This window comes from Synchiropus splendidus, chromosome 1 (genome assembly GCF_027744825.2).
Source record: "Synchiropus splendidus isolate RoL2022-P1 chromosome 1, RoL_Sspl_1.0, whole genome shotgun sequence".
Lineage (NCBI taxonomy): Eukaryota > Metazoa > Chordata > Actinopteri > Syngnathiformes > Callionymidae > Synchiropus > Synchiropus splendidus.
The window spans coordinates 46750457-46822545 of record NC_071334.1 but is presented as its reverse complement, the minus strand read 5'-3'; the positions used below and the strand labels follow the sequence as shown (position 1 = coordinate 46822545).

General features: G+C 41.1%; 3 protein-coding genes across 4 annotated transcripts in view; all 3 read right to left on the bottom strand.

The window, feature by feature from the left end:
• Nucleotides 1–25831: 25831 nt before the first annotated feature.
• On the bottom strand, nt 25832–43985 carry tbx5a (T-box transcription factor 5a). Its single transcript, XM_053884346.1, has 9 exons — nt 43707–43985; nt 43311–43479; nt 42774–42868; nt 42094–42213; nt 41511–41658; nt 33714–33866; nt 30158–30249; nt 27249–27481; nt 25832–26812 (listed from the first exon to the last, which is right to left on the bottom strand). Exons 2-9 carry the CDS (start codon nt 43452–43454, stop codon nt 26217–26219), a joined length of 1581 nt encoding a protein of 526 aa, XP_053740321.1. The 5' UTR covers nt 43455–43479; nt 43707–43985; the 3' UTR covers nt 25832–26216.
• An 8982-nt stretch (nt 43986–52967) lies between these two features.
• LOC128752435 (involucrin-like) lies at nt 52968–54042 on the bottom strand. Its single transcript, XM_053853637.1, has one exon. It carries the CDS (start codon nt 54006–54008, stop codon nt 53409–53411), a length of 600 nt encoding a protein of 199 aa, XP_053709612.1. The 5' UTR covers nt 54009–54042; the 3' UTR covers nt 52968–53408.
• Nucleotides 54043–64165: 10123 nt separating this feature from the next.
• The window catches only part of tbx3a (T-box transcription factor 3a), a 10959-nt gene continuing 3035 nt past the window's right edge, over nt 64166–72089 (bottom strand). For both annotated transcript variants that reach the window (XM_053849681.1, XM_053849689.1), the window contains exons 4-7: nt 70894–70970; nt 70470–70627; nt 68753–69384; nt 64166–66349 (exon numbers count right to left, since the gene is read on the bottom strand). In XM_053849681.1, the coding sequence (XP_053705656.1) occupies nt 65888–66349; nt 68753–69384; nt 70470–70627; nt 70894–70970 (1329 nt within the window). In that variant the 3' untranslated portion in view covers nt 64166–65887. The remainder of the gene's footprint in view (nt 66350–68752; nt 69385–70469; nt 70628–70893; nt 70971–72089) is intronic.

Sequence of the window (72089 nt, the reverse complement as noted above, 5' to 3'; positions counted from 1 at the left end):
CTCTCTTTGCTACTGCAGACACTCTGGTTTTCTCCTGTAGTCCAAAAGCGTACAGTGGTTGATTGAGAACCTTAGGTGTGAGTGTGCCTCTCTGTGTGCCCTACCTTGCTCAAAGTAGCTGGTACAGGCTCTGGGCTAGCTTAAAGCCTGTACTCAAATGATTATATACTGTAACATGGCAGATGTTCATGTTCATTGGAGAACTATTCGACCAAGCTTGTCCACCATTGTATTTGACTCTGGCGGTATCAAGGCCTCCAAAACATCACCGTCAAAAGCTGTCCTCAAGTTGGTCGGAAATCCCTAAAACAATAAATTCAATAATAATTCACAGCCGTGATGATAGTTGAAGTTACTTTTTAAGCACAATCAAGACAAAAGTCCCACAAGCACAACGCTTCCTCTTGTGGGCAAAAAAAGACACCATGATGTTGTTTTTTTTCTGTGTAGCTTTAATCTTTCTTTTGAATTCTCCTGTGTGATGACAGACTGAAATCCATGGCTGTCAAACTGTGGCGACGATCCTGCCTCAGATGCACAGATCCACTCGACTCTCCTCACAGTTGCAAAATGATACAAACCAAGAATTTCATTAAATAGCGGTCGGACAAACCGCTCGCGTGTGGCATGTCACCTCCTACCACATGAGTTTGAGTGCACCCCTAATGGTTGGCAGGAAAGGAGATGTTCAATTAAAGAGGCGGCCCACCACAGAAAAAAGTAACACCACAGAAACCAATCTGTCTGGCAACAAGCACTTTTTAAAGAGCAGGCGGAAAGCAATGAGGTGTATTGTTCGACTAATGTGGTGGTCAGCAGATATGGACTATACACTTATGGAAATATATTACAAATTGAATTTAAAAAGTCAGAGCATTTGGGTTCCATGTTTAAATGGCAATACATTACTTTTAAAGGTAAAATGGTTTTAAAAAGTCTCACTAGTGAAATGTCCTGCTCTACAATAAGAAAATTTTTTTTTTTTAAATGTGCAATATATTTAGGAAGTTGTCTGAACCACAGTCTGGCCGTAGGTCACTACAATATTAAATCAAAGACCATGGTCTCTGATTCTTCTTCACCTTCATCACGTGTCCAACATTGAAGAAAAAAAAAACTTTGGGTTTTGTAATCGATCTGCAGTACTGGTGACTTGTGTGAGACAAAGCAAATGTTGTGAGTGAACATTAGGCTCATTGTTTAGTGTCATGGAGCTACAATAACAAACTACAGAATTGAATGAGGCAGAGATGGGATGGACTTGGCAGGCAAAGTAGAGGACTGAATGTTGCTGCACAAGATATTCACCTAGACGGTGGTGGGAAAACCGCTGGCAGTAGATAACACCTATTTAAAGCAGATAACACCTATGTTGCTTTATTTATCTGAATATTTCATCAGATGGTATATGAGCACTTTCTGATGAACTAGTGCTAACTATATAATTGTTTTGTTTTTTTGGATGACAGTAATGTATCAATCACATTGTATTGTTGAGTTGTCGTTTTCTTGAGAGATTTTGCACTGGCAACTTATTTGTTCCTGTACTTTTGTATTATATTTAGTTGCTTATTTTTGAACTTGGTAGAAGAAAAGACATTCTTGAAAGCTCTCTCTGCAACAGTTGCGTAATGAGGCTCGCTGGTGAAGAAGAGAGGCCTCTGTGTGCATGTGAACGTGCAATCCTGGCGGGAAGTCACATGGCGACAGCACATGCATGTTCACAGTGCGGCAACATTGTGCGGCAGTAATTGATAATAAACAGGTCTCATAGCCAGCATTTTTTATGGTTTTTCCAGTCTTGTTAATTAAAAAAAAAAAGCATAGGGTCTTTCCTCTGGGGTTTTCGACGGCGTGTTCTATGAACATAGCTTTGTTAACGGCCACTGCCTTCGACTGCTGTGTCAATACCAGAGACGGAAATCCGACAGCTGCTATGTGAAGTGGAACACAGGACAGAGTGTTTGATAGGAGTTGACGGGCTGCTTGAGGTTCAGTGGTTGTTTCCTTCTCCGTGGGCAGTTGCTTTTAGAATTGATAAGATACTGTATGAAGAATATGTTCGAAGATGTTAACTGAATTATTGTATTCCAGGCAAAATACATCCTGTAATTTATATATATGTATGTACATATATATATATATATACACACACAGAGGTTAGTCTGACAACACATCTCTACAAACCGTACTGTTTTCTTCAACCAGCAGGGGGCGTTTGTTTTTGCAGGAACAGCCTCTTTTTTTTTCCTGAGGAATCATCCATCCAGATTACTCCCCTTTTGTGTCGGGATGGAGGTGAGTGGGGTGGCGAGCGGAGGGAGGGCTGGGAGCGAATTCTTGTCCAAACATTCTGCACGCGGATTTGTATTCATTGCACCCCTGCTGCTATTGATATCATTACGCGGGGTGCACATGCTGCGCGGAGGGGGCTGGGACTGGCAACCAGGAGGTCATGGAGCTTCAGGTCCTAACGAGAAGTGACACTGGCTCCAGGTCGGCCAAGCATCCACCGGATTTCAATGGAAGCCGCACTTTCCCAGTCAGCGCATTAGATCAAAGATCATTACCTGCTAATCAAAACACATGAACATTAGAGGCTTCCCTTCTCTGCGCAGGGAGACGAAGAGCAGTCTCTTGCAGCCGCATTTTGATAATCTTCTTCTTCTCAACTATTGACATGTTTATGAGCTACAGCCGTATGATTTCACAACAATTATTTTCATGAAAGTGACCAAGATATCATTCAGGCATGTGCACCTCGGATGATCCTCTTCTATCTTTTCCCACGGCCTGTTGTCTGATGTCTCTTGTGCGCCACCATTATGAGGTCACCACCCCAGTGGGGTCCAGACTGGGCCGACCTAAGTACATGATAATAGGATAGGACTGTAATCTAGATAGCACGTTGAGCTGCTCCCTGTCAGGAAAGCATGCAACGACAATGTTTCAGTGCATCCTCATTATCAAGCCCATATTGAGAGTCGGACAGTTTCACAGGCTTCTGCTACTTTAGCCGCCTTGCTCTCCTGTAAGAACAGCCCACTTTCCAACTGACAGTTTGGATGTAGCGCTATGCTCCTTGATGCCTTCTAACTCAAGGGTACAGTTTTTGGTCATTGAAGAACATGTGATACAATTAAACAAAGACAAATCTTTCCCCTTTTGTGTATTAAAAATGGTGACATCCTTCCTGACAACCGTATTATTATTTGACTACTCATTTGACTTTCTGACTCCTTTCTCCTAATATTTGTCTTTTGATTAACAAGATTTTCTTTACCTCACTATAAATACTTCCATTAATGCACAATATATTGCTGCGGTGCTTTCTTCTTGACTTTTCCTGTGTTGTGCAAGCAAGCTCCTGGATGCTCCTGCTGTTCCGTTGAGCTCATTTCTCAATGATATGGGAAATGGTATGGAATTATGAAGTTGAAATACATGTTTACAAAAGATTAGTGACCATACCAACCACCCCCCTCTCGTTTTTCACATCACTCTCTGAACAGAAGGTACTTTAAGTACTGTTTTTCTTCGCACACACAAACAGCACCTTGGTAATAGCACATCCACATCACAGCCAATGTTGCTGCCTGCTGTTCCATTGAGCTTATTTATCAATGGTGTAGGAAATGGTTTGGGATTATGTAGTTGAAATACATGTTTGGCTCTAATAGCAGGTGAAAATACACAATATGAGTGGAAATTAACTGCTTGGTGGAGATCTGCACTCTGAGTAATTTTCTCAATTGTCACTTGTTAAATAGTTATACTCTGTCACCTGACTTATATGTGATGTTTTAAATGATCTGTTTCTCCTATCACTCTGTAAATATTTTATACTACAAAGTCAAACACTATTTGATTTTTTTAAAGCCATTTTAACTAGGTTTTATTTGTTTTTTTTCTTGACCACCAGCTATCACAGACTGACTCAGTTAAATAAATTCCATTCACTGTTGTTCTGCCATGATGATAACTTTGGAAATAATATGAAGCGTTGTTTGCTCTTTTACTTTGTTTGCTATGGTGATTCCTTTCTGAGCTGCTGAAAGTGCAAAGAAGATGTGTTACTGGTCATTAAGCTCTGTAGAATCAGACCAAAAGGGTGGCAGTAATGCGGCGTATCCACCTCGAGCCTGGTGTCTTGAAATGTTGAAGCCCCTCTGCCAACATGAGACACGATGAGAGTGAGGCAGTACAAAAAGGGGGGAGTGTCAGGGGGTATTTTTGCTGCTGTACTCAAGTCTCCATGGCCCATTAATCGTTTGTTTGAGTTTCCGCCCTGGCGAGCATGTCATGTCTCCATTAGAGAGGGTTTGTTTCTTCTTCCTGTCCGCCTCTTGGCAGCAGGGGGCTCTCACACATCTCATTTGGCAGAGCTCTGCTGTCTGGTGCCAGGCAGACTGTCCTGTGTGTGTAACAATATGCATGTGAATTACATATTTCGAGGCAACTCATCCTTTCTAGGTGAATGAGTTATGAGGATGCTGATTCCACCGTGGTTTCTGGAACAAACCAAATCCACCCAACAGACCGCTGTCAGTTTCTTAAGCCCCCACCCAAACTTCCAGCAATTCATGGATTACTTATAATTGGATTACTTTAGTTATTTTTGTCTTACTCTGCTCCATTGATGTAGAATAAAAGGCCTTGTTACTGCACTGTTTTAAAATGTCTTCACACTGAAAGCCTCGACACTGTCCGTGGACTCCTTAGACGATTGGACTTTTTAATCTTCTTGCACTCTTTGATTTGACTATATTAATGACTGAAGGCAACGGCTAACATTCCTCCCTCCGGTGTAGCTGCCGACCCTCTCTGCAACGGCCTATCTTGATGTTAGTTTGACCTTTGCTCCAAGACTACGCTGTAGACATCAGCCTGCTGACCTGTCAAATGGGCCCCTTTATTCTCGTGACCCAAGGAACCCTCACCTTTAAACTGAAATATGGTTGCCAAGCCAGACAGAAGCCAGCCAATTAGGAAGTAAATAGAAATCAGAGTGGCACAATGAGCCGAGACTAATAGAGTCCTCTTTATCTGCCGCCCGCCCGTCTGACTGCCGGCCTGCTGCCTTCATGTCCGAGCTGCCGCTGTGGTTTGGCTGAAGGAATCTGCTGATCTCTTTAGGAACTTTGTTTGACAGCCATGAAACAGGGTTTGTCAAAACGCTGATAATCAGCAACATCAACAGAGTAAGCATCTCAACAACATTCAACTGGTTCAAGCTAGACAAATTAAGAACTGTGTAAATGACTAGTAGTTTTACCCAGGCGAACAGATTTGTTTTAAGTCCACTTGCTTCTGTTGTAGAAAACAGGAGCTCAGTCAGTGACTCGGTTTAGAACATGTCCTCCCAAGGTCACACTTAGATGTTGGTTATCAAATGTGACTTGGCAGAAGGCTAGTCTAGAACTTTGTGAAGATGGGTGAAGATGGGTGAAGATAAGATAATAAATAATACAGCAAAACATCAAAGTAGCAATTTCTTACCAAGGTGATCCTGAAAGAATGCGTCGAATTTGGCCAGAAAACTAGTTTTCACATAAATTGTAACATTACGGACATCTAGTCGGACCAACTATTTTGTTCTTATTTGCACTTTTTGTTCTTGGTTTTCACACCAGGCTGAATTGCACTTCCTGTTTGTCACTTTGGATACGTGCATGAATGATGTCAAAACGAACATTTAAAACATTCATCAAATTAAAGGAGAAAATTCAGTTCAGTCAAAGTCATCATACATAAAATATATTAGTAATATTATACTTAAAATATAATACTTTGAGGAGCATTGGGAAAATGAATGGATAAATGGAAACTTTTGAATTTGAACTTTGACATTCATGTACCGTCTTTATCTGAAGTCATTCTGTTTGTTTTTGGAAGTTGAAAATCCTTTCTTAAAATTTGCCTCCCATTCCGCCCAGCCAGCACTCTTTTCAGCACCTCTTTTCTCTGCTCGTGTAGTTGAACTGCTTTCTCCAGACCCCCTCTCATTCATACACTGGTCTTCTGTCTTCTACTTGCTTTCAGTCACTTCACTTGCTCCTCCTTACGTTCACTGCATATTGCTATATCGTCAGCAAACATCATTGTCCATAGAAACTCCCTCTTAGCCTGGTTGTCTATGTCCATAGCCAACAATTGGAGCAGATCGGTGGATCCTACTCTCACTGTGAATCCTCACAAAACTCTGTATACATCTGCTTTACAGGCCAAAGAAAGAAATGTGGAACGTGTGGCACAGCTCAGCAATAATTTTAGTGACCCACAATGGAGAATGTGATGTAAATACATTTTCTTAGAACAAATAAAATGTCACTTTGCAACGGGACAGTTGAATTTTTAGTGAAGCTGAAATAGTTTTAATTCAGCTGCAACTGAAGAGCTATGGCTGAACACAGACAAAGATTTTGCACCTAGTGTTACATGATAACTTTCATGATAACTTTCATTCCCATATGAATTGAATGTTAGCTATATTTACACTCATGCGAGATTAAAATGTGGATTGTGTTGCTGTCCCTTCACTGAATTTTTTTTTACTTCGCCTTGATGTCTGTTTTCTGAGACTCTGTTTTTGGCTTTGCACTTGGCCACGTTCCCTGAGTGGCGCAAGGATGTAGAGACTGACAAGCTATTGTCTCAGTTTAAAAACAAGGACAGCCACTTGTGAAGGTGTGTCCCTGAACGATTGGCCACATATTTCAGTTACATTTTCAGTGACGGCATCCTGCATCCCAGAGGAGAAGGAAAGAGCATCACCAGGCAGCACATTGTCCAAAGCTTTATAGAAACTGGAATCAATAGCTCACCAGAGTGGAACTAGTGTGGACTCGGGCGTCAATTTGTCACCTTGTCATTCTGAAACTCAGCTAACATTTTCCCCTGTTGCTTCCTGCTCTGAATGGATATCTGTTGCGTTTTAAAGAAACAAATGCATGTTGCTTTTAACCTTTTCACTTTGGCTGTTAGAAAAACAAACCCTGACCCCATTTGTTTTTGTCATAGTTGGAATGCTCTTTACAAAGATGAATATATATATATATATATATATATATATATATATATATATATATATATATATATATATATATATATATATATATATATATATATATATGAGGTGTCGTGAAGTTGAAAAAATAAAAATGTAATTCAAATGTTCTGACTTCACATTAAAAAACAATTCTCTGTTGTAGTTCTTTACATTACACACGTCTTGGTTGTATTTCCAAAGCCAGATAAGACCACTGGAGTGATGAGAAGCAGGCTCGGGTATTTTTACCTCAGGATCCACTTCAGTCCGCTGACCAAGATAGTAGAGATGGACTCGGCCACAGATTAGTGACCATCCCAGCCGCCCCTTCTCATTTTTCACATCACTCTCTCCGAGCAGAAGGTACTTTGTTAAGTACTTGTTAAGTGTGTTTTTCTTCACACACAGAGACATCACCTTGGTAATAGCACATCCACATAACAGCAAATGTTTTCCCTGAATTGTACGATTATTTCATGGTGCTGCTATTTTATCAAGAACCTACAACACAGAATCCTTTTCACGAGTAGATGTGTCACTCAAAACAAAGCCATTCAGAACACTATGCTGTCAACCACTTTACATCAAGAAGGATACATTTTGTATTATTAGTAGTACATCACTGAGAATGTAATTCATGTACACTTTTCCGCTTCAGCCCGCAGTGTCCTTTAACAAAATAAATCGTCAGGTTCCTCATGGCTGTACCATTGTTTGTTCAGTTCTTAGACATTGAAAACTTCTTCACTTGAGGAAGAGGCTTGTTTCACTCTTAATTCATTTCTATATGTGCCTTGCAACTGTCTTATATCTCTCCTCCCATATGCCTAGGACGGGTCCCTCTTGTCCACTGTGTCCCTGTGAAGCTTGTGTCAAGCTGAAAGCCCAGACCTTCACATGTAATTTGTAGCTAACTCAAATTATACTTGATTATCTGCAAAAATCATGACCCACTAAGACTGTAGTCTTCAAAGTGTTCATGATATGGGTAGTATTTAAAAGCATTCCTGAATAAGAAAATAAGAAATTTGACTGTACTGGGTGATGGCCACTGACTGGGGCAGGAATGATGGCGAAAGAACCCTGACAGGTTTTGCAGCAGCTTTGCAGCAAAGGAAGTTTTTCTTTTTTTGGAGACAGCAGTCAAGTATCTGACTGACTTTTTTTTTTGCTTAACTTTCATCACCCAAACCACCGAACATGTCCAAGAGCACGGTGGAGGGTCAAGAGGGAAAGTCTTGAAAAAGTGTACCGCTTGACCTTGACCCCCGGTTTGCATTTCTCCAAATGAGTGTATGTGCAACCACAGCTGCCCAGCTCACCACTTCAGAGACTGTTTACATTTCTGGAGAGGTCTTTATCGCTCAGAGGCCTGCGCTCCCTCCGGCTGGGTTTATAAAGACACTGCGCTCATGCACAGGAGTGTGCACGCTGAGACAGTGAAGGGAGAGCGCTGTCGCACAGCCATCCGTCTCAGCTGTACTCTGGAACAAAGCCAGTTGTTGAAGTTCTTTTGCTTGGATCCCGAACAGTGCAGAAGAATGTTACCTCCAGTCTTGATCAAGCAAGAGAAGAATGTATAAACTACATTAACAAATGTACACAGAGACTTGTGAAATATTTTGGGAAATTTCTAATCCTTTTAAGTCGTGACGCAGTGTGGGAAACCCTGAGAAAGTGATGCTGCGACTGGAACCCACTCTCTCTGCACGTGATACGGCGTGTACCATTTTCTACTTCTACTTCACTGTGGACAGTTATAGTTCCAGCACATGCACTGATCATCATTGATGGCATACTTGTAATTTTGAAATCCTTATACAAATCATACTGTTGATTTATCACATGTGATATGAATCATTTTCAGCTAGCACCAAACTGTACATCACATATTTAACTTATCTGCCATTTTCAGAATACCAATGGATTCCCCAGTTTTGGTGTAGGAACTCACATTATTAGGAGCTCACAAAGTCTTACTTGAGTACAGGCTTCACTGTATTATATGGTGGTTGTTCTGGATGTTACATTCATGCAGTAATACAGTGCATGAATAGAAATAGCTCAAGAATGACACAAAACCTCTAACTGTCATCATTGCGTTCTATGACAACTAGTAAGTATGGACTTACATGGTGAAACAGACGTCTACATTCTGAACCCCACAGATACTCACCTTTTTTTGTCTGTGGTGATTGGTGAACTCCACTTGGAGACACAATTGTTCTGCTGTGTTCCACTAAATTGTTACTGCTCAGGTGTCAATTAAAGACAAACATGAACCATGAATTGGCGGGAGAGCTTTATATACATATATTGCTTGAATGATGAAAATGAGTAGAACGGTATTTGTGGACTATTACAGAGCGGTATCAACGGGCCTGTTGCCAGTCAAACGGATAAAACCGAACTGACTCCACATGGACAACCGGCTCTCACTTTATCTCCAAGGCAGACAGGGTTCTAAACCAACAAATATAGCCTCTTTGTGATGCAACATGCAATGTCTTCTGTCAGCTTTCGACTGGATTGTCATTCAGGAGCTGCGGTGTTTGAGACCCAACTGTTTCCATTGCAAATTTCTCATTACATCTGGTGTAGTGTCCAGATTTCTAGATCTCTAGATTTGTAGGCTGATAAACCAGACCAGATTGCATTGTCTGGCATGCACTATGTCCGCCAATCATGGCAGTTCTCTGTTAGCTGTCTTATCAGCCAGTTTACCATTCGGTGTTCTTTCAGTCTCATTCGTCTAGATAGGGACCTCTGTTGAGATATAGAACCGCAGGGTGTCTTCCACTTTAGGTTGTCTGTCAACTTTTTACTTAATGTCTCTGGACGTTAATCAACAGGTACACAATTGGGAAAAATGCTCAAAGAGTGATTTGGCGTTGTCTGATTCCTTTGTTCATTACACGGATAAAAGCAGGATGATGTCAAACTGTAAGCGGTTCATTTCCCCCTTGCTTGATGTCATGTTGAATTTACAGTCAAAAAAGCATAGATTGTGGCTATGAAGTTATCCAACATTGTCTGAGTCAGACTGACATCAAACTACTGAATGCAGTGATGAATGTAGTATTCTCTGTCAATCTTCACCATATTTTCTCACGTAGAAGTGAATTTATCCAGATAAGTAAAGGACTCTTATCCTGCCTAATTTCTGACTTTTATTTATTTTTATTTTTTTAAATTGAAATACTTAATAAATGAATATGTTGTCTTCTGTTCAAATTTGCCGTCTTCTCTCATGAATGAGAACGGAACAGTGTGGAATGCTGAAGTGTAAGGCAGTTCACTGATGCTACTTTGTTGAGCCAACCAACGCCCAGGATCTTGAACAGCTTGCTCTAATGCTGCGCCATTTATTGAGTCCCTGGAAAAGGAACAGTGTTGTGGCAATGGATGACTGAACTTGGAAAAACAGAAGTGGAAAAATAACAAGAAGCATTCTCTCTCTGTCTACCACACCCTCTATCTAGACGTCAGTCAAAGAGTGATCTTTTTTTTTTCGCTTGTGTAGATAAAAAGCTGTTACAAAAACCAAACAACCTGTCAGCGGTAAGATAAAAGCAGAACAGCTGATGCACACAAACCAAAACCTCTTGAGTTGTCCCACTAGCACGTCGCCATATATTACTTTTCAGTGTTCAAAGATGGTACAGTGAAGGTGATGCTACTGTAGTCGGTCAAATAGAGCAGACTGTTTCTCTCTTCACTTCATTTTGACTTTAATTCCATGAGTACAGGTCGACCGCCAGCACTTTGAAAGCACCACAGTGCGTCAAATAGCAGAAAAAGGAATAATTATTAAGTTAAGTATGGATTTCACCAAACCTACTGGTGGGGTATTGAGCGGTCATCTCCTTGAGGGTCTGCTTCCATCAAGGTGATTCATCGCACTGGGCCTCACTGACTATGTGGGGCGTGATGGAAGTCCATTGCAGACGATGGTTTTATTGATGGCATCAAGTCACACATCGGCCTCTGTGGAGGTGCAACCATGACCAGCTCAGCCTGGGTGGTGAGAAAGTGAGGCAGGGACTGAAAGCAGAGGGCAAAAGGAGGTGGTGGTAGGGGCTTTGGGGGCTAAACTGGCACGCAGACAAGCCACAGAGTCTCTCTGACAACAGCATGCAGACACCTGCATTTGGAAAGATCGATGCCTCGCCACAAACAGAGAATTCCCCAGGAGGAAAGCTGCTATTGATTTGCAGCTGGTGGTAATAAAAGAAGCATCTTGCATTGCTCGTTTTGATTATCGCTTAGATGTTGTGAGTGGCACTGACAATGAAATGATGCTCTTCAATATATGCACAAACTAATGCCCCATTCCAGTTATTAATATTTGTTCGATGCTAGCTTTCGTTTTTGTCATGGCAGCCTGTTTTGCTGGATGACTCTGAAATGAATGAATAAACACACCGCAGTTTGTTCCATGCCACTATTAGATATATATATATATATAGATTTATATAGATTTAAAATGAGAGATTATCATGACCCACAACAATGGACTCCTTTGGTGACCGAAATGCTTCATGTGTTCTCGTAACATTCAATCTTTTCTTCCATCGTTTTTACAGACTTAGACTACCAGTCAAAGACTCGGACACACCTCGTATTGAGTAGTTCTCTGCGATCATAATTTCATGACTATTTACATTGTAGATTCTCAATAAGGGCATCAAAGCTATGAATGAACCCAAATGCAATTGTGTATTAAACGCAGTGTGTGAAATTGCTCATGTTTTATATGATAGATTCTTCAAAACCGTCACCCTTTGTTTAGATGACTGCTTTCCACACTCCACACATTCTTGCAATGAGGTTCATGAGGTCGTCCCCTGAAATGGTTGGCAGTATCATGAAGCCCATTAGGAAGGCCAAAGGTTTGCAGCGCTCTCAACAAAGCAAAGGTGGCTACTTTGAGTCATCTGAAATATATTATTTATTTGGAGTTTTTTTTTTCTTTGCGACATATATTCAGTGTGGATCTACGATGCAGAAAGTAGTTAAAATAAAGGGGAAAAACCAGAATGTGAAGGTGTGTCCAGACTTTTGACTGGTGGTGTATCCTTATCCCGTGTGAAATTGATAATATCTGGTGCGATCGCGCGGCAATCCCGGGTGTTTAGGGAGATTGGGAGGAGGATACACACCACTTCTGTTGTGCAGAGACACCTGATGATGCGTAGCTTTCCCAAGCACCTCCTGACATGTCTGAAAGCCAAGAAACAGGTGGTCTAAGAATTGTGAACCTTTGTTAACCTGGGGTGGAAGGTCTCTAGAAACATGGCGGAATGCTGAACTGATGAAAGTGAGAAAAGACATCAACATTTAGTCAACTAAAGGGAATTCAGAGCCATTAATGATTCAACATTTTTTAATGACTGTTTAATTTGTGGAAGATTTGGATTTTAACATCTGTTTCTATGCTTTATAAATGTTGTGCTGCTGTCAGCGTCACGCTTGATGAATCAACTTACATTTCCAAAATGTGATGGCCCCATACTGATGCCTCTAGACGTATTGACCTGCTGAGTTGACACGTTGTGTCTGAAGGCACTGGTGGGTTGGGCATGCTTGTTGTTGCGCTTCTCTTGGGTTCAGTTACTCTGTAGGCAAGTTATTGATCCGCCAACAGCTCCAGAGCTCCCCATTGAGTTTTTCAGATGAAGTCCCAGCTAAGCACGGTTAAGGTTTCCTATAGTTTGCATCGGGATGTGGTACTATCTTGCTCCGCTTAGGTGACACTTAAAAAATTTGTTTTTTTGTGCGGTCTTCGCCATCACCAATTCTTTTGGAGGATTTCCTTCAGTTGTTATTGTCATTTTTGACAAATTTGTAAATTTAATATTCAGCAATCCCTCATCATCTCGTGGCTAACTTGTTGCTGACTTGTACAGATTTCTCTCGCCCTGCATGCTGAACCTACCGTTTCTCAAATTTGAAGTGTTATCTATTCATAAAAATGTAAAACGAACATAAAAGCCTCTGTGACACTGTCATACCTGACTCTCAACCATCAAAATCACAGTCAGGTTCATGCTTTTTAAACTTAGGTGTCGATAATTGTGTACTATTACAGAGAACTTTAAGCCAGCTCATAGTCATGGGGGTTGAAAATGTGGTGTTGTACATTTTGTCTGAGAAGAGTAAAGATGGAGGGATGATTTGCCTTTGCTTGTTAGGATCATCTGTAGTCTGGTTTGTGTACTTTGTGATGCAGCCGTCACACTCATCACCTTCAGTTACATATGTTAAACATTTATTTGTGAGGTTGCTAGTTCAATCGCTTTGGGGCACCAGATTCTAGTCCATTAATTCTTTTTTTTTTAGATCAAATCAGTGCATTTTCGTTGTTAAAATGCATTCACGCGGCACATTTTCCAGGACAAAACAGAGATGTTTGGACTGAAACAAACCAGCATCCTTTAGATGTCAGAGGACGGACACAGATTCTAATCTCTTCCACATGGAGTTGCCACAAACCAGGCGTGGTTGTTGTCCTCAGATCGGTACCTTCAGACTGTACCTGTGTTTCCCACAGACAAGAGCGTGTGGTGGAGGGAGGCTGTCTATTGTGCCTTATCTGCCCCAAAGATGAAACAGCTGGAGCCCATATTGCAGCTGGGTCCAACTTTGACGTTGAAATTCTTCTAGTCTCCGCTGCCTGAGCCGCGCATGACATGGATTGATGAGACCTCAGCTGCAGTGTTAGCCATTCAGTCATATCTGAGCTGATGACTCTGCTGAGCCATGACTTCCTTTTGTTAGAGTAGCAAAATTCCTGACTGTTTTCGGATGGAAAAAGTATATATTTAGATTTAGATATATATATAGATATATCTATATCTATATCTATCTCTCTCTCTCTCTCTCTCTCTCTCTCTCTCTCTCTCTATATATATATATATATATATATATATATATATATATATATATATATATATATATATATACTGTTCATGGATGCCTAATCCCTGCTCTCTCTCTCTCTCTCTCTCTCTCTCTCTCTCTCTATATATATATATATATATATATATATATATATATATATATATATATATATATATATATATATATACTGTTCATGGATGCCTAATCCCTGCTCTCTCTCTCTCTCTCTCTCTCTCTCTCTCTATATATATATATATATATATATATATATATATATATATATATATATATATATATATATATATATATATATATATATATATATATATATATATATATATACTGTTCATGGACGCCTAATCCCTGCTGTGCGACATGTACTACATGTACTACACAATTATTGGCCATGTCAGGTGATTGATGTCCATAGGGAGAGAAATATGGCAACCTGTGGTATCATGACCTAAGTATCGCATTATGTTCGGGTGAAAGATAACTGTTGACTGGAGGAGCTAAGGAAACCCTGGTCTCACAATCTAAATGCTGAATTATGAGATCCATGTAAAGCAGTTCATAAAGTGAGCAAGTCTTTATTAAAGAGATGGAACTTGCATGACAAATGATTCTGTGGTATTGTGTAACCCCTTACTCCTCACTAATCTATAAGAAAATACAGGGTAAGATAAAGTGTCCGACCCCATGTCAGGGAGGATAAAAAGGACATTCGACTTCATTATGCAATGTCAAGTTTATTAATTTGATCTTCAGTCGGGAGCAAAAGATATTTCAGCTATGTCTCTCCTTGTAACGGCAGTCGTGACCATTCAACCTTTGCGTGTCACTCACAGGCGCGTTATCTTAAGAAATGAATGGAAAGACAGAATGATTGATGGGTTGAAGTCGCGAGAGGGAACAGGATATCTGTATAATTCCAAGTAGATAGTCCTGAATCATATTTCTACATACAGAAAGTCTTTCACAGAAGCTTGCCGAATTGAAGTTTGGGACATTGAAGGAATTATTTTGATGTTGAATTCCATTGTCTGGTTTTGCGTAATCAAGATGGAGACCAACATGTTTCCGCAACGAATATTTTTGTCTAGTTTTCATAGCATTAGTAGAAAAAGTTTGTGTCTTTTTACTTTTAATCCCAAAGATGTCTGCAAAGAAATAGGGAAAAGCTTTTTCAGATGAAAGCAAGGGCACAAAACATATTGATGCAAGGGGCCAAAATGTATTTTTTAACTAGAGAGAAGAGTTTAAACAAAGTGTCATGATCGTCAATCCATCTTTGAGTTATTGAAGGCGAACTCTATCGTAGAGCATCTCTTTGCTTACTGAGAAAAGCTTATGTCCTCATTGGTCAACTCTGCCTCATAACACCAGAGACACTGTGGTTTGCATTTGAAGTACATTATGATTTTTGGTAAGATTCCAGATGAATTATTGTCATTGATAATCTCTTGCTGTAAGTCTGTCAACTGACAAATCTTGTATTCTCAGTCATTGTATCGATGCGCATTGGAAGTAATCTGGTTTTTGGTGTACGTCTTTGTCTTGAATAAATTTTTAGCCAACCTTATGCATATCCTACTCTTTGGCGTGAAACAAAAATCCCTGGAACACCGTACATTTTTAATCCATTGAAACGCCTGTGCGTATGCATCCATTGTTGATGGATGAGAATTACATATCCTTTAATGATCATAAGAAAATGAGTTAAGCATCAAGGTGAAATTCCGTTGGGGTTACCAATCCCCTGATTTGTCACCCCTCTAGTTGTTTCATATTAGGGCGCTGATCGGAAAAGATCTGAGCATTCATCTGTTTGTGCAAATGGAGTCAGTGACATCTGTGAAGTGGACTTGCATACCATAGTTTTGCTGTCATGTTGCTTTGTGTGCTTTGAGACAAAAGGTTTGCGGTGCTTAAAACATTTTCTTTACATCAATCCTCTTGTGCCTGCCAAAAGAGATATTCTGTTGTTCCTGCCCTGTCAGCAGTACACCATCCCTGTCTTTCAGAGGACGACCAGATCCCTTCTTTCTCTTGTGCTCTGGCCAGAAGTGGTGCTGAAAGGCTAAATTGGGGGGAGTTGCAATCGTCCTCACTCCCATTTCAGCACTCCAGTCCCAGAGTTTGTGTAAACCAGCTGTGGAGGCAAAAACATATTGCCTCGTACAGCAGGAGATTTTTATGTCACTGATACATGTCTCTGTTGGTGTGCTGAATGTCTTTACATGAACCAGGAATTGTATTATCCGATAGAGGGTTAATGTCTGGTGACACTCCTCTGCCATCCGATCACAATGTGTGCCTGGAAACAAGCCAAAAAACTTTATTGTATGACCCAACTGGGACAATATGATAATTCACCTCCTTGTTTATCACTCTGTTGATGGAAACCTAATGAATAAATGAACCACAATTACATTTTTGCAAGGAATCCTGTCGTTGATTTTTGTCCAACTGTTATGGCAGGGACTCTCCTTTTGTAATAAAAGATTCAGAGTTGTGACAGTCCAATTATTCAGGCAGATGTGTGTGACTCCTGCACGAGATTGATTTGCTTCTTTGAAATTTTTCTTTGTGTGAGACCCTCATCCATCTGTGGTGATCTGTTTTTCGGTACATCTTAATAAAGTAATCCCCTCCCTCTTTTTTTTCCTTCCTCTGCCTGAGGAATGCTCTTGTTCTTGCGCTCTTCTCCTTTGTCATGCCTGGCACTCGGGCTGTGATTTGTTTGGGTTTGAAATTTAAGGTTGACTGAGGCCATGACTCAACCATTACTCTCCAGTGTTGTAATTTTCATTCTGCTAAAGTAACAAAAGCATCTAAAGATATGGAAGGCTGGATGACCATAAAGGCATGGTATCATCTTGTTTAAGCAGAATTCAGTTTTGATCGATTTTTTAGCCAAAAATTAGATGACGATATCACGACCTGAGAAGACTACAATGTTTCTTTGCCCTTTGACAGGCAGCAACTAATTCCAAAAAATCCTAAATATGGATGCATTTTTCAAATAAATAGAAATTTTGAAGAATATGTTTTTGTCTATAGTGTCTCTTACAGTATGTACAGTATGTTATTTTGTCAGTGTCAGTGGTTATGGAGATGTGACAGATGTGTTACGCTATTAGCTTGCGTTCTTTCTCGGAGGTGTGATAAATTCTTCAATAATAATTTCATATATCCTTGGATTATGTTTAGCATTTTAGCATTTGAATTATGGTTGACTTCATGGTCAAATGTTTGGGAAGGACTTAAATTGTTGGAAATATCAAGAGGTTCTTTCTCATAAGTACAAGTTCACTCAGCCTTCCTTAGATCAATCTCACATTCCTTTGTCTCATTGCTACTAAGCAAGAGCTGCAGAAAATGTATGCTTGGTTGAATTTCATCGGTTTGCTGGAATCTTTCTTGTCATGTCTGCAAGCGTAAACAAGTCAGTGACTACACTGTAACTGTGAGCCACAACATGCAATGGATAATAACACTACCAATATAAGGAAATGTTGTGGATTGGATGACAGCATTACCTAAATTATTATTATGTTAGTAAACAATTGGGGACACAAGAGTGTTACACCACTAGTACGACCAGGTAAGCTAGTAATGCTGACGAAAAGCCATCATCAAGGGATTGACTTCTTCATTCTAACTCTTCATTTCTTCATAAAAGTTGGCATCTTGGAGTGAATACTAAATTAGAGAACTATTGACTGTCATGGCAGAGGTTGAATATACAGTATTTGCCATTTAGTTATTAAGATGCTGTTGAGAATCAGACGACATATGGGGTGATTGTTTTTTGTTGTGGAGATGCTGCTCTTCAGTGCTGCAGATGCATTGACGCCAAAGGTCGCCAAGCAGTGAATATTAGTCACTGTTGTTGTCAAATGACAAACTTACTGACACAGAATAAGCCCAATTAAATTGCCTACCGCTGCATCTTTAGCAATGAAGAATTGTTTCTAATCTTCATTAGTCAGTCGATAACAAAGTTTTCTCGCCCTCATGCTATCTCTTCAAGTTTTCCAAAGATATACACTCATAATCCAAATAAACCACCGCTGCTCCACTGCAAAGTTTCATCCATCATCCAGGCTTTCTATTCGTTATACAGTCATTTGTTTTCCTTTTGACATATCGCCAGACTTTCAACCACTGACCATGATAACTGAAGCCCTGGCCAAAGGTTCCAGTCCCTCCCTTTGAAAAGCTGACCTGTTCTTTAAATGTTTAAAGAGTGTATTGCATCATCGGCGCTCACCCACGCAAGCATGTTTGGGTGAATCCGAGGGGGTGGGAGTTGCAATACATCATGTGTTTAAGCAGTGGAGGGGAGGCCGAGGTTGTGTGGGGTTAATGACCAGCCCTTGCTGTGGGCTGCGCCGGCTCTCGGAGGGGATAATGCTGGCGGTGTTGGGCATCTGGTACAAAGGGGTCACATCGCTCACATCAAAGGGAGACCGGAGTCTAGGTCAGATTGTTCGGCCGTGCCGCGGTGGAGAGAGTGAAGAGATTCTTAGAGGGGTTGGGAGTGGGATCACAGGGAGAAAAGCAGATGAAGCAGGAGGACAACGGCTGAAGACAAATAGAGGAGGGTGATGGGGGGAGGGGAGTTAAGAGCATAGACTTCATCGATGTAGAGTTGTGTGCAAGCTCTGATGAGATTTCATCTGTGCTATGTTCTTGACATTAGGGTTGTGCTCTTGGTCGTTCCAAAAGAGAGGAAATCTGAGAATTTGGACTTTTGGTTCGTCCCAAAGTCTTCTGAAAACCTGTAGCAGAAATGCCCTCACTGCGTTCTTTCTCCTCCATACGAGCAGCATGAGCAACCATGGTTAAAATGCTACGAAGCTTTTGTCTGTGGAGGACCAGAGGAATGGAACATTTCACTCCAGGTCCTTGAGAAGACATTCTGAGTAAAGAGATGACCGCAAATTATTGGTTAAGGTGAAATTGCTAGGTCTTGGGTCACTAGGTCATTCAGGAATCTAGGAAGGATTCCACTGGTCTCCTTCCTTCTAACGTTCAGCTGGCAGAAGACTGAGGAGCAGAATCAAGGCAGACATGGATTGGATTCTTCCAAAAAGGTTGACTGAAGTGGCAAAGAACTCACTTGGTCAGATTGTAGCAGAGACATATTCAAGGTTTGCTCTGGCAAGATTTGAATGGGGGCATTTTGTTGTTCTCTTCAGGGATTCTGGTAGACACATGTCTAGATTCATCTTGAAAAGATTATTTAAGAGTTGCATTCAGATTCATCCCAGTGAATGCCACAACTATTCCATCTAACAAAAGTTTTGGGTTAGATAATAAAAAGAAGAAATAAGAAGTACAATGTTTTTCATTTTTTTCAACTTGAGTTTTATTGAGTTTGAATGCTTTGTGTGAGTATAGTAAGTAGAGTTGTGTGTTTGCCTGCGTTTGTATGTAAATAAGAATCGGAAAGTGGGCAAGCAGAAAAGCACAGATGGCCGTGACGGCATTAGAAACTACAATACAAGATCTCCTTTGATAAAGGAATAAAAGCTCCCTATCCGGAGTGACAAACCGCTGCGGCTTCACAGAGCGGTGACCAATTTCAGGTTGCAGTTAAGTTCTGCATTATCAAGACAAGAATACATTTATTGCTTTAGTGTGTTAAATGTCTTCTAAACGTTGTTGCCAAGCATTTAATTTGATAGTTTTTTGTCAAAGGTTTACATTACAACCTCTTTAGTCATTACTCCACCTCAACCTCAACTCATTCCACCTCGTCTCACCTAACCTCTTCATGTGGTCCAGTACAGGATTCTCTTTTTTCCCTAGTGTCTCCAACATTTCTCCTTCCTGTCCACCTGTCCAAACCATCTCACCCACCCTAATGTTATCTAAAAACATGTCCTCATCCCTCTGATCCAGCCGTTTATGACTTACAAATTATATTGCGTTATAACACAGTGACATTAAAACCTCTTCATCAGATGCTCTTTGTGTCCTTCAGTTGGGTCCGTAATCCTTCTTTGTCTTTCATTAAAATGACCAACATGTCATGTAAAAGTGTAAATGCGACCTCCAATGTTTTACACTACGAACATGTGTATCAAAAGGGGGCGAACTCCTCCTCTCACTCAATATCGGATGTTGTTGGCTTTAGCCCCCGTGGGGCCGTCTGAACGATGAGCAGTGAAGGATGAAATGAAATGTGATTAAATGTCAAAGTTACACTTGACCAGGGTTAAATGCAGATATCTGAAACGCAGGATGATAGATGTTCAATTTCCTCTGAAGTGAAAACATGGCAGTACCAGAGGTTATTAAAATAAAATCAAATAAAATAAACAACAAGATTTCAGTAAGTAATCCAAACAGGAATCCCTCAACTGCCGAATGAGAAGGGATCAAGCAGTCCAAATGCAAGGGGAGCTGAGAGCGATTCTGAAAAGCAAAGGAACATCAATACTATATGTTGGGAAAACCAAGTATGAAAAAAAGCGTCGCAGTCCAAGATGGAGCTGTTATATGGGCGATAAAGTCAGAGAGAACACATCAATAACAAGGCAACGCAACAAGGACACCAGCATCCCCAACACTATGCAGAGGTCAGTTACACAGACCTATTGATAATGCATAGATTTGCCATAACAGTGTTGGTAAGTCGAAACCGCGTCTTGGACTGACAGTGATATTCTACTTTTTTTAGCTGTTGTTGGTCCCCCTTTGATGAAGGGAGGGCGTGACTTTCTGGGGCTTGCCTGGAGTTCCACATCCATGGACGGGAAGATAGGAATGCTAGCTGTAAGAAGCAGACAACCAGCTATTTCTCATTTGAGCGATTTCATTTCCAGTGAACTGTAGAAAACTATTTGTTTCCTAGCTAAGCCAGCTATAAATGAAAAGTGATTATTTTTCCATTTTATGGAAATCTCTAGATGTGCAGATTGTAATAGTTTGGTCTCAAAATAAAGGTTGGATTGTGTGTTTTTTGACTGTTTTTGTTCTATTACCGCCTTCATTCTCATCATTCATTCATTTAAAATCTCCAAACATCTCAAATGTGACATCTCAACTTCAAACGTGGACAAGAATTCTTGGTCCAGGCGTTTATTTCTTTTTCTGTGAATTGGACCATGTGGGATTGAAGTGAACTTCAAATAAATATGTTCTGCTGCTCGAAAATTGCACTTCATTGTTTTCCACACATGCTAAACCATAATCCGCTGGATTAAATGTCTGCTGTCTGGACAACATGTCTGCCCCAAACTCCTCGACAGCCATAACCTTCGAATGAATGAAGAGATTACGTTTGAGAGAAAAAGGAGACAATTTACATTTGCTATTCATCTTTGGCTTTATCCTGTTTGTCACTCCACCGAAAAGAGATGCATTGACTGGGGAGTGACTGGGATTTATCTGCCGTCTTTCCTCTGTGAAATGCTTTTAGGTTTGATGATTCACCCTGCATGCTCTAAGTAAATGAAAGTACACTTCTACACTTCTTCTTCCTAGAATGCATAAAATCATTAATGCACATTATTTTTAAAGGTGTAACCCCTGGTGAGCTCTCCTGATGATTGTGTTCTCCTGGTTTACATGCAGTGCAGAGACAATTGAGCTATGAGTAGTTCACATCCGTGACAAAAGGCGCCGCCGTGAGCTCTTCTTGACAGATTAAGTCGTTTAAAGGGGATGTATCCGCACTATCTGACATTGGAGGTCCAGAATCAGCATGTCAGAGAGATGGCTCAGCTCCGACACCGTCATGGAGCTGTCAACAGCTGTCATCAACATGCTCCCTTTAGCAGGTTTTTCAACGAAAACTCACAAGTTTTGAAATAAAATTAAATATTCAGGAGACTCTATAGTCTTAGTATCACAAGGATGAGAGATGTGGACTAGCTCACGGTTTTGATCAGCATGCTAACAGTTGCTAACGTGGAGGTAAAGTTGTCCTCTTAAACCAGTCTTCTTATAAAAGTCAATCTTATAATCTTCTTGTGAGAACTAATGATGTAAATGACCTGAGTCAAGTTGAAGGCAGATCAGTGGCGTCGAGACTGACAACACAGCTGATACCAGGTTTGTTTTATATTTACCGCAGTTACATGTTACACACATAGTTACACCTCTCCGTCTTCACATCTGAGAAGAAGCTGAAGCTCACGCAGCCGCACATCACCCAGTCCGATCATAGTCAAGCTACTCGGCTACATGCAGGTTTAGTGGCGCTATCAACCGCATTATCCAGGACGTGTAGTCTGACTAAGAGAAATTCGACAGTAATTCTGTTTTTGAGCGGTCATGTAGGTGCAGTCACTAAATCTCATATGTGACTAGTGTTATATTGTCAAATTAAATGAACAAAAATGTGGAGTTTGTTGTGATCTCTTGTGGTGTTTTCGAGAGGCTTTGATAATTTGACAGCTTGTTGTGATGTAGGGAAGAGGAAAAGGCACAAGCAAGCACATACATGTTAAAGCTCATCAGGTCTAAGGTAAAAAAAAAAAAGACATCGTCCTACCAGCACAAAAACGATTCCAAAAATTCAGAAATAGTCAGAAACCTGGAGTGGCTGGTTGTTTCAATTACTCACACTAGCTGCTCTGAAAAAAAGATGGTGGCCAACATGATCAGGCCAACTACAAGTGCTGGCCATCCAGGGGTTAAAAAACATGTAACAAAGTAACAAAGCCAGCACGATGGGCCAAGGAAGACTAGGCGGGCAAATTTTCCAGACTTCAACGAAAGTAGGTCATTACTTCAGCTGGTAGGTAAATGGCGGTGTTGAAGACGTTTTGTAAAACCCAACGGAGGCGAAGTGGATACAAAATAAAACAGAATGGAAGCATGACGTTATATACAGATATACAATGCAACACCACAGTGGGTTTTGTTTTGTTTGAAAACAGATGTTTCCGGAGCCTTGTGTTGTAATGTGTTTCATCATGAAATCAGATTATTATTTCGTTCAATCCGGTAGATTTATTTCTGGTGGTCGCATGGAATGATGATAGTAAAACATACGATCTCAATGCATCGTTAGATTTGGCTTTGGATGTGGTCACAGCTGTTTGGATCTTTTTGATAGTGGTCCAATCATCATGCAACGTATCTACCAATTTATTTTCACTTACTTTTGTGGAGTGATTCATCAATGACATCTCTTGCGGTTCTCTTTAAGCTTTCAACTTCTTTGTAGACAGACAACTTTAAAATGAAAGTCCTTTAGGCCTCTCATGGAAAACCTCCACCAGCCTCATCACTGCCTTTGTAGAGTATTTGTGTCTCAGTTTGTTGGATGTCAGGGGAACGGTGACAAGTTCTACCATATGATTACTATTCTGGTGGGTTTCACCCCAGAGTCAGGGTGAGAATCATCCTCTCTGCTTCTAGAAAGCAGCTGTGATAGAAAGGAGAGGTTTAAGACATTAATGTTAATACTGTATGAAGAGTGCAAAGACAAAAAGCTGCTATTTTTAGTTCTTATTCGGCCATTTGGCATGATGGGTCACCGTAGCGGTTGCCACAGATAGTCCTACACGTTAACCCTCTGGATCATCGTTCCTAGTCATATCTGTCTAAGGTCGGGCTGGATATCAATAAAAAACTTGCCAGTACCAAATACCAGTCCGATAATATGAAACTAGCTATATGTCCATGATAAGCCTGTTCTTCTGAGTGGTGATCGATATCTGCATTTTCGTCCTCGCCTTCTGTTATATGTCGCTCCAGATCTGTAAAGTACTAAAGTTGTAACTGCAAGCAGCTGTTCAGCCATTGTTGAATAGACCAAAGTAACAATTTCCCTTTGTCAACAATATTTACAATCATTTTTTTTTCCTATTTCAGTGTGATTAAACTCAACAACATATTCCGTCTGGCATCTCAACATCAGATTTGAGCAGTTGCGCCATGTTGGATAAAGTGTGTTGTTTATCAGCAGTGTCAAGATGTAAGCATTCAAAATGTTGTTTTGTAGCCACTTCTGACACTGGTAATGATAACCATGAGCTCATATACAATGTGTTATCTGTTTTTTTCCTTAAAAAAGGGTGCACTGACAATTATCAAGCAATTAATCCGATTTGTTTTTTTCAATGCACCGACATGTTCGATATGTTTTAGTAAGTCAAGAACCAAATTTTGAGAGGTCCCTGGACAGGTCGCCACTCCAAGTCAAGGCACTCTCTCACACACACGCACTCTTACATAATATTTGAAGTCATCAATTGACCTCTGAATGTTTTGGAAGTGTTGGAGTAAACTAGAGCACCTGGAGGAAACTTGGGACAGAGGCGTTTTGCAAAGCTGCTTTCATTCCTGCAACGTTTTTGCTGTGAGCCTGCAGCACTGACCACGACTTCACCCTGCTGTCTTTGCATAAGTTTAATACCGAGTAACTTCATCATCCAGTCGAGCTGGATGATTATGGCAAAAATGATGATCGAGATTATTTTGATTCATATTGTAATCTCAATTATTCTATGATTCTATGTTTTGCTGTCATTGAACTTCCAAACTTAATTGAACAATGATCTACAATAAAACAATCTGTAAAATACAAACAATAATTTAAGAGTTATATTTAACATTCATCATGTAGGTTAAATGTTACTCACTCGAAACAGCAGAGACGAGAAAATATTTCGAATTGAGCTGGTACTTGAGTGGGATGCATAGATTTTTCAGTGGTTCTGATGTTGTAAAAAGAGATTTCACATTCCAATGGGGTTTTTTTGTCATTTTTCATGAGATCATGAGAGAAGTCACTCGTTAAATCATAAAACTTCCACATTTGAGCGCTCTTCCTGCGTCTCTGCATTGTCATGAATGACAAGGAGCGCTTGTTTTCATCACCCCTGTCCCAGGTTGAGCGCGAGCGATTGTTCTTATGCATTTATCCACTTCCAAATAATCATTGGTTTTTGAAACATCTTCAACAAGCAGTTATCACTGCTGTTGTGACTCGCTGGATGAGCGTCTGCTCCTCAGAGGTTTGGACGCTGAATACCATGCCGCCGTTGTACACGACCGAGTCGGGAGCTAACAGTGGATAATATTAGCGTCCAGCACGCCGTGTAAATAGAGGCCCGAGCTCTCTCACTGACAGGCAGAGCCTCGCGCTACTCTGTGTAGTGGGCTCACTATGTCTTCCGCATGAGGCGTGGTGCAGCGTTCGGGTGCATCGTGACAGAACGAGAGAAGTTGGGGAGACGGGTGTCCGGCTAAATAATCGTTTCATGAAGATTATCACGTTTTCATAATCGGAGGACGACATAATCGCAATCCCGATAAAAAACGATTAACTGACCTGCCCTATCATCCAGTTTCCATTTAGACGACTGACATTGTTTCTTTTCTGCATTCAAGTTGTAAAACCAGCATTAACGTGTAAATCTTCATGAAATGTCTAGATGGGTAACGTCCGACTGTCTGGTTCTAAAGTGCAGCAGTAATAATGACAGTCAAGCTGAAGACTAAACTGAAATCTCTTTGGTCTTCTATCGACTCGCCTTTGTAGTAGGTGATTGTTGATGGTTAACATCATCTTCGTTGGCCTCTGCTTGTGATGTGATGTGTGAAGCTCATTCATCCGTAGTGAGACAGTTCAGAGAACTCTTACCATGCCTCCAATGTGCAAATGAAATGGAATGCAGCACCACATTTGTTTTTCTTGTAATGTAATTTCGTCACATGTCTCATAATGGCAACGATATGGAATTGTTGTCATGCAGAGTAGATGCACCCGGGAGCAGGAAAAACTCCTGCTCTGTTCAAATGCAAGGACATTTACAAACCAACCACAACAAGAGCTCCTCATTTTAACTTCCAGTACAAAGAAAGTTGGTAACTACAGAAAAATAACATTGAGAACTATTGTGGCGGAAACATAGCTTTCTTTTTTACAAAACAACAGAACGTTTTTACTTAAAAAAAAGAAGGAAGCAAGTCCATTTATCACCGAAACTGCAAACATCAATGAAAAGGAACAATCAATTCCATTTCTTTTTTTTGTTCGTTTTTTGTTATGTTTTTTTTTACACAGCTGGACTTTCTGCTTGTCTCTGGGAAGTCTTTGTTCAGATCCAGCTTCTTATAAGTGCAGACGACGTGGCAACAAGTGATATGAAGCTTCAGTACCTACTCAACATCTTCCTAGAATGATAAAAAGCATTACATCCTATAAAAATATAAATATAAATGCATCTAAAACCTTGCTGGTTTGACCTTTCTCTTTAATTTCTCATTATTTTTATTTCCCCAAAAGCTTCTTTTAACTGTTCTCATTCCACTCTGGCATGGTACTGACGCTGTGGACTGCGTGGTACTGGTGTGGAGATAGTGTGCGTTGTATGCCGTGCGAATAGAGGTACTCGTTTCCTTGCAGTCCTGCCGTCGGGGACTGAATCCCGGCCCCAAGACTGCACTGGCGGCCCAGAGTCTGGTGGGTCATGGAGCTCTGGTACATAGCAGCGTGATGGCCATCGCCAAGCTGTGGGGAGGGGTGACTTCCTACTCCGCCCAGTCTGGACACCAAAGATCCTGAGGTGAAGTGGGCAGAAAAGTGCTGGTAGGGCAGCCGCTCCATGGGCTGCATGGTGGTGACGGAGCAACTCCCGTAGGGGGAGACGCTGGCCCACGTGTTGCAGCTGATGTCCTCCAAACTGGGAACCGCCTCAGCTCCCTGAGAGGAGCTTGCATACATACAAGCCTGCCGCTGGCTGGACTCGCTGCGGTACGGTCCGCTGGCCAGTCCGAGACCTTGAGCGTAGGCGACGGGCCGGTAATAATGGTCCTCCTCGCTAGACGAACTCTCCAGGTAGGCTTTCTTGTAACTGTGCTCCCCTGGATGGCAGTCATCATCCACCGCTGCAGAAAACAAAAAACAATTTTCCAATACATTGACACCCAATGGTGCAGATTTAAAAAAGGTGTGGGCCAACGGAACTAGCTTCCTCAAAGGCACAGACCTTTTGATCTCGGGGACCCACCCGTTCATAGACAGATATCTGTCATTCGAATTTAAGCCGGCACCTGAACAAGACTCAAGTCGTGTTTATGAAATTTATGAAAGAAATTAAATTGATGAGGAAAAACTAGTCATGTGATTAAACATTCAAAATATAAACAAATATTCAGTCCCAGTGCCAGGAGATCCGCCAAGCCATAAATCCCACATGATCACTCGTGATAAAGGTGGATCAGATTTTTAAACAGAAACATGTCTGCCGCTTGTGTAGCTAAAGTTTGCGCAAGGAGCCCAGTTATACTGTATAAAGGACGGTCACATTTCTAGGTCTTATACCTTTTCTCTTGATGCAGTGATAGTCCTGGCTGTGTTCGTGTGGGTGAGGATAGGAGCCCGACTGAGGCAGCATGTCCTGGGAAGTGCTGGTGACCCCGTTTTCACACTGGGAGTAGTGGGAGCTCAAGGTGCTGGGGGTAGCCATGCCCTGGACATCTCCACTGAAAGGGCTCTGACTGGAGCCCACTCTTTGCCGCACTGTGCTCCGAGGAACGACAGGATAGTCCTTGGTGCTGTGATTAAAAGCAAAAATAGTCCCTCAATGAATGTGGAGATTCAAGAATATTCAAGATGGAGAGAATACAATTGAATTTTTTTTCAGATGTTCAACATTGGTTTACTTGTCAGTTTGGAGTATTTTATTTTATTATTATTGTTGTTGTACTATTTATAATATGTTAACTTACACAAAATAAGGGCATCAATTCTGCTTCTCCTGTCTACACTTACTGTAGCATTTACTGTATCCCAGCAGACTGACCTAGTTTTTCCAACGTGACTGGAGAGGCAAGGGAAGCCGCCCAAATTGCCGGAAAGCATCAAACATTAGGATCTGAATAGCACAAGTGTTGCCAAGTCGCGTTGGTGTGAACGTACAGTAACAATCCTCATGAGGGCATCGTCTTAACAGGGAGCCAGGATGCTGGGACTCTTCCACTTAGCTCATTGGAGGATACTCTCAAGTGAGAACTGCATACCTGAAGCTAGTTACGTGACTTGTAATAATACATCTTGAAAGTTGTAATAAGTATTTGGTTCAGTGTGTTATTTGAGTTCATATACGTTTGTCAATAGATTCAAATTTATAGTCTCTGAAGATGAGTTCTCTGGATTTATTGGCAAAATAATCACACATTTTCTGTCTTGTGTTGACCAAATCCTGGTTACATATAGAACAGAGTATGTTGCCATTAATTGTGTCTTAACTCTGCTCTAGTGCCATTAATTGAGATTATAAATTGTCAGTCTGTTGACAGCACTGATATATACTAATCTAGTCGTCTGTCGACTGGAATTCTTCAACACTGAAAGAGTTCATATTAGAAGGAATCTGATGAGTCGCGCGCTTTGGACATGACAGGATTGATGGCGCGGTCTGGATTCTGGCCAGTTGGAGTTTGTGATAGGTAAGACGGTTTTGTATTAGGAATGTTCTGTAGATGCAGAAATTGGGATAGTGTTCTGCAATCTGGATTACAACGATAACACGGAGGAGTTTATGCCCTGCTGCCCCCCTCTTTTGGCTTGTCTCCTTCAAATGCCGGAATAAGCAGTCGGGGTGGGTGAAGGAGGTAGGGGCGGGAGGGGGGGGCCAAAGTTTCAAAACCAGATTTTCTCCTTTGAAAATGTGTTTCCACACGGCATCGACGCACACTCCATATCTCATCTGGACTGAATAACACACACACACACACACGCACACACACAACTGTGGTCGTACACCAACTTGGCCGTCTGGACCAAATGATACCAGCAGTTCTTCTTTAAAGACAGATTGGAACACACATACTCGTAGTAAGAACATCCGGGTAGAGAGAGATGTAGCATCATGTTCTGCCAGATCATTCGTGAAAGATCAGCGGCAACACTTACATCACAGGACAGCAAGGTCTGGCTTTGAGCATGCTGAATGCACAATTAAAACAAAATGCAAACAAGCATAGTTAAGCCATTTGAAAGCACTTTCTCCCTTCAGGATTTCTATTTTCCCACAGATAAAAGCGCAACACAGCAACATTAAAAACAATAACATTTAAAAGCAATGTTTTCCATGGAGTTCATTCACCAGAGACTCCAAGTAGAGCTACAGTTGGGAGCTGTTCACCAATTGTATTAGCTTTGCCTAGGAATTTGGAGTAAAGTATACATGAGCTGAGATTTCAGTCCTCTCTTCAGTTCTCAAGTAAGCATTGTCAATAATCTTAACTACACAATGTCAGTAAATATATAGAAATATAAATCCCCTTGATGATCTAGTGTGACCAGACCAACAATAAACGTATGGAGATTTCATGTATTTCTCGCCAAGTTTTGTGGTTTGAACCCTGTCATTCAACTGAACCAAAGATTCCTCCATGGAATAGGGTATTAATATTACAGAAAAATTGCTCATGGGAGCTTTGGATAACTCTGTCACCTTCATTTAGAGGCCCATTCCAAGTAGATCCTCCGAAGAGGAGGCTCCAGTGTTGACTCAAAGCCAGTTCGGCCCCATTGCCTTTCAGTCTCTTGTTGTAGAATTATTTATTCTACGACAAGTAGCTGAAGTGGAGACGCCCCAAATTAAGCTGCTCTTTTTCAAGTTTATTTTAATAAAATACACCATAAATACACTATGTACAGGACGAGTCTAACCACTTGGCCTCAGCAGCCTCCACCCTGACCACTCCTAGTCAGTTGTGATTCTAGAAGCACATCTGTGACATCATGTTGTCCAGACGCTCGTTTCATTTTATTATTCTGCACTGCTGCATCAAAAATTACTTCATTGCATATTTGTGTACCCCATGAGTTTATTATTTTTGTAACACTCTCAGTTGTAACTTTGGTTTTTCTGTGTATATAGTTGTGATTGCAGGTTGTATGGGTGTTTTTTTTCAGCATGGTGTATGTGTGTGTGCAGCGTTACTGAGCCCTGTGTGTCGCCGTGTTGAGTCGATTGATGTGTCGATTTTCTGCTGTGAGGGGTTTGGGCTGTTGTAACGATTGACAACCATTTTTTTTGGTTTAAAATTGCAATATATTGCCAACATTTTTGCAGAAAGGGGAGTGATGGAAAGCGGTGGGCATTTTATGGGGTGTGAGGGGGATTTCAGTCATTTTTTATTGTTTTTTTTTTTCTTTTGGGGGGATGCTTTCTAACCGCATTCCGCTTCAACTTGAGTTCTTGTCATAAGTAGCTTGCTTACCTCTGCATCCTCGACATCCGGTGCAGCTCCATGTCATCACTCCCACGGAAGCCCTTGGCGAACGGGTTATTCTCAATCTTCAACTGCGTAATCTGAAACAGTGACCGGTTGCTGAGTCAGTTAAGGGGATCGACGATGATATGTTGCTGACAACTCACAGCAACAATACAGCTAAAATGTGGGTGTAGTTGATTGTTCTCATGATCAAAGATACAAGTTTGTCATCTTAATAACACTTTTTTTAAGTAAAATATTTCGATGTCAGTGTTCAATATGCACTATATACCTGCCGCCCCATTTGGGAAGGAAACAGTTCTGCCAGATAATGTTGCTGAGAGACTTTTGGATCCAGAGGGACAGTTTATTTCCCAAAAAGGTTCCCTCTCATACGACTTTATTGATCCAAAATTGAATGTACAAATAACTGAATTCTTCAGAAGAAAAAAAAAAGAAAAGAAAAAAACAGAGTTTCATTGGTGAATATAGATTGTCTTATTCATGAATGAAGTGGTAGTCTGTCTATCCAGTATGTACCCTGTCCGGGGTGTCCCCCTGCCTCTATTCCCAAAGGATCTGCGCAGTGTTTCAAGTTTGAAAAATAGTGATAAACGTGTCCGAGGACAGGCGAACAAAAACTCTAGGTATATCCCAGCCACGAGCAGCTCACTGGCTGCTGGCAGGTAATTTCGTCGGCAGCTCTCTGACACCACCGGGGGTCTGTCTGCCAGCAGCACGACACCTTCACCAGAGCTCGTAAAATCTCTGGGGTGACAGTCCTGTTGGCCCAGCACTAACACAGTTTAGAACAAAATAGAGCAAGTAATACTCTGTAACGCTGTCAACTTTATTGTTGCCATGTTACCTTCCACCCCTGCCATCATGGTGCTTTTCCGTGTTCACACAAGACAACAGATCACAATACAAAAAGGTGTTTGCATCTTGAGATGGTACAGGGTGCAATGGAATTCATACCACGTGGACAATATCAAGGTTGAAGTCTGTGCTATGATGGCAACCAAACTTCCTCATCTGGTTATGTTATGACCTAAGTTAGTGATTTCTGGTGAACTTCAATTCAGTCTCTGTCTCTCAGCCACCATATAATGTTGGTGGTAACACCACCATTATATCAACAGGACTCTAACAACAACTCAGTGAAGCTTCTAAGTTGTTTGTCAGAAAGTCATTTTAGAAGCGATGTCTGAGTCTGTGTGAAAGTGTACGTCAGTGATATTATTTCTACAGGCTAGTGAGAGCATTCATGTGGCAGGGCGAGAGCCTATATCCCACCTGGATAGGGTGAGCGTATAGTGACAATCTCTCTCTCACTCATTCAAACATGCACACATACACACAACTGTAGATAATTTAATGTCACCATGTGGCATGATTTTGGACTGTGGGAGGAAACCGGAGGAACACAAAGAAAGCACAGGGAACGAGGGAAGACTGGAGGCTGAAGCAACAACCACTATTCCACTTCCACAAGTCACTAAATTAAAAGTGAAGTTACGTTTTGTTACATGACAGACGTGTGTTATTTACAGAATGAATCACGCAAACTACACATTTTATGGAACTGACTCCTTTTAATATACACTTTGAGGTGATTATAAAAGGCTCCTGAGGGTGTCAGTAGAGAACAGTTGAAGAGATGTTCCAGATGAACTGAAATAGCAGACTTAAATAAGTCCAGCAGAAGAACTTGGAGTCTGCAGTTTTACACCAATTGTTTGCGTGGCTTATTAGAGGAGTGTGTTGACTGGCCGCTTTTATGACTTTCATTAGAGTCCGACAGGTGAATTGGACTGAAGCCTGCAGCTCTTGTTATTGCTGCAGCAGATGTCTGACTCTTGGATTCGACCATCGTGGTTGTTTTTGTCTGGACCGCTTCAATAATTAGCCTCGGGGTTACGATCTCGGCCCCCAATAACAAGTTTGGAAAATAATGAATGGTTTCTCCAGAGCGCTGGCCATTTCTGCTTCCTGTTCCCAGAAGCGAGGAGACGTTTCTATTGGCTGCCGAGACATTATGGGCCTTTCGCCCTCCTCCCCCACAACAGTTCCCCCTATAGTCGAGACATATATAAGGCCCGCACAGTTAAATGACGTTAAGCAGATGCTGTTTACACATATTTGTATCCCCAAGATGTTTGAGCTTCATTTCTGCTTCTGCATGCAACAGGTCGCATCGTAGATTCGTTTAAAAATGTCTAAGAAAATGTGCTCCCTTTTAAAACGTTCAAAACGTCATATAATAATATGTCATCACTCAAAAAAAAAAACACATTTCAGTGATGATGTTTGTGTTACAATGTAGTGGTTGTTTAACAGCCGACTAGCGGAAAATCTTTTTTTGTGAAGAGAGCGTTATATATAATATTAAATTCGATCCGCTTTTTCGACTCGTGCGAGTTCATTTAAAAAAAAATCCCGCTAGCGTCTTGGATTTGCAAATTAACTGCAATTTAAACACTTAAAACGTTGCAGTTTACAGAGTTTCCGATATAAACTTCGTCATATATTTTAAGTTGTGTATCTGGGTCATCTTATTTTGGATCAAGTATATAATGATATATTATATAGTTTGTTCGTTTGCGTGCTCAATTTGTAATCGATATACCGAATCGAATACAATAGATTTGCATGATGAAATAAAATATGCATCATGCAAATATATCGCACCATCACAAATAATTGACCTGAACAACTGAACAACTTGAAATGCTTATGTATATTTTAACTAATGTATTTGTTGTGGGGGGAAAAGGTTTAAACATTTTAATTTCAGTTACAATGAAATGGGAGTTTGATTATATGTCCTTTATTTAGAAGTTGTTAATTATTAATTCATTGTTTTACAAGTGACATTCTCCGATATCTTCATAAAGAAATAAAATTAATTATGTACATGACAAACGGAACATTAAAAAAAAGGCTTTTGCTCGTTAACTGTCTGATCGGACTGAAATAGTCAGTATAGTTAGTTAGTTAGTTTATTTGTACACATTTGTTTTGACGTAGTGGTTTAAATTAAATTTGGAAACTCTGTATGGAACTTAAATACATTTTTTTATTTTACAAAAACGCATTTAAATTCTAGAAATTACATTTCGTCCTGTCTATTTTCGCACTTTAATGTTTGCGTCATTTACTTCGCAATTCATTTGTTCAAATCAATCGAAATTCTTCTTTATCTATAAACAAAGCAGCGTTACGGCAGAGTGGAGGTCAGACGTCGCCTCGTCCGTTATCTCCTGATTCCCTCGTCTGTCAGTGACTCTCTAGGACATTTTCACCCCACGGAGATAACACTTTCGCTTGTGTCTCAATTTACAGCCAAAACTTTCGCACATGCGCAAAGTCAATCTAACAAGATATTCATTGTATATAGAATAGAATAGAGTAAGATAGTTTACAAAAGCGCTGTTGCGCGCGCGCTCACACGCCTGACTTTGTAAAAAAAAAAAAAGACGTTAAATGGCTAAAAATCCTCCTTAAAACGAGCTTGGAAACTCAGATCACCAGCAGCAAACAAAAGCCCTGATGCGCTGACCTTGTGGTTCTGATAGGAGGTGACTGCGATGAAGGCGGTCTCTGGGAAGACGTGGGTGCAGAAGGCCGTGTTTTTGGAGCCGAAGCCGTTATTCTCGTCCGCCTTGACTATGTGGATCCTCGGCTGATACTTGTGCATCGAGTTCAGGATGATCTGCAGCAGAGAGACGGAGACGTTGGTTTTTGTGGTGCTGAAAAAACCTGGATAGTTATCGACAATGTTTACTCGTAATTGCTTTAGTATAATGGTATTTTCTGTAATTTAAAAATGTCACATGAATTAATGAATGTAGTAATAATATCATTATTACTACAAGTAATAATATTCTCGTCATTTTCATCTACGTTTGCTGTTATGAATACCTTCAATAGAGGTAAAACTAACAGTTTTCTATTGTTGAAACAAGTACAACGACTGTATTGTTAGTTCTATAATACTGATCAACGTAACCATTTATTAGATTCATTATTAAAATAATCAATAAAACCCAAACTTTTTTGCAATTAATATTAACTATGAAATGTTGCAACTGCTCTTAGTTTACAACCTAGCAGCAATTAATAATAATAATAATAATAATAATAATAATAATAATAATAATAATAATTGTGATGCTTTAAAAAAATAAGTGACATTTTCATTATTTTTAAATGCCTGCATCATTAATCACTGTCATTACCTTTTTATTACTAAAAACTCATTCACTATTACAACTAATAATGACGACTTCAGTTGCTGTTGCTACGTCGAGTGTTGATAATAGCAATAACATGAATTGCAACTGTTATATGGTTAGGGTTAACTTATAAGCATGACATTTACTGCCTAAAGACATAATGGATTTTGTATCGTTTTATAATTCTAGCTCTGTTAATAAAAACGTACAGAGGTATGTTTTGCACAAAATCACTTTAAACTGAAATGAGTTTTTGCTGATGCATGCGAAAAAACAAAACAAAACATGAACACGACTGGAGCCTTTCCTTTATTGTCATACTTGTTTTTCATTCTTATTTCATCTTCAAAATACTCAGCCACATCTTGTAATTAAAGACAACTTATTGACTGCAGAAGTGTAATTGAATGTTTTTACACAAGTGCCTCGGATGCAATGGAGCGTTTCTCCTCATAGCGCTCAAAGTTGTTTATGCCAGAACTGAAATAACACATCCCACGTGTTTCTGACTCTGCTGGACCCGACATGGTGAGTTCAACACCAATGAGTTTTGTTTGACGCCGCAGCTGTATCTTCTTGTTACTGCTCCTCATCTCTGATTCATGTTGTTCGTATTTTGATTCAGGTTTCTGTGAAGCTCAGACTCTTTGTGGAGTCTGTGTGACATACATCCTTTTATTGTTTTCACAATCGATGCAGTATTCCAATATTGTCCCATGAAGCATCTCAGGGGACATGAACTTGATCTATGGACTCCTCTAAGAGCCTCTCTGGTCTCACACAGGCTGCTCAGTAAATGTGTTCCTTTTAATTTCCACTTTAAAAGGCCGGTTTTGCCCCCACACCTCCTCCATTTTACTCCCCCACTCATGTCCCACAGGCATTCCTCCATTCTGTTATCTGAAAGCTTGTTTTTGTACCTGCCTTTCACCACCAACAAGAGGCACAAGCCCATCACCTGTAGGGGTGTCCTGCATGGAAAAAGCCTTCCCCCTCCAGAGCCTTTTCCCTGTCGGTTGAGTGAACCACAGATGACAGATAACTACAATAGTCGTCCATTATTTATATTCAGTTGAACATGATCTTGTTTCATGGTGCGCTAGGTTTTTTATTAAAAGGCCCAAGTGGGGGAGTCTTGCGCTTTTGCCGCCTTCGAGCGCCATGTCAAAGCAGTGCCTGCTCTAGACATGCTCAAGGACACTTTGCTTTGTCTCCAAATTCCATCACCAAAGATGATTACCGCAATTATAAACGGAGTATTCTGAAGGAAGGATTATGGCCGCCGACTCCACTTTGGACATGATGAGTCTGTTTGATTGTGATTGTAATGACACCAGCAAACCCTGCGTAATGTTGGTTTGGTTTATGTCAGAACGACAATAAAAGCTTTGCCTGGCTCAGCTCTGGCTCAGCTCCATTTCTACCCAATGGTTTGGGAACATGTTTTATTGGCAAAAATGATAAGAAAATGTCAGTCCATCAATCCTTCATTAATGCTCATCCGACTTGTTCATTGGCGGATGACAGATTGTTGTTTCCAATAGTGACCATGTTCAGCTGACAGTGCGCTTGTGTGTAAAAAAGTGAACTTGAGAACATCCTGAATACAGGTTCTTTAACAACAATACATCTCAGACTGTCAGTTATCTTTTATATGTCCTCAACTTTTGCTGTAAATTAGTATAATATTCTTTATGGTAGGATGGACCAACTTTACTGTGTGGGTGGTAGGAAGCTGATTTGCTGTTGTGTGTTTTGTGTTGTGTGCAATAAAATGCATATGAAACTGTTAGTTCCTGGTAAAAAGCTGTGAGAGAAGGACTAAGACAGTGTGTATGATTATAGAAATGTAGAAGTACTTGAGTTCATGTGAAAACAAATCACAAAGTACTTTGCAACCTCGCAATCAAACCTGAGAGCCACATTTCTCACAGGTTATCATGTCGAACACTGTGTATGCGTAATTGTGCGCACATGACTGCTGTCATTCCAGAGAGGAGACTTTGCGTCAACTAGAGCGTGTGTTTCATTATCGTTTCAAATGTTTGTTTTTTTTGGTCACACTAAATACAAACTACTTATTCATGTGTTTATTTACAGCATATTATCCAGTCATGAATCATTATAAAGTACTGACTAGTGTCTTGATAAGACTGACTAGCTGTTACCCTGGAATAGTCACCAAAAGTTCACTCTTAGCAACAACATAATTAGGAAGTATTAACCGTAAATATTTTATTATATGTTAATATGTGTTCTCCTGTTTTTTTTTAACCTTCTTTTTTGTTGATATAAGGTGGGAATTTCTCTTTGGAGATTAATAAAGTATCTATCTATCTATCTATCTATCAATCTATCTATCTACCTATCTAGATGGTTACCGAGCCCTGTCGTTTGGACTGTCACACCCTACTGTATGTGTACAACAAAGAAGCATCTCGGTATGTATATCATTAGTAAGTGTTGTAATTATTACCGTTATTTCCGGGCTATGAGCCTCTACTTTTTTCACACGCTCTGATCCCTCCGCCTTAAATAACAATATATGGATTTTTACGGGCAAACAAAGCCGCCGAGATGTTGAGTCACACCAGACCAATGAACTCACGGGTGTCGTAATGACATTAAAGCTCATATTGTCATCCACAGTTGGTTGACCAGCTGCAGAATGGGTACATAAATAAAATGTGTAGCTCCAAAAAAACTTACTGAAATAAAAACACTTTTGTTGCTGTTCACTTGACTTGACCTAAAATCCTGAGTGGGGTCCTACATTATGAAGTCGGATTTATGTTCTTCCAAACTCATGCTGCGACGCATGAAACACAGCGTCTCTTAGAGCTGTATCTTCAACGCTTGATCCTGTTTTTAGTTGTGCAGTCCTAGTTCAGCCAGCTGCAGAAAGAATGCTACTCTTGACATGGGCAGGGTGATTAATCTTTGTGGGACCGCTCGTGGATGTAATGCTTTCCCTAGCCTCACACCTGAAACCATCCAATTGTTCAACTTAACCATGACTCTGAACCAAACTGCAACTCAATTCATTGATCCCCACAGGTATAGCTATACAAGTATCGCTACACACAGCCCCGTGTTCATCAAAACACCAGGAGATGACATCATTCACTCCAAACATAAACACAAATAGCACTTTTGCATCCATCACCTTTTAAATAGCAGATATAGATATTTCTAGCATTGCTTTCGCTTTTCACTTTACTTGTTGCTGCAGACTCATGTTCAGTATTAGTTGTTCCATTGGCCTTTTTTTCCTTTTTTTCGGAATGTGAGTGGAAAAAAGCCGGTTAAACATGGCATTTTCCCATGATGTTTTCTGGCAGAGGTCAGGATTGTAGAACTGACCACAACAACAAATCCATTGGTCACTATTGATAGTTTTCTGAAAAATCCTCCAGTTCCTTCACAAACTCTCAAAAATAACCACAGAACGTGTGTGTTTTTTTTCCAGGGGGTTAATGGGGTGTTTCTGCGTAGACCACCCACTGGGCTCGGAGCACACGCCTCGTCCACCCGCTGGCCCAGTATCTCTCCCCCCGTTGCCCCTGGATGATAGTATTTAATGATAGTGAGGGATCACTGCGGGTCTTGAGCCACTGCCCTTTGCTTTCAAGTCCCACCACATCAGAGAGTTTCCGCAGATCCTCGGCATTAGCCCCAGCCTTGTACGCCATCTATTACTGCTGATCGCACACTGCCAGTCAGATATAAACAGTGCGACGCTCACACTCCGGCCTCACGACCCAAACATGTGTGGGAGTGGATAAATAAAACAGGAATATTCCCAGATTCACATCAAAACATCAGACGTGATCTTGGAACAGTGTTGAGAATTGTTCTTCTATTGAACAGACTGTCAGTTATGTTTGTTACTGTCATAAAAATCTGTTAATATCATGAGAATGTGGGGCAACTATCAATAGTTCTCACATGACAAGCTACTTGACACTCAACAAATTACTTGTTTATTAATGTCCAATAATCAGTAATTATGATGTTGTATAGAGTGAACCTTTGGTGACGAACAAGACACTAATAATTACTTTCTGATGATTAATTACAGTCTAATAAGATGCTAGTACATGTACAAAAGTACTTTATGGATGATAATATCTGACCCCTAAGCTAAAGTGAGAGACTGTCACTGTATATCACATTCCTTCATTATTGTTGGATTGCATAGATTTCAGTCAATATTTCTCCTTATATAACATTACATACATTGATCAGGTAGAAAAAAAAAATAGTCTATTTGTGCGAGTTGATGTGCTTTTGGCTTTATTACTGAGATGAACTTACATTTTTAACATCTACAGCTTGTGGCTTGTCGTCCAATTTTTATTTTTTTTTTGCAGTATTTTAAATACTTTTTTTTACTACGTAAGTAATAAGAAGTTTTTTGTTTTTTTTACAAGCAACCTATTTTTTTATTTAAAAAAATGGTGTCATATATTCATTAACAAATTTGAATTTATAATTGGATCTACTACAGCTAGAATTAAGTGTAAAACAAAGCTTGAATAAAGCTGAATCTATTTTAAGCAATGTTATTAAAACGATCATTTTAAGAATTGCGCTTCAGTCTGCCTGCAGAAAGCCATGTGTAGAAGTAAACCCGTCTCAAGCAGCTGAAGGACACCATCTTGGAATAATAGACATATCAGACGTTTGGTGCCACGACCGATCGCGTACCGCCACTTGACAAACTCTTCGCTTTCAAGTGTGTGTAGACAAAAGTGCTCCATATTTACGGCAGCTTTAATGTGTGTAGAACAAATTATGAGAATCCTCTCAGATTAAACTTAATTGTCCCCATGTGCAGCGATTGATTCAGCCTCATAAATCCCCGAAGATGAATACATTCTTCATGGGCCTATCCGGCTGCTCCTAATTACAATCTAACAAGTTTCTCCGACCAGCTGGACGGAGACACACACTCCTCGCCAGACGTCTCCTTTATGAATCCCATGGTGCCGACTCCCAACGCGATGCAGCGACTTTCACCAATCAAAGAAAAGGCGCCCTTTAGGCCCAAAATTTACAACTCTGCTCAGATCCAGTTTCATTTCAGCAGCTGGGCTGCGGCGGGGCCACAACTCTATAGGTGCCATGTAGACGGAGGGCGGGTGTTTACTCTGCATACCTTCGGCTGGTGAGACAGAAGTTAGGGCTGCTTGAATCAAGGTTTTAGTGAGGGGACTTTTTGTATTTGCATCGTCTTCACAAACAGAATTACCTGTATGTGTCTTGACTCACTACTGACTCAACTTCATGCGCTTGTGTGTGTGTGTGTGCTACTTATGAGAATGAAAGAAATGGAGACAGTAAATGGCGAGTTGGTAAATATCCCTTCTTTCTTTGTCAGAAGAATCTCTCCTCCTTAGTAGATGTTGAGTCTCCACCTCAGCTTCCACTGTCGCACTTAACATCCCTGTTTGAGGTGTTTGACTCCAGCATGCATTGCCTCCGGTCCCGGTCAACCAGACACAGTAGTTGACGTATTCTGTTTTCCGAAAAAAATGAACGAAACTGAGTTGTCTGAGCTTCTTCTGTTCACGTACGTTTATGGATTTGTGCGGTGCAGCCGCAGCATTTATCTTGATGTGAGCTGGCAATGACCTGGAGTGAGGTGTCTCTCTCTGTCGGCCGCTGGTCCCCTCAAACAGCTAGCGTGACTCACCAACGCTGCCTTTAATCAGCTGACAACAGCTGCACGTTCAAAATATGGCTGCCAAGCAGTTTGAGTTTTAATCTTGCTCCTGAAAAAGTGTTCAATAAAGACTTTACTTTTTATCACTCATAACTTTGGGATTTGCTCCATGCGTCCACTTGAGGTTTGTGTCAACCTCAGAATGGTAAATGGCTCTACTTATATAGCGCTTTTCCATGCTTACTCAGCACTGCTCTCCAGCAAGACACACATTCACCCATTCACACAGCTCCACTGCATCAACCGTGGAAAACAAGCCAGCAACGTGGAAGGGTGGTTGTTATGATCAAAAATAGTGAGTGTTTAATGCATGAATTGTGAGCATTTGCCTGTTTAAATGAGTATTTGTTGAACCAATGGAAGGAGTCCCGGGTCAGGACGGGTTGGCGTGGTGTTTACCAAATGATATAGATCCAGAAAACAGTTTGCAACAGGTCAACGTGAGAGCAGTTGGTGCCATGAATTTTAGAGAAGTTGTTGTTTCATCTCCTTCCTCCCTCATCATCGTTTCCCCTAGTTAATGACTAGCTAGCAAGCTAATTACCTCACTATTTAGCTCTGGTTTGGCTTCAACACGGCCTTTAAATAACACAGAATCACGCGACTGACGTGTGTGAATGTTTAGCAGACAGGACTCATAGGAACCCGCAGGGGTCAGGCAGTTAGCATGAAGGAGGACTTCAAAATCAAACCACACAATTAACAAAGTCGTGCCACGTTTGGAAACATTTTTGACTTTTTCAGGGGAAAAAAACAAAACAAATAACAGCCACTGCCCTCTGCAAAACAACAACATGATACACAGGGTCCATGAATTTTCAGTATTGATAAAATGTATTATGAATCTAAATTCGATTAACAAAATAATTTTAATCTACCTAAAATCAAGTGTTTATGTTGAAGTCTGGTTATTCAATTTCCATAATTCAAATCTTAGAACTTGATGGAAGCGTTTTCATCCTTTGTCTTATTTTTTTTAAACTAAAACTTACTTGGTGGAATGACTTATAAACAGACACTTGAAGTTAATCACGTGTTTCCCCCCCCATATTTAATGTTTCATTACAGCTAAAATCGAATTAGTTGCTTAACAGTCATATAAAGCACTAAAATCTGTAAATCTGATGTCTTGCTGAACAAAAATTTAAACTAAAATTTTGAGCTTCGGGTGATAAAAATATCGAAGAATTCAAATAGTGCATTTTTTTACACAAATCTTAAAAGCCGTTTGTAAAACAATATTAACTGTACATTCTAATTCGTAATTCTAATGCTGTGTACCGTTAAGGAATTAATTATTAATTCAAAATAGTGACGAACTCTAGTCGAAATAAGTGGATCCAAACCAACACCCAGATCAGAACTAAAAAGACTTGTCTGTATAGGCACCTACGTGTCCGAACGGGTCCAGGTGGTTGTTGGTCAGTTTCAGCTTCTGGAACGAGACCAGCTGCCGCATCCAGTGAGCTCCGGTGGCCGGAGAGTCCGGGTGGACGTAGAGTCTCCCGGGCATGGCTGGCTCGGCCTTCCCGGTCACGGACCTGGGTCAAACACACGCAACTTTACTTTATTATATAAAAGTTTAATCCGCCACTTTGTTGACCAAGTCAGTTTCCGCCGTTCGGAGTCATGACTAGATTTACATTTTTGAAAGTTCAATAAAAGGTTCCAAAGAAGGCGGCAATGATAACGGGTAGAATAAATATTTAATTTTAAAACTGTCTTTGCGCTTTGTCTTTTAGCCGACAATTACAAAAAACGTAAACAGTATCCAGTCTCTTTCGTTCTCTTTATTATTTGGGGTAAAATATGTGTTTTAAATCCCGATTATGTGCATTTAAATTCCAATATATATTTAGAAAGTTTTTATATTGTCTATTTGTCTATTTTGAATTTTGGAGTTTTGTTTATAGAAGGTAACATTGTGTTTTGCGAGCCCAAATAAGAACACGTGCGTGCGTGCGTGAGCCACATACCATTTATTATCAGCAAACTTGTATCGATGGTCGTCTGCAGGAACCACGTCCATGAGCAAAATATATTTAGTTTTGGGGTTAAGTCCCGTCACCTTCACTTTGAAACTCGGAAACATCCTCCTGCCAACGGCAAAAGAAAATCACATCAGTTTGTACACATCATTGAGGAGATCAACTTGCAATATGTATCGGAGCGGAAAAGAGTGTGTGTGTGTGTGTTATAGCCGCGGATACACACAACTGCCTAATTATGCATAAAAGTCATTTATAATACAAACAGGAACCTGAATCGGTTCAGGCAGTCGATTACGATGAGATGTCACTGGAGGTGACTCAAATTGAGCGTAATAGATGAAAGGATGCGAGGTGACAAACATCCGTGTGGACAAGAATCATGCGGTGCAGAACGAAAATGGTGGAAGACGACGGACATTGGACACGATCGACTGAACCTTCACTGTTAACATGGCTGAGTGACATTAACTTAAAAGCCTGCGTTTATAAAAATGAAGAAAAAGAATGCGTCAATTATTTCATGACATCTAACTTCAGACATATATATATAAAAGAAGGTCAACTTCTACTTTTATGATCAACTCAGTCATAAAAAAAAGATCAACTCAGAAAAAGAAGATCAACTCAGTCATAAAAGCAAGCGGACAGCGTCCGTGTCCTCTTACCTTCCGGCTTTGGTGATGATCATCTCGGTCCCCACTTCGTGAAACTTCATCCACAGTTCACGTTCGTGTAGGTAAACTTTAATTCCTTCCATTCCCTTCAAAGTGAAAGCGCCACGTCGTGAATTAGGGCTGAACATCACGAGGCATATTATAATTTAACGCTGAACTTTTTTATTTTTATTTCATGTTGTCCTACTGTGAAGTTTGTTAAGTTACTTAAGGTAGCAATAAATAGTGAATATATATATATATATATATATATATATATATATATATATATATATATATATATATATATATATATATATATATATATATATATATATATATATATATATATATATATAATGTCGCCTGTTATTTTACTATGTTTTAAGTTCTGCATTTATGTCAGTTCAAATATGTGTGTGTGTATGTGTGTGTTCGAGCGTGTGACTGTCAAGACATGTGTGTGTTATTGGCGAAAAAAAACAAACAGTAACTTTAGATCATGAGTGTCGCGTGATCGTCAACACTGACTTCTAAACACACACTGACCTGCTGAATGTACGTCGTTTGCGAGGATGGAGATTTGCTGACGGTTCCGTTCTGTTTCTCGGGCTTCTCGCTTTGGACCTCTCTTGAGTCCGAGCCTCCGCCGGGAGAGTTTTGGAGGCTAAAGGTCTCCTCCTGGTCCGCCATGACTGAAGATCCAACTCGACTCCAGCTGTTAAACAAAAAGCAAACATATGCTTTAGTGTGACCCGCACACACGCAGTCGTGAATCCAACAGACGTGGGTCGTGTTTTCAGGAGTGGGCTGAGCCTATCGGCGCAGTGGATCAGGTTCAGATCTCCGACGCTTACGGGCTTATTTCATCAATTTTAACTCGCGACTTCCGTTTGCAGAAGAGCCACAAGTCGGAACAACCCCCTCACAACGGCGTCGTCTTACCTAGAGCAACGGCCAGGTCACTGCTATCCAACCAAACGGCACTTTTAAAAGTCCAAGTCAGATAATCCAGAGGTTTTGTGTCAGTATCTCCATGAAATCTGACGATCCGTCGCCACTCCAATCCAAACGGTCCCGCGCTTCGCTCCGCGGTCGCTACTCTGCCTTATCGCACATTTTAGGGTACGAGATTGTGAGGCGAGCCGAGCGATAGCACCCCGCACTAGTCTGTAGTTCGAGTCCCGAAGGAGCAGGTCCGTCACCTCCTCCTCCTTCTGCCCTCCTCTCTCTCCTCCCTCCTCAGCGCATCAATGAGAAACCCGTGCGAAGCGGAAGCTGGAGCCACGGAGATAGAGGGGAGGAGGAGGGGTGTGTGGACCAGACGAGCGTGCGGGATTTGCATTGAGGAATAATAACAATAATAATTCCCTCGCTGGTCTCCACCCTGGATCCTATATATGTTCACCTAAACCTCATAACCCAGATGTGCGAGAAAGAATGGAGGATATGTTTGTGCGTCATTACGCACTAACACCAGCAGACGGACGTCTCGAGTCGACTTCATGAATCAAACGGCTTTAAAGCGACAGGCAGAAGTTAGGAATGTAAACGGGTTGCTATGAAGTCTATTACGTTAGTCTTGCAGTCTGATCATTTAAATTTGAAATAACCAAAATCGACTCGTAAATAGGAAATTCACTCTTTAAACTCAGTAGAAGTGCTCAGTTATACAAAACAGAATATGAATGTAGGGATTCCACTTTTAGCATGCAAGTGTAATTCGTTATTTCAATTCCAATTAGGTTCGGACAGAACCTATTTTATGACAGTTAGTGTGTTTAGAAACTACAGTCAGTTGGTTTGATTCCACTTGCTTGTATGAGAATGAGTTGTGAAAAGTGAAGAACATTAAATAAGAGGGCATCATGATAATCGTTGGTTTATTGATTCACATTAGAAACTGATTCACCTTTTTAAAAAGTCCATAAATGCGTAAAGTGTTCACCTTCAGGACTGGACATGTCTCACAGACGTGGTGAGGTTGGTCAGAGTGCAACAGACAATGAAACAGATTTTAGTTGGATGTTAACAATTTAGTTTTGCTGGACTTGTGTGTTGCATAAGTTGAAGGTCAAGGTCGATGATGATGAGAAGGCTTTCCTTCAAGTCACCTGCTAGAACTGTATATTGTGGAACTCCCGCTCAAGTCTGATATCTTTGCAAGGTGGTGGGAAATGACTGCAACAACAGAACAGATAGACAGTATTATTACTGAAGTTGGTTTTTTAATATTAATGTCTGTATTTTAATTCATTTTCTGTACTAAGGACCCATGGATTTGACTCGTAAGGGCTATGGCTGATGAGGTACCCAACACCTGTGATGGTCCACTATAAAGCCGATGTCTTTCATCTGAATTTGAGCCATTGCAGACCATTTTTGCTCAAACACGTTTCAAATGCATTTTTACTCATTAAAGCATTTCAAAGTGAAAGGCTGCCGTGCAAGAGGAGCACACACCAGTGCAGTCAAACTGCAAAAGGCTCTTCTTCAGGTGATATGCAGTTTCCAATCTCACTTGACTTCTTTAAAACTTTTTTTATGACGACAAAATGCATATTTCATGGCTAACTAGAGTTACCTCCCAGCATTTAGTCAGGTATTCCACATCATAAAACACAACCAAAAATCTTGATCTGATTATGAACTGTTTTTATGCAGTCTTCACCACCACTGTTTTTAGAATGAAGTAAAAATATTCTTCAAAAGGAGGGAAAAGTGGCTGCGTGGTCGTTGCCTCCGCTCGTTACGAATCAAGTTTAGGGTTTTGTGTCTCCTAACAGTCGTTGATTCGGTTTGAATGGAGCAAACAAAAACAACGATAATCATATGCCATACGATAAAACCATGCACTGGACAAAGAGGTGACACATACTTGAGCAAACCTGTCCATCTGTCTTGCTGTTGTTGCGCAGTGACACACATTCACGCTCACACACACACACGCAGGAGTTTCCACCGCGTCGCACTCGGACCGACCAAAAGAAACCTTTATTATTTAGAATTGATCTCAGAAGTCCCGAACCCTCAGCACGTGCTAATTGAGGCGCAGTGCCGCGCAGTGTTTGTCGAACACGACTGTAAAGTCATGGTCTGAAGAAACTATTCAATCAATGACTGGACGACTACTGATCGAGTAGTTTGTTTTTCCAAGGCTCGGTGGCTCCTGGTTCGATTTGAAATACAGACTCATCTGTACGGCTGCTGCGCTTCAGTCAATTAAAAGACATTTGCAACCACGTGGTCACAAACGGCACCTCTGAATGTCCTGTGAAAGCGCTTTATTTTCTTAAACTTGATGGACGCTTTCCGTTGCCTGTTGTTTCGTTTTGGACTATAACAAACGAACTTTAAAAGCAGTTTCTTTGAAGCCCGAAGAGCGTTTTTGTGTGACATAAACATTAACGCTCCACCTTTATGATATGAGCAGTAACAACGACGTTTTTGTCGGATCATATATATATATATATATATATATATATATATGATCCGATGTCTATGATTTTAAAGACTTTCATTTTTTTATTTCATCTTTCATTAACTTAAAATCTGGCCCAAACCGTTGACAAACTGATATAGTACTTTACTGATATTTCATTCGTCGATGCTAAAATTAGTAACACACAATACCGTGATGTCTGATTGAATATAAAAAAAAATTATATATTTAAAAAAAAAAAAAAAAATTTCGAAACATAAGTTGGTTGCCATTGTCGTTTTACATTCTGAATGTGCGTGTTCTGCCGTGAGATTGTATTACAACCGTGGCGTTTAAACTGCATCAGTACAGTCATTCTTATGAAAGTAAATTACTGATTTACAAATCTGAATATAAACTCAAAATCGGAACGTTTTCGCGCTGTTGTTCACACAAACGGATTGACAAGTCATGTTAGGTTTTGAGCGTGCGCGCGTGCACGCGCACGAATGAATTAACATTTCAAGCAAAGCATTAAAAATCAAATCATCAGTTTGAATTTCAGCTCAAACACAAAGTCAGTTCCCTGTCAAGAGTGGCTTCACCTCTGGGCCGTCCAGGCCTGGCCAGCGTGCGGTCAGATGTCACAGCTCCAGTTGTTGGACAGCAGGTGAACACGCTGCTAATGGCGAAACCACCAGCCCCGTCCAGTCCAGGCGCTCACCCTCGGATCACCGACGGCATTCAGACACCCAGAAACCAGCTGTGGGTTTTTTCACTCAGCTCTCAGGATGGAGAGCGGAAGAGACGGAGTTTGATCTGGGTTTTCCAGCTGGGACCGGAGAAGAGGCGCGCATCTAAACATTCAGTTAAAAAACAACTGTTTTTTAAACATCTTGTTGCCTTAAAGACAACTGGCATGAATGGCAGTGAAATGTCTTTTATAAACCAACAACAACAACATTGACTTTAAATCTCATCTCATATATATATATATATATATATATATATATATATATATATATATATATATATATATATATATATATATATATATATATATATATATACGCACACGGGCAAAACGCCAATGCAAATATCAGATACTTTATTTGATAAATACCGCAAAGACCAATATTTGCTTAAATTGATAAGGAAGTTAACTGTTTTGTTGAGCGTTTAATTTGCCAGCCAACTCTTATTTTTGAAAAGACAATACGCACAGTTCTTATATCAACACAAGGTAAACCAGATCTTGCGACATGGTCGGCTTAATATTATAAGAATTTTTAGTTATTCATAGTTTTATCCATATTCCATTTTTTTTTAATGAACAATTGTCCTGAAGTGTGTCTCCAGTTTCAATTGATCACATGGCCGAGCCCCTCTCATGGTCACTTTTATGACCAAGGCAGCGGTGTGTTGCTGCTGCTGCTGCTGCTGCAGCCGCCGGCCGTGGGCTCTGACACGTTCCTGCTAACAATCACATCACACACGGAGAGAGCCACATTCCTCCTGATCACCCCCTCCTTCACTCCTGACACGCTCATATACACAAAAACATCCTCAATCCACCACCTCCTGCTACTTCATATACATACAGGGCCTACTAAGTATCATGTTGAAGTTGTAAATGCTGTTATTCACATTATTATCGCCGTTATTGCTTACCAGAGAGTTTAGGGCAGATGCCCTCAATATCACGTCCTCTGCCGCCATCTAGTGTATTTTATTGGCATTTCAGTTCGCGGATTATTTCCTTTGGCCGACAGCAACAAAACAAAACTTCGCACAACAAATCGTTGCACAATTATACGAATTCTAATGTGATCAGTTGGATCACGATCAGTTGGACTTTTTAGAGCTGCAAGTCCAACGTCATTCATTTTGGTTTCTACCGGGACATGCTGAGTTTCCTCAGGGTACTCCAGGTTTCACTTGGGAACCAGCAAACGCGCAGTGATTGGATAACCACTTTAAGCAACAACTAGTGGGATTCAGATGGTCTCTTCAAGATTCTTCACTTATGTTCAGGAAATAAAAAAGAACTACAAAATAGAATAATTATCAGATAAAAAATAACTGCACTGTTATTTTAACTTAATCGCACTTGAGCCGTGATGATTAAAAAATGGAAACTAAACTTCAAAACATTGTTGAACTGAAATACTGAAGAGTGAATAATATTCTGCTCACCTGTGGAGATGATCAGAATGAAATACAAGATATATGATTACATTTTCATGATTGAATTATCCATACTACATGTGAACAAACAGTAAATAATAAATCCTAATATAATCATAATAAAGTGCAATGTGTCCACATTTTTGCCGCCTGCGGTCAGAAACAAACATGGGCAGATGTGAACATGAAACCACCTACGAGGCTGAAGGTAATGAACATGGGAGCCGGCAGTGTGGTCTGGTCCACATTCACGCAGCCACTGGGGGAGTTCTCTTCCCTGGGGGTCTGCAGGGCATCAAGTCTCACCTCAGATGGGTCACAGTCCTTTCAGCTTTGAAGGGTTCACAGGCAGAATTATGGATTAGGTAGTGGACTTGGGTATGTCCAGGATGAGAAGATGCCCACGCTAGACTGCAGTCCAGCAGGAAGAAACACCTGATTCATTCATGTTGGACTAAGTGCTCTGATCTGGTATTTAATGATAAACTGGGCGCCCTCTGTTGGAGGTTTTTATACTGACTGATAGCGATCAGATTTGTGTGTCCTGAGTTGTTTATCAAGTTCATTATTCACAATAATGCTTCAATGTCACAGTCACTGACTGCTTCTTTACTGAATTCAAATTGCGCATGGGCCACAGTCAGTTGGGCTCGAGTTCATAACTCATGTAGGGGGGTTTGAAATGATGAATAAAATGCTGTTCTTTCACTCAGTCAAGTTCATTGCGTGAAAGTGAACCGAACCCCATCCTACGTTTGCCACTCAGACACACTGTAGCACATGACGACAGAACTGAATAGAGGTTTGACGTGTTCTTCGAATATGTCAGCTTTATTGACAGCAAGATCTTGCAAGTTGTGTAATAATGAATAAAATAAAATAAATGAATACAAAATAAAATGTGAAAACTGCATCACTGCGAGATCATGAGCACATTTAAAGCGACCAATGTCCCAGAAAAAGTTTCTTGACAATTCAGACGCACTTCTTCATGTTGCTGAATGTTTTTAATGTTTTTCATTTTTATTTTCAACATTGTACTGTAGGCATACTGACCTCAATGCTCTGTTTCCTCCCATGTGTAATCCAGGCAAGTTCCGCTGCTGCATTTGTGTTGCTGGAAGCTGTGCCCCGGCCTCGAGGCAGGGTGCTGTCTCGATGTTTGACCCTGTTTTGCGTGTTCAAAATGTGTTAAAAATGTTTTGTGTCCTCACACATTTTTGAGACATAAGGGAAATCCTTGACATTTACTAGTGGACATGTAGTGTATAGCCATATATCACGTAGAGCAGTGATTCTTAACCATTGGGCTGAAGCCCGTGGTTGGGCCGTGAGCGCCCCCTAGAGGACTGATAGTAGTTTTTTGTTTTACATCGCTGGGCCATGTCATGCTCAGTTTTAATACACTTGCCACATATGGTGACAGTGGTGAGTCATGGAATTGGCTTGACAGCTGCAAAGTTGTGATAGTTACCAACTATCAAGAAGTTCTTGAAGAGAAAAAAATGATAAAGAAAGCGATGGCGCCCTCAACAGTAACAATTGTTCAACTGTTTTTAAAATGAATTACAACATTTTATGGCAATACTTTCATTTACACTATACTTATCTTCTTTAGAGTTTATTTCTGAAAAAGATAACATTTTATTTAGACATTTTATTTTATTCAGAATTTCATTCATGATGTACAGTTTTTCCAATTTTCTCAACAGTTTGCATCAAGGGTATTTTTTTCTTCTTTTTCTTTAGTAAATTTGATGAACATGACTTGCACCTGCTTCTTCTGTTGGTTGGGCTTTTCCATGAGAAATATCTTGGCGCCGATCACATGGTTTCACGTCATTTCACAAGGTTTTGTTTGTATGGTTATTGAACACAAGTGAAATCAGATATCACAGTAATGATTCATTGTTGAATGTGATTTAAATTCTACAAATAGTGCTTTATTTTGAAACTTCACCAGATGATCTTTACTTTTATCCACTGACTTCCTGCATGAATGATCCTCTTCAACCCATCCTCACTCCCTGGGTGTGATACATTGATGTAAAACGTGAAAGAAACATTTTCATTCCTGGGGGAAGCTGTTCGGAAGTTCTACTCCCTGGAATACATTGGGTGTCAGTTGCTATAAATAACCCCTTACTAAGTCACTGTCACCGAAACACATGGCTGTTTGAGGGGATTTAAATAGCAATTGACATGTTGGCATATTCATAAAGGTGCACAATTCTACGGCTGAGCTAGCACCAATCGCTGTCTTTCTTTTACGTGACTTACTGCCCATGGCGTCAGACGGTGGGACATGTATTGAAAACCTAATGCGTCAGACGGTGGGACATGTATTGAAAACCTAATGCGTCAACACTGAAGGCATCTTTCCCAACGTCCATATATTCAGCCATGGGAGTGAGGGTGTGTTGTCCTCTCACATCTATCTCAACTGTCCTCTACTCAATCCTAAATGTGGTCTGGCAGCACAGAACCAAAAAATGCTGCAGTGACTCTGTGTGGATCAACGGATGAACTTCCATTAATTGAATTTGCAGAACAGAACAGAAAGCACAATGGCAAACAGCATTACAAACCAGTTTTGGTGTGAGTTTAGGGTTAGACCTCTGCTGTGGCTTGTCTCTTGCAGAAGGTGCTGTCGGGCGAAGTGGTCATGCAGGTCTTGAGACGTAGTTATCAATGATATTTGGTCTTGGTGGTTGTCCAAGAAAGACTTGAGGTGTGGTTTGGTTCAGCTGAGACCAGTGTTGCCACAGTTACTTTGAAAAAGTAATTCGACTACTGATTACCGATTACTCCCTCAAAAAGTAACTTAGTTACTTTACTGATTACTTGAATTTAAAAGTAACTAAGTTAGATTACAAATTACTTGTCAATCTGACAGTCGACTACAGCTCTCATTGCCTAAACAATATCTTGTATGTCAACTTTGAGGTTGGAATTCTTGGGGGGTCCAGTGTTTTTCCATGTTTGGGGTCATTTTTTAGCACAATCTCAGTTATTTGAATGTACAGTCAATGTTTTACTTTGACACACTCTAACCCATTGGAGCGAAAATCACACACAAAAAGAAACAAGTATGAAAAACAAAACAAAGTGATATATTGCCATTCATATAATAAAATGTAGGGAATGCCCCATTATTTTTATTACTATTTTACTTTTTTGACTTTTTTTAGCTACAAGGCAAAAATTTTAGTAAGTCTGAGTGTGTCACATCTCCTGTTGGCCTCCTGGAGGCAGTAGTTGCACTAAACTGGCTGCTGTTACTCGCCTCTACGCTCCGAGAAAATGCAACATCAGTGTATCACTACCGTTACTTCCTGCACCAAAGAAAAAATAATCTATAAATGTCCAAAAATCTATCATAAATATCGTGTAACTTGATCTAACAGGAGGATTAAAAAAAAAAACGGTGCATAGTTTTTTGAGTCTGCATTTTTGACACATGTGCGAGGATACTTCATTTTGCTCTCTTTAACCGGTGATTTCTGCGCCTTGGTGGACCCTGTAGGGTTCATTCTGTCATGACACTAGTTCAAAGTAGTGACTGTATTTTCAGCTAGAAACGTGCCTCTCTCTCCTCTCACCTCTGTTATTTACTGCCGTGTAGCCAGCAGCTTGACATGTGAGCTGTCAGCAAGTCAGTTGACTGGCGTGTCCCGCCCATGACGTCGTGCCCAAAGACGCTGTAGTAGAAATCGAATGGTAATATTGCGCTTCCTGACCATGGCAACAATAGTAACGCACGGTGACTTGGATAAGTGACTTTTATTTGATTACTTTGTTTGAAATAGTAACACGTTAGATTACTCATTGATATAATAGTAAGGTGTTACTGGCATCACTGGTTGAGACCTTGTTGTCTCTATACAAAAGCTAATTGAAACTTCAAATGGGTTGGATCATGAGGCTCAGTTTAAAAATACCCAGCTGTGGCACTGCATTGCTTACTATGGCTGTTTAAAAGGCATGTGTCCTGAACGTGCGCTATTAGTGGCCATGTATGTCAATCCTTTCATGTATGACATTGTTTCAGTTAAGTTGTGGGAGAACTATAAATGGACGTGCACTCATCCGACACCCTCAACTTTTGATGGATTTGTGTGAAGAAGGTGTTTTAGGAAATGAAATGTGGCCTCAATTTTCAACTGCACCAGCCACAAAAGTGTGTCTGGCTGGATTATTCATCAGAATCCCCTCTGGTGAATGTGTTTGTATTTATGCGCCTGTTACTGCGCTGCCTTTCGCGAACATGCATAATGCCTGACTGCTGCGTGCGTCTGCTGGTGTTTGCGGCGAGCGCGCCTTCTAATCTGCCGGCGGTCGTCGAGTATGAAGTGCCGCTGATGTTGGAAGCCATTAGGCCTCGGAGGGGAGAGTCGGCTGTCTTCTCCTCTTCCCCGCAGCTCATTTAGACTTCCAGATGATGCCGAAGATTAAACATCGTCTCGGGGAAGGAGGAATTCCGCGGCCAGGCTGGACCCGCCATTTAAGAATCATGAATGAGTGAGATGCATGTAAAGAAGCCATTTAATGTAAGACAAGGAGGGAGGAGCGGGGATGTGGGGTCTGCATGTGCAAACAATATAGGATTCCTCACACGACATGTACCACACATGTTGCCTGGTTTGTGTTCACATCTGGAAATCCACTTTTGGGCTTGGAAAAACTCAGGTACATGTATGCTGGGCAAAAACTCTGGCAGCCCTCGCAAAGAAGTAGGAATTAACTTTGCTAGTCAGGATGATCCCATGCTGTTTCACACAGGGCTTTTTCTTAAAAGCAACTCTCCCTTAGTTTGTGTGGAAGTTAGACACTTAAGCCGCAGCAAAACAGAGGAAAGCTAAGAATAGGATTTTGTGACACATATCTGATATGAAAGACTATTAATTGGAATTGATGCTGGATTTAATACTTAAAAACGTGTTAAGAGTGAACAGCAAATCGACATGAAAGTCAAAGGTCCATTTATTTATGCTGCTTTGGTTGGTTTAATTAAAAATGTTTTCTATCTTGGGCCAACATCACACTCTTAATATAAACTTAGCGATGTCACCGCCACACTTGTTCACCAAAGGGCATCTTTTTCCACGCTCAAGCTTGGCGTCCAAAGTCGCCGCTCTCTTCTTTTTCTGCAGCTCCTTCACTCTCTTTTCTCCCCCTGATTTTTTAAAAGCTGCTGTGAGCATCTGGTGGGCCTGTACTTCCTTATGATAAACTTTCATGGTCTTCCATTGTCCAAGTTCCTGCTCCAGTTCCTGGGTCTTCTTGGCTGTTTCCACCTCGAGGACTTCTTGAGCTCGCATCTGAGCCTGAAGATCCTCAATCTCATGGCGAAGAAGCTGGCGCTTCTCCTCGTGCGCCTCGGCCTGATTCTCCATGTCCTGCTGGAACTGCAGCACCACATGGTCCAACTGAGCCTGTAGTTCTTCTATTGTCTGTGCTGACTCATTCTTGCACTGCCTCAGTGCTTCATCAGCTTCGTCCAGCTCATGGTTGAGTTGGTGTAGTTCTCTCCTCACCTCTGCCAGTCTGGTCTCGGCCTGCTGCCGCTGCCACTGCCAGTGTTTGAGCTGATCTGTCAGAGCAGCGTTCTCCACCATCAGAACGGCTTTCTCCTTCATCGCTGGTCTTTTGTTTTGAGCCTTCGCCTCTTTGGTTACTCTGCCCTCGGTGCGCACCCTCAGTCGTAGCTTTTATCGTTCATATTTCCTTTGTTTGAGAGAGAGAGTTTTATGATGTCACTGCTGCTGAAGTCACAGCCTTTTATCACCTTTATCACAGAGCGTGACTCCAACACGTAGAAGCGGATTTCAATTGAACTATCAGGATCAGTGGTATTTGGGAAGTGGGAGTGACTTTTATGTTCTGTAAATCCATTTGGATTTTAGAACAATATAGAGATTCCCTGCTTTAATTTCTAATCTCCTCTGTGGTCACAGGTTTTTGTTGTACCTCCTTACTGCCACCTGCTGCTAGCTAACATGAACCCAACCATCCAAGAGCCACATGCCGTATCTCATGCTTTAACAGCAAGGTCCCAGACATGGGTCTCTTACAGCAGGGTGATACCATTTATGGTTCCTATATGTATGGAAATGCACCTGCCCTTTTCATCTGTGATCAATAATCATATTTAATCGACTCACATTTAACAAACCAAACCCTTGTGAAATGACACGAAACCTGTGATCATCGCAAAGATATTTGCCATTGAAAAGTCCAACCAGCAGCAGAACCAGGTGCAAGTCATATTCATCAAATTTACTAAAGAAAAAAGAAATAGAATGGTGCAAACTGTTGAGAAAATTTGAAAAACAGAATTCAATTCTGGATAAAATAATTATAATAAAACCTTGTCTAAATATCCTGACATAAAAATAATGTGTTTTATTAAAACTCTAAAGAAGGTATAATTAAATGAAAGTAATGTAATTAATTTTCAAAACAGGCGGTTCATGAACAGTTTTTACTGTTGGGGCCACCATCACTTTTTCTCTTCAAGAACTCCTCCATAGTTGGTAACTATCCCAGATTTGCAGCTGTCGAGTCGATTCAGTGACACACAACTGCCACCATATGTGGCTAATGTGTTAAAACTGAGCGTCTCACGGCCCTCACAGCCCAAAGGTGTCAAACGGCCCTCCAGGAGGCGCTTGTGGTCCAACCATGCTTGAGAATCACTGCCAAAGAAGACCATCTCAAAACCCAATCCTTGCTCTTGAGTGAGGGAAGGTTCAAATACAAGATTGACGGGTAGAGAGGTGCAGTGTCTTTGGTCATAAAGATATTGTTGGTTTGCATCGGTGAAGAAGAAGCTGAACCAAGAGGCAAAGTCCTGACTGGCAGGTCAACATTTCTACACAACTATGGTTTCATGGTCATGTCAAACTGGGCGAGGTCACCAGGACAAATTATACCTTTCGGTTGAGTTGGGAACGGTTTGGTACTCTGTCAGGGAAAGTAAACTGATGCGCCTGATTAAAGTTGAGCAGTAAGTTGGTCATGTTCTGTATAAATAAATAAAAAATAAAAGTATATAAAATGTCAGTGGACTGAATGTGCAAGTTAACATCATATTAACGTACCCTGTGGCCCCCACCTCTAATCCTTCCACTCTTCCTGACTGTAAAGTAATGTAAGCTTGTGAACGCATCTCAAAATTCCATTCGTGAACGAACCGATGTAGCACAGCTGCGAGGGAGGTTTGACATCTACCAACATTCTGTTCCGCGCTGAAGATGCATGTGAACAACTGATAGAACAAGTGACTCTTTTGCCTCTCATGTCCTTGAGCAAGTCACAACAAAACCCCCACAGCTGGAGGGCAGCAGATCATGACGGCCTCCTCTGCAGCGGCAATGGAGAATTTCAGTGATTGACGTGAATGTCTTTGAGAAGTGTAATCTTATCCTCGGAAGAGATACTTTACGTCACACCTTAACACCTCCTGGGCTTCTTCCAGAAAACAGCCCTCCACCTTCAAGTATCAGTATCACCTCGTCTTACTGTCATTGCCTTCTCTGACACTGTAAAACACACGGACCTCTGCGGTGCTGCTGCACCTTATTCAGTTCGGATCTTAAAGTGGGCCCACGCATCCATCTGTTATATGGATTTTGTGTTTCAAAAGGTGTTCTGGTTAGTTGTAGTGAAACATAGAGACCACTAGGTGGCAGTGCAATATTACAAAAGCACGCTAGGAACACTCGTGTCGATAGATCAAGATAACATGTAATGAAATTACTTTAAATTGTTTTTATAGTAAAATTGTACTGAAATCTTGGACTTACTGGTTTTACATTTATTATGCTTTCATTATTTATTTGGTAAAATCTGTGATATATTTCACTTCAGATATATATGAGTATGTGTATATGTGTATGATTTTTTATGATAATTAATAATTATTTTTATTTTTTTTAGAAAACATTTAGCATCTTTGTCAACATCTATCTCAATATAAAACCATATGTCATCATATAGGTCTTTTATCACGATTAATTACAAATGAATTGCACTTTTATATCTGTTCTAAATGTAACTTAAAGGAAGATTTTATCCACACGACAGTAGCCAATAACACTTTCCTCACGCCAACAACGACCCAACATACCAGATGCCATGCTCAACACAACACACTACCAGCAACATCATGGCGACCATGGAAGACTCACTCAGAAAGAATGCTCATGACAAGGAAGTGAGGCTACAAGAGCATTTTAAATCACAAGTACATAATTACAAGACTAAACAATGCGTCAAGTGTTCTTGTTCGCTGTGCTGTGTCACACGTGTGCCGTGAAAATAACAGAACGTGTTCTCTCTTGATTCAAATGAAGGTCACGGTGTGAAAAAGCACTCTTAGTAGCTGAGGAGGAGATGGGAACGTCATACACCCAAACAAAACTGTTTAACGGCAAAGTTTATATCAAACGTCCAAACAAGCGTGTATGCGCTGTAAACTGCAGGCAAACAGGATATTTATGTTCACGTTTATCAAACGCTTCACATGCTGTATCTACTGTAAGAATGCAGCTAATGTTACATTGCATGTTAATGTAACTACAAATTAAGTACATCTACTGTAATATACTTTGCTGTTTGTTTGTGTGTTCAATACACATCTTGTTGTAAACAGTTTTCCAAAAGCAGGTTGTCGCTGAATAGTGAGTAGTTCAGGGTCCAATGCAGCGTCTGTTCAGACCACGACAGCGTTGGTGCTGCTTGAATCCACCAACTCTTGCAAGCGTGCTCCAGAGTGAGAACTTTAAGCGACGATGCCAGCTTCGTCACTGTGTAAATGCTTCACATGAGGCTCAACATATTCCACTGGTGACAGAGTGTTAACTTCCGCTGTGGAGCTGAAGCTCTCGCAGCCACACAGCGGCCAGTCCTCTCATCCGACCGCATTATCCGGGTTGTGAAATTCAAATTTCTCTCCACTAGTCAGACTAAGGTGTTAACATGCATTTTAAAAGTGCAAACTTAGCTGGACTACTGCACCTGGACTAATGGTTTTCTGAATTGTCGTGCAAACATGCCCAGTAACTGCAAATACCTGTAGCCGTGGTCAAAGAACCAAACTAAACTTGCCTTTCTCCCTTACACCTTGGCTGGCATCACTACTGCTCTGCTTCCTGGTCATTCTTCAGGAGGGGCGGAGGGACTTTGGAAGTGATGTAGATGGCCGTGCAAACATCAAAAATATCAGTGGCAATAAGATTCACTGCAGTTTTCAATATGTATATGCTTTTTACCACCCCTAACCTCTCGGTACAGGAATGCACCACCTTTCTTTTTCAATTGTCGCTAATGTTTTGGAATGAAAACATCAAACGTTAAAGCAATCTTGCCAGATTTGAATCCAGATACAAACACCTGATTCTCATGAGCAGGATTCACACTTTCCTTCCAACCAAAACAGATGCAAGGGCGATGGGCGACAGGTCTTGGGTGGCAGAGGCTTGCAGCTAGAGACGGTGCCAACAATGGTAACCCAGTACAAAAGAGAATATGATTCATCCCAGCTGCTTAACCTTCCTCGGGCGCTTGGGGCTCTGTTTTGATGCTTCACATGCCCGTGAGAGAGCGACGCTTGGAGGATGCAAACATTTTCAAGTTTCACACGTCCTAATTACGGAATGGCTCCGTCAGATGATGTTTACGCTGCGTGTGTGAGACTAAAGGATCCAACCTCAGATTGACACCTGTGTTGGCGCACCTTTCTTGTTCTTTTTAATGTCCCATCTCTGAAATTACAGTCTGTGTTGAAACACATCCCCGGAATGCAGCTGATGAGTTGCAAAGCTTCAGTTGGATGTGAAATGTACAGGTCAGCTGGTTAATAGTGGAAGCCATATCAACTTGTGTAGCATTCTGTCGGTGTTGGTGACACAGAACTGAGAAGAAGAATAAGAGGGGCAAGGGCAGAGGTGGGTTGTGAGTGCCCTGACTGCGTGAGTTTCAGTGTGTGTAAAATGTCTTGAGCTCACACCTGCACGTACATGTAGTTGACTCAGGTAAATTAAAAACTCCTGTATCCAGACGGTGAGCTGGATCCCTCCCAAAATTAAATTATTTGTTCCCTGTTCCATTTCGCACCTTTCCTGAAATATTCATCCAAATCTGTCCCATAGTAGGGATGGGCGATAACTTATGCTACACAATATACCGCCAAACACAATGTCCACAATGACAATTCTGCATCTCACCATAAACTCGATAAACACGTGGTTCACTAGGGACCATCAACAAATTCTGGCAATGAAAAACAACCACTTTAGGAGAGAGAATTGTGAAAAGATTTTTCATCACACAAGACAAAGGACTGACAGTTTGTATAATGATTTGGAGGATAGAATACATGACTAAATGATGATTTATTCACATGATTTCTAATATTTCTTCAATAGCATCTAGGACATGTGTCCAGACTGGTCCATAGTTCAAGTCAACTGTTAAGAGACATGAGATACAGACGGCTCAATTTAACCCCTAAAATAAATCTGGCAGAGTAGTTTGTCAGACGCGTCTGGGTTCGACCAGGAACATGAAACGGAATTTGTCATCTCATCTCATCTTAGTTAACTATTATATATAAACACAAACAAATAATGTTGGAGACAAACGTCACTAATAAGTTTCATCACACAACAGTTTCATGAGAGACTGTAATGTCCGACACATGGAATAGAATGAAAATGTATTTGTCGAGATAATTATTCTTATCGGCAAAATTACAACATTTATCACAATAACTTTTTTTGTCCATTTTGCCCACCCACAGTCCATCGCTTTTGAAGTTATTTAGAACATAAACAGAGAGATGAACCATACCTCCATGGCTTCAATAAATGACTTTACTAACTGTTAACAGCGCGGCTCAGTGGCGACCACCGTCTTGAACCTTCTCCTCCGCTCTGTCCTTCCCTGCCTGCCTCCTACACACTATGGATGCGAGATGCTGGCTGCTTGGCCACCAGGTGTCTTCACCGCTCCACCTATAAAAGTTTGTTGTCAGGCCGTCTGAGCGGTGTTACTGTGATCAAAGACGGATTAGAGATAATCACTTAATGAGACTTGATCCTTCAGCGACGACAATTTGTCAGGAATGTTGGTCTGTAACCAACGTTTGGAGAGACAAATCGCACTGTTCCTTCTTGTGAACATAAATTGTTGCTCTGTTCAATTCCAAAACACAATTCTATGGAGAACTGTCAATGTATAACATTTTCATTCAGGTCTTGTTTGTAGATTTTTATCCCTATCAACTTTTTTTTCCCTCACTTACAACCACCTCCTCAGATCGAAGACTGACCACATGAACTTGACTACACGCCTGGATTGGTTGGGATTCGACGGCCCTCAAATGCAAGACCACACCAGTGAGTGAAAAGTTTCCTTGGGAGACCCTCTTGGCGGCTGTTTCTGAAATCACAGTGTCTATTTTGTCGTCCCCCAGGGATAGTTTCAAGATGGGATCCATCATTCTGCCATAAAATGACCATCACTCCTCTTGGCACGAAAGTCCTGCCCTCTGTCAGACTCGCTTCTCTCTGCCATCTTGGAAAAGACTTCCCCCCAGGAGGCTCAGTTGCGTGATGCCCTGCTGACACACACCCTTCTACTGCACTGTCCCTGTCCGACATATTGAAGTGTTTGCTTGCAGCCTCGGTTTGTCTTGAAGGATTTTTCTGTAGAGAGTTTAAAGAGAGCCCACCTGAAAGTAGGACGAAGCCCGGACATTGACACTGAAATTGCAACTGAAGGACCATTTAGATTTTATTGGTTGTCTTGTGAATACAGTTACAGATACAGTTGCTGATGGCCATCACGTCTGGTAAGGGAAAGAGTAGGTGGCAGTATAGGATGTGGTAGAAAGAGGTATCTAGAGGTTTATGACAAAGAAGTAGAGAGCGGTTTGGTCTGCAAGACTTCATGTTGTCCGAGTGTCTGGAGTGATGCAGGTCCACCTGCTCACCAGGGTGTGAATGGGTTGGTAATGACGGCATCAGAATCAGAATCAGAATTTTAACTTATTTCCATGGTCAACTAGGAAAGTGTTTTGGAATAAAGAGCTGACAGAATAAAATAAAATAAAATAAAATAAAATAAAATAAAATAAAATAAAATAAAATAAAATAAAATAAAATAAAATAAAATAAAATAAAAACAAAGGCTGTTCACGAATTCAACACCTTCCCTCCAGCCTTCTTCATCAACTCGTTCAGCCTCTGCAAATAAGAACACCTGCAACTCTGCATTTCATTGGTCTAAAAGCGTGAACTAAGACAACACGTTGAGTGGCAAGGACGAACCGATGTTTGTATGTTACCTCTGACTGTCGCTAGATGGAGCCAAACACCCGTTATATCACCACATTCCTCTCCCAAGTTTTACTCCTCGACGTTCGCCGTTGCCTTCGGTGCGACGCAGCACCGGATAAGAACTTCCACATTTGAGTTAGTCTTTGTTTCAGTTGTAATTGAAGACTGCCATTCAAACGTTTGAGAATGTACTTATAACTTGAAATACATCAGTCACGTCAAGAAGTCGCGCAAACGCGGCGAAAAACAATATAGTATTGATGCACAATTGCGTCAACATTGACCAATATTTGTCCACCAAAGCTATTCAAAAACATCTAAAGCAGCATGTAAAATATGAAGTACACATTTAACCTCCATGAAAACTCCATTAAAATTTTACTTGCGGATTTTACAAGGGTTGTAAAATGTAAACAGAAACCTTAAACGGTTCAGAAATGGATGAGGTACCAAATAAACATTAAATTCTATCATTTAAAAAAATGCTAATTAATAACGAAATGATTTTTGAACGAATAGAGTCAAGTCGGTGTTTTATATTGAATTCGTTTTCTCCCTCAAAATCGACTGCAGACATTTTTAAAAATGACGTGAAACACACCTGGCTTTCAAAATTACGTGAAATATATTTTTTTGGTTTCATTACAGTAACGTAAATAAATTATTGAATGAATAAATCATAAAGCTTTATGTAAAGCTATTAGTCATTTTGCGTTAATGAAATGCAACTATTAACGATACATAAAATTACAATTTTGAAATACATATTAACACGCACACTATAAATAAATCGTCCAGTTATGTTCAATGTAATTTCGTAAAATGCAACAATTTAAAAATAGTTTTGTTTTGACCAATATTGTTGACGGTACAGCTGTGTATGAGATATTTGATGCAATAAGTGTCCAGTCCGGTTGAGCCGGTGCATCAAAGTCCACCCGTCTTATCTTTTATCTCCACATCAACACTTGAGCCTTTCACCTCCCAGTCAGTCCAGTTCTCTGATCAACGCTGCTCTTTGTCTTCCACCACTAGCGGGCGTCGCATCTTTGCTGCCGACAGACGCGTCGTCGCCTTCCGTGCAATAAAAAGTGCAGATAGGGCCCAGAGAGGCGCCAGGTGAGCAATAAGTGCAGCAATTCAGACCGCGTTTACACCTTTACACATTAACCAGACAACAATCATGCTGGAATAAAGATATGGAGACGATAAGCTGCAGCCGGACATGATGTTCGTGCGTCTCCCCCTGCTCGGCGCACATCAAGCCTCGCAAGTGTCTCGTGTCAAAATGTTATTATCATGAAACTGACAGTTACACAGGTGCAAAGATTGTTGACTGGTAAACAGCGGCCAAACAAAGGAAGAGTCACGACGGGACTCAAAACCTTTTTATTGACTGGTGCTAGTTTGACGGCTCCAAGCTTCAGATAAATTGTGAGGTTAGATATTATTGAGAGAGGAAAGCGTATGTGTGTGTGTGTGTGCGCGTGAGTGGATTTGCCTGTGTTAGCATACCACACAGCAGGTCAGTGGCAAGTGTGTGTGTGTACTTCTGTTTCAGTGTGTGTGTGTGTGTAGTGGACAAGTGCTGCGAGGACCACAATGATATACTGTCAGTGTGTGGTTTGCTTCAAGTGTGTGTTGTTCATTGTGAGTGCCACCAAAGTATGTGTGCCGTTTCAGTGGCAGTGCCACATGATTTGTGTGTGTGTGTAATTCACCGTGTCACTATGACATATGTGTGTGTAGTTTACTCTAAAAGCCACACAGTGTATGAGTGCAGTACACTATAAGTATATGTGTTTTAACTCGTGTGCCACTGTAATGTGTGCGTGTGGTTCATTACAAGTGCCGCAATGATAAATGTGTTTGTGTAGTTCAATGGAGAGCCAGCATCATGCATTTGTGTAGTTTAGTGGAAGTGGAATATGTGTGTGTGTCGCTGTGATACGTGCGTGTAGTTTTACCTCAAGTGTGTTCGCACCAGGATGTGGGTGGTTGTCGGCCATGACGAGTGCTTGTTGCGATTGCGGGCCTTCTTTCCTGTGAGCGTCGCCGAAAGTGTGTCTCTCCAGCAAATTCAGCTTTTCAAACATTTAGCTGTGCTGCAAGTCTTTGAAGTCTGTATTGACCGCCTGTTGCCAAATCTTGTGCGGTTTCTAGTCTGCCATGAACGTTTCTTTCACATCCTCAGAGCCATTCTGAGCAGTGTGTATCAGGGAGTGCAGTTTAATTTCCAGTAGACTATACTGTTGAATATAAAGGTCAGTCTGGTTATGGGAAAATATAAAATAAAAACAAGGGTAAAAGAAGGAAAAAAGTGACTAAAATGTCATAAGGACATGCATTATTAAAACATCTATACAGTTTAGTGCCCATAAATCTATGTGGAGGAAGGGAAAAATGCATATATATATATAAATATAAATATATGATTTGTGTTTTTTTGTTAGAAACCACAGACCTCTAAATCCAGGCAGAGAGCCTCTTGTGGCCCCCGGGCCACACTTTGCCGTGGACTGTCGAACATCAATGAATAGCTGATATATTTCTTTCAACCTTATGATGTGAGTCTGGAGTTAATGCTGTTGCCTGAGCAACATTTGAGGGAAAATGACATAAAGCTAAAAAGTATTTTGATGTACATGATGACACGTTTCAAATTATTATCGGTATTAAATGGTCAGCTCTTCTGCTACCAAGGCACCTCCACATTTTCAATATGACTTTATCTATGTACATTTTTGGTGGAAACCGGCGTGTCAAGCTCGAGGCCCGGGGGCCAAAGCAGGCCTGCTGTGTCAGTTTGTAGCCCATAAGAGCTTTAAGTCAGTAGTAGTTGCTGTAAAATGAAATCCCGTGTGTGTTGAAGCTCAGCTAGCTTCTAGCTAGTGCAGTAGGTACAGTAGCAGTAATGAACGACATGAAAGATGATGTGTTTGGGAGTGTTTTGGTCACCCTTCACTGGCCTCCTCGCGTGACTGAGTTTGACACCACTTTGAATGATCAATACTTGGAGGGGCCATTTTTAAAGTAACCAATGAGATAAGCTGATCGACAGCATGTAAGAAAGATCTCAGAAGTGACTATCTTTGCGCCTTGACGCGCAGCAAAGTGAATTTATGAGCGCCAGCCACAGGATGAATGCTGCTTCTCACATTTGCCGCCGATGAAACCTGTAAAATCGTTCAATTACAGCCCGTTGGACAGGTAGGAATCTCAGGTATGGTGCGTGGAGCTCAGAGGGTCTCCACTCAACCCTTTGATCTAGATAAGCCTGCACCAGCTCCTCCAGATACAGATCGACGGCTTCGGTTCGATAAATGAGCAGCGGGTTGTGACCAAAGCAAATTTCAGGGGGTTTTATTGAAACGTTAAAGAACACGATGTTGTAAACTAGACTGATACAACAACAGAATCAAGCCACCGAAGAAACGAGAGAAACCTTCATATTTCCATTACGCAGCACTTTTTTTTTTCTTTTTTTTTCTTGCATTTCGAAATCAAAGACAGGGCTCGGTGTCACACGAAACAAGCGGCCGGTGCAGTGCGTTTTTAAACAGTAGCACTTCACACACACACGCACACACACACACAAGTGAAAATACAATGGCACAAGTTGTGTGGATACTCAGGGGGCAGGGGGGAGGTCCATACTGTTTTCAAATGAAAAGAGCCCACAAACTATCTTTACACAGGAATATTGACAATAAATTAAAGAACAATTCCCTAGAACAAAACTACTCCGTTGTATTTACACGCAACAATATGAAATAATTACATAAATATTTTATATATCCCTATGTACACGCAACACTACCTTTTATTTACTTTTATACTTTTGAAATTCTGCTTCCCTTTCACTGCTTTTGATCAATCTGGACTCAATTGTGGGACTATTTGAGAGTCAGGTGAAAGTAAAGAGACCAGATTAAAAAGATGCTAAGTATAAATGCTTTAGAAACAATTCAAATTTCGTTTTAATTCTTTCAAATTAATTAACCAAATGGGGTGGTGATTTCATGATTGTAGCTTTACATATGGTAGTTATAAGTAAGTATTTTTCCTTCAAAAATCCTGCTTAATTCTAATTATTTCTTATTATTATTATAATTCATTTTAACTGCAAATGTTAAAGAGATTGTCCTTTAATTTGTGACTTTATGTTTGTATTTAATGTTAAGAGCGAATTTATGGAAAACTATTCCAAGCAATATATGTATATATATTAAAAAAAGATTTTAAATAATATTACGGAAAATGTAATTTTCTGGATATTTATCAGCCTTTTTTTTTTTTTTGCAAATGTAGAAACTTATTTTATAATGATTTCTTTACATCACTAATAACCAGATTTTTCGCTGCTTGTCAGTATACAGAATTGAAATGTGCCATAATTCTTATACAAAATAAAATGAGGATAACATAGACATGAAAACGTTTCATTCAATTGTAAAATCAAAAAGAAAAAAGCTTGTGACCAAGACATTATCACAAATTAAAATATGCCATAGTATTTCTAATACTGATTATGATTTGTTAATTTTAACGCATTGTTTTGTGGGAGCATTTTTTAGTTTGTACCTTTTTGTTTCCACTGACTTAATGCTTTAAATAATTCAATTCAAGAGCCAATTTATAACATCTTTGCTGTAAGGTGGGAGAATATAAAAATAAAAGAACAGACATTTGTAAGCGGAAGTTCACAAATGACTGGAAAAGCTGTGCCAAATGAGTGTTCTCTGCATACACAGAAATAGTTTAAAAAAAAAAAGAAAAGTCGAGCTAAGTGTGACATTGTTGGGAGTGTAAAATGCTAGTTAAGGAGCTCAGTAAAATACAGCAGTCTCTCAAAGGTAGCTTTCTGTGGTAGTGTCAACATGAAATCAGAGTGCATATTAAAACAAACAAGAGATGATAAAGAAAACGCTCCACGTGTACAATAAAGTCGTTTTAGGAGACGGGACACAGCAGCAACTTCTCCTAAAGGTGTAAGTGACGTCGTCCAACGTTTCAGTTTCAATACTTGTTCGGTATCAGGGTCAAAGTTTAATTTAAGAAACAAATATGTGAGTTCACCAAAGTGCATCAGCCCCTCAAGTCTTCATCCTTGTCGATGGAACAGGCAGGTGTGTGGGGGTCGGGGGGTGCGTAAGTGGGTGAGAAGTCCAGTCTTAAGGGGACCCGCTCCGTGCTCTGTCCTGGTGCGAGTCAAGTCCGCTGACCAGACGTTGGATGCTCTGCAGCTCGTTGGCCGCATCTTTCTCTGTGCAAGTTTTTGGGGAGACGGACACGGACGAGATGGCCGACGAGTGACTGGTCACCTCCGACGTGGAGTCCAGGGTGACGCCGGACACTGGGCTCGCAGGGACCTGCTGCATGACGTCGCCTTTGAGGTCGCCGCTTCCCGCCACCATGGAGGGAAGGCCAGCCGCCGAGGCAGTGGTCAGCAGCGTGCTGTCGGGCACCGTCATGGGCAGCGAGTAAGGGCTGTACCTGAGTCGCGGGCGCACCGCATTCAAGAAGGGGTGCCGGTGCACCGAGGAGGACGCGGCGGCGGAAGAGGCGGCGGCCGCCGCTGCCATGTACGTGTATGGATACGGAAAGAGACTTCCGAAGGGGGACATGGCGAGACCCTGAGGAGAGAGAGAGGGGGAGAGCAGTGGGTCAGAGACCATCCTCCTGTGTCAACCAGTCAGAGCACAGCAACAGTGGTCCTGTGAAAACTGTGACCTGGTAAAGCTATCTTTTGGACTTGCCAAATAGCGAGCCACTCACAAGTGTTGCCATGTTGTCTGACAAACAGTGAGCCCAACAAGGAAGATAGACAAAAATAAATAAATGGTTTGAGATTTTGAGAGCTCATCTTAGACAGCAGGATTTGTTTTATGGTTGTATCTTGTCTGTATTGTGTGAGGAGATGCTGAGGGGACGTGGATTTATGGATAGAAACCTTTTGAAAATGTTCAGTGATGGTTTCGCACCATTATCTGAACCGTCTGTCTTCACATAACTGCTGAGTGATTATGTTTCTGGTAAAAAAAAAAAAAAAAACATGAGGCGTTTCTAAACTCATTGAACTCTATTGGCATACAGGCAGTCGTTTTCTCTTTCACTAAATCAATGTATGTGACAGAAACGTGTCGCGTCACCGCCGACAATGGGAGCGGCAGAAGTGTCCACCATGTTGTTAATGTCAGCAGACATGGTGGCTCCGCGGCGCACCGCTGTGTTTGACAACTTCTAGAGGTCCCCTCTAATAATGGCCTCAGAAAAGGTGATCGAGAATGAAGCCGTGCCAAATAGTGCTCTCATGTTCATCGTATTGTTCACAGCCACCTTCACTTCTACAACTAAGATTTTTGCTTGATAAATAGTGCACTCACTGAACCCTGCATCATTTCGTTCCACAATGCTAGTTCTTAAAACAGACGGCACCCTAGTGTTGTTGTGAACTGGGGTAGAGTTAAAAGTACTGTGGCACTTGATTCAGTATTCAGGGGAGTAAAGGTGAGCTCAACCGAAGGGTTTCAGCCCAGGTCACAGTCTCAGCATGCAAAACAGCTTCTCTCACAGGATAAAGATCTGCGTCTATTTGCATCCTCCCAGTCAAGTGCATGCCGACAACACTGACCACTGGCATCGCAACTCTTGCTACTTATGATACATGTAACTCCACACAGCATCTGCTTTCTTACTATGACAAGTGTTTAGCCTGCCAGAAAGTGAGCCAGTGTCCTGAGCCAAGCGTCAACACCTGACACAGACATTTTAAAATCCAAACAACGCACAGAAGTATCTCAACACAGAACTGCTAGAACAACACATGGAAAATGTCACAAATTAAACGGATGATGTTGCCAAATACTGAGGTGGTGTGAGGAGTGTTCTCCATCTTTTTGAAAGTTTTACGCACCTTCCATGTCAAAAGTGGATGCAGTTGTCCCACAGAAAGTGTTTTCACTATTTAAAAAGACTTGTGAACTAACTTTTTGGGCGATTTATGATGTTCCAAATGCTGTGACGTAGCAATACTAACCCCACTGCTTGAGCTTGTGGCTGATTTGGTGTGAATAGCCAGCATTGCTATCTAAAAATGATAAATTGTCTTTTGTCGTGCTAAAAACCTATCGCTATATTTAGCATTTTTAAGTTGACAACAATAAGTACAGTCATCATCTTAGTTGTGAAAATGAAACCACCAAGACGTAACAGTAACAAGTGTATTATTGCACTGTATTTTTGTGACCTATCTGCTGATAGTGTGCTGGTATGAGCTCAATCTTTGGATTGCACCATGGAGCTGACTTTTTTTTTTTAATGGAATTTATCATGTATTAAATGGACGACTTTGAGGGTACAAGCAGAAGCAAATCAAATGAAACCCTGCGCCGTCGCTTCTCAATGATCAAATACGACTATTGACTCTGCGGAGGTAATAAACCTCTCATCTCTCAAGAGCCAAAAAAGTGCGCCTGTGTGGAACTCCTGCGCCTCAGTGTTTGCTTCCTCTCAAAACAACTAGCTCTTCGACACCTCTCACAATCGCATTACTAACTCCATCTCACTTGCCAAATGGAATGAATGAACCTTAACCCGTCGATTCCAAGTGATTTCACAATTAAAAGCCCTTACAAAGCACCTGAATCTTTCAATCTGCTTTGGCGCGTTCGCGCGCTAAACCGGACTTTAAGTCGCTTGTTACCAAACAAACGTCCGCGTCTGACACCTGTGCACCAAGAGTTCACCCTATAACGCTCCCAAAAATTCTAAGCGTTCGATCTGAACGGCTCTGAGAACTTTGGCTACACATTAAAATTCCTGCTGAGGAGCGAGGCGGACTGCTGCCGGTGGTGACGACTTTTTTTTTTTCCTAAACAACGTGTCTGAGATAAAAGTCTGACAATCCCTCAACTTTAATTTTAACACTTTGGCGGCTGTGAATGACGAGAAACCGCAGGCTTTTATGAGAAAGAGTAGGCCAAGTGCGCTGGGGTCTGGCCTCTGAGGCCTGCGCGCTCACGGTCAACTGGTTTTACCTGCGACGCCAAGACGTGCTGCTGCAGGTGGAACGGCAGCGCCGGGGCTCCCGTCAGGCTCTGCGGCGATGCCATGCTGGTGGTGTCCATGGTGCTGACCCCTCCCGAGGAGACGGCCGCCAGTAGGGGTCCCATTCCCGCCGCTGCCATGTTCGAGAACGCGCCTCCCATGTTGAACTGGCTCGGGTGCAGGAGGAACGGATGCGCGCCCCCGAGATGATTGAAAAACTGCTGTCCCGTTAGACCCGGCGGAAATCCGAAATTATGCAAGTGGCCGTGGCCCATGTGGGGGCTGTCCGTCTGCACAGTCAAAGGCGCGAAACCGTCCTTGCTCATGGGCCGACACTCGTCCGACTTGGGCGGATCTAGACTCGGACTCTTGAGGTCATCCGCCGAGCGAGTGGTGCTGGAGATGAGCGTGATGGGGCTGTGTCGGGAGTCCGCTTGGCTCTTCTCGGTGTCCCGGGTCCGGCTGCTGGGATCGCTGTGGCCGAAGGGGAGACCTTTGGCGGGGCTCGTCTCGTGCTCCTTCGCGTCCTCGGTGGTGGTGGAGATCTTGCTGGAGTCCGGACCGTCTTTCTGGTGCCCATCTTTGCTCTCGTCGTCGCTGTCCTCGTCACTGTCGCAGAAATCTGACGGAAGATATTAAAATATCAATACTAAAATTATGCCCCGACTCCACCTTATATACTGCATTCACCGAGCTACCGCTGCAACACTCAAATAGATGCATGGCATATGTAGAATATATATTATTCGTTAACAAAACAGTTCCAGTGCAGCTGTGTATGTTTTGAAAGAAATATTTTGAAAGCATCGGAATTAAACAATTGATCTAGTTTGCATGATATTCGGAAAATAGAGGAAAAAAAGCAAAATAAAACCATAAAGAATCAATATTCTTTTGCCGCACAACAAATAAGACGGACCTCACATCGCCAGTAACAGTAGGTTCTAGTATTAATTAAAGTTTTTATGCATTCTATGACACGTTTTAAAATTTAAAAAATATATATCATTTTTTAAATTTACACAGTATATGACGAGTGGAACTTTTATGTTTTAACTAGCGCCTGAGTGAGAAAATGCAAATTACACGGCAAACCACAGTATTTTCAAGAGTAGAAATGATTCCAAATAGGTCATAAAATATCAGTCATAAAACTCACATTATTTTGCTTTAATATTTAATACCTATTACCGCATGGAATGTTGCGTTAACAGTCAGTAATCATTCCAGGACACTTTATTTTGTATGTACCTATTTATTTTAAATTAAAAAAGAAACTTATTATGTTTTGCAAAATGTATCATAATTCCAGAGTATTTCAACAGCTACTCCTTTTCTGCCGTTTATCTGTCGCTATATTTAGTACACAAACTTACTGGAACACACGACTAATTTCAATCATAACCGACACTTATACGGACAAGTATTACTCATTAATTCATAAGAACTACCAAGAGAATTGACAAAATACACTGCAATAACGATAGCGCCACCTACAGGAGCGGGACTGGCCAATGTGGCCGCGTTAAGAAGGTCCACGTCACCGGGCGTAGAGACAGCGCCGGGCAGCGAAGCGTGCATGAATGGAAATGACGCAAGTTTGTGGTGCATTTTTGCGCCGATTAAACATTCACGAGTGGATGATGGAGTAAATTCGTCAACATGAGAGCACCGCACGGGCCTGGAGTGTGGGGTCCGCCAGCCTACCTTTCAGGTGTGGGGCGCCCACGGTGGACACGGCGGGGGACGATGCCTGGCCGAAGCACTTAAAAGAAGCCTGCTCTCCCGACGAGTCGTCCGAAGCCCCGTTCTCCTTCTTCTGCTGCTCCTCGTACGAGCGGATCGACTGCAGGGCCAGCTGTTTCCTGCACACGGTCACTCCCGTTATTACCGCCGGTCGACGACCCCGAACTCCCAGGTCAAAGCCATGACACGTCAAAATTCCCATTTCTACTATTAACCAGTTAATAAAGAGTCCCAGTAGCTGGATGGGATAATCTCCAGTTGAGCCTCAGACAAAGAGCGAGGATGAAGAGCTGAGACTCCCTGCGGTTAAACGCTGCGTTTAATCCACGGATCATGGCCGCGTCCATGTCATCTGTTTATTTACTCCAAATCCACTTTCACTCACCTCTTCTCACGTCTGCCGTTGCCCGTGTCACGGAATCCTTTGGCGAAGGGGTTGTGGTCGATTTTGAGCTGCGTTATCTGTCAAAGAAAGCAAATCATTGAACGCAACATTCACCTCAGCCCTTATATTATACACTTGAATAAATAATTTTTTTTTTACAACAAACAAACCTGCTTTTAACACTAACGAATATATATGTATTTATTTATGTTATGCATATTTTGGAAAAAATAGTATTGGTAAAAGCTTCCCTTTATTTTTTATTTTAAATTTTATTTTTAAAATCAAAATTAGGCCGTAAGATGTATTTTTACTCAACAGGTAGCTTGTCCGCTCAATCGCCTTTGCGCAACAACCGCGCGTAAATTGTGCATTGAGCCTTAAAATAGACGATTTCTGATAATAAATATTTAACCTACAGAAAATTACTTTCTATCTATTCTTAATTTTGAGCCATTAAAGTTTATTATTGGTTTGCTTACACGTATGTATTTTTGCGCTAAAATGTAGACATTACTGCACTGTAGTGTCGCAATTTTCTATCAATCGACATTTAATGTAGGTACGTGGAGCCATATTTTTTAGCGTTCCGAAAGGCGAAAGGAAATACAAGCGGGCAGAAACTCTCTTTAAACTGATAAACAAATTACTCGTTTTACTTTTCGTGTTCAATATTTTCAGGATCGTAAACGTGCGCAATGACGCACGCATGATATGTACATTTTCGCCTGTGTAACGCTTAAAAAATATGATTGTGCTTCAATAGAATTAAATACATGTCTGTAACAGTTTTCTATTCTTATGGTTCCGTATTGAGAAAATTGAGGAAGAAATAGTGACGTTTATGTTATAACTTTAAATCTAATTGACTACTAAGCTGACGAATAAAACATTGTTTGTCATGGTGCATGTGCTTTAGCCTTTAACTTATTTTCATTAAAGATGCTGCACATTTCAGTCCACGTCGCCATTTAAGTGCGCAAAGGGCGTTTCCACACCTGTATTGTGCCCCTCACATGTGTTTTTCAAGTGATAACAAAATATTTTTACGATTTGCAGCGAGTCATGACGACTAGAAACGACAACAGCCGAGTTCAACACACACACACACACACACACAGACACACACACACAACAGCGAGGGCTGCGGAAGGGGGGGGGGGAAGTCAAATTATTGTAACTACATTATGATTCTC

Bases quoted from the DNA above. Each gene is read 5' to 3' on its own strand.
- tbx5a (XM_053884346.1), bottom strand. From the start codon at position 43,454: ATGGCGGACCAGGAGGAGACCTTTAGCCTCCAAAACTCTCCCGGCGGA. The intron at 41,659-42,093 runs GTATGTGGCTCA...TGTTTGACCCAG, and splicing joins AAGTTTGCTGATAATAAATG to GTCCGTGACCGGGAAGGCCG. The intron at 30,250-33,713 runs GTCAGCGCATCA...TCACTGTTTCAG, and splicing joins CCTCCTATCAGAACCACAAG to ATTACGCAGTTGAAGATTGA.
- LOC128752435 (XM_053853637.1), bottom strand. From the start codon at position 54,008: ATGAAGGAGAAAGCCGTTCTGATGGTGGAGAACGCTGCTCTGACAGAT.